The 72,089-nt window shown below is 43.0% G+C and overlaps 2 protein-coding genes across 2 annotated transcripts in view; both read right to left on the bottom strand.

The window, feature by feature from the left end:
- Positions 1–22,299: 22,299 nt before the first annotated feature.
- Positions 22,300–66,556, bottom strand: LOC309558920 (uncharacterized protein). Its single transcript, XM_082262015.1, has 5 exons — positions 65,662–66,556; positions 38,644–38,689; positions 34,609–34,690; positions 30,388–30,426; positions 22,300–22,586 (listed from the first exon to the last, which is right to left on the bottom strand). Exons 1-4 carry the CDS (start codon positions 66,049–66,051, stop codon positions 30,405–30,407), a joined length of 540 nt encoding a protein of 179 aa, XP_082118141.1. The 5' UTR covers positions 66,052–66,556; the 3' UTR covers positions 22,300–22,586; positions 30,388–30,404.
- A 2,249-nt stretch (positions 66,557–68,805) lies between these two features.
- Positions 68,806–72,089, bottom strand: part of LOC309558976 (UPF0488 protein C8orf33 homolog) — a 42,822-nt gene continuing 39,538 nt past the window's right edge. Inside the window, exon 7 of the mRNA XM_082262083.1 lies at positions 68,806–69,091. Within this exon, the coding sequence (XP_082118209.1) occupies positions 68,883–69,091 (209 nt within the window). The 3' untranslated portion in view covers positions 68,806–68,882. The remainder of the gene's footprint in view (positions 69,092–72,089) is intronic.

Raw genomic sequence — 72,089 nt, 5'->3', positions numbered from 1 at the left:
GCTTAGCAGTGTACACAATATAAGACATTGCAGGCCAGGCCAATTACATTGTACACAGGTAACGTGCTATGCTAATGTAATTGGCCTGGCCTGCACTGTCTTATATTGTGTACACTCACTGCTAAGCAGGCTGCTGGCCTGGCACTATATATTTATTAATAGTAAATGGCACACAGCGGCCTGGTATAAGATGGTTCCCAATCCTCCCAACACATCATGGTTCTGGTGGCTGGCATCTATCCTCCAGGAGACTGACTGGCTGGCTGCTGCTGGCTTGGAGAGAGAGGACTCGGAGGAAGAAGAGGTGTCCTGGCTGACGGACTGGCCTGGTCAGACTCAGTCAGACAGACTCTGACTGAGTCTGCAAAGTTCCCCACCGCCAGACGGACACGAGTCTGCAGTCCCGCTGCCCGCACACAGGAGAGAGAGGAGGGAGGCACTGAGTCTGAGGCATCACTTCACTTACCTCCGTCACGCCGACCAGACCGAGTCGACTCACATTGCATGGTGCCTGGCGATGTGCTGCTGCTGATGCTGACGGCCGGGACTACTCTGGAGACGAGACGAGCGACCTCTTCTCCTCTCTGAGTCCGTCTGACGGCGGGCGGGAAGGTGATGACGTAACGCCGGGATGGTGAGTGACTGACGCACGCACCGCCCCCACGCGACGTCACCTGGGATGTCCTATTGTATGATTGGTCCAGGCTGGAGTCTGGAACAATCACAGCCAGGACAGCACTACAGTGGGGAGTGTCGGGGCGCATTGCTCTGCGCCCCGATGACCCATCGGCGCCTCTGCCTGGCGCACGTGGGGTGCAAAACCCCACACCCCCCATAGACCGTAGTAGGTCTGGCGCCCCTAGTGGGCTGCAAATGTTAATGAATTAATTTATTTTTTTCTTTGGCACAGATTGTGGGCGCGGCACCCCTGCGCCCCCTATGAACTGGCCGCCACTGGTGCTGGAACTGAAGAGAGTCCGGATAAGGGCAACAAAGCTAATAAAGGGACTGGAGGATCTCAGCTATGGGGAAAGACTACAAGCATTGAACTTATTCTCTCTAGAGAAGAGACGCTTGAGAGGAGATATGATATCAATGTACAAATACCGTACTGATGACCCTAGCACAGGGTTTCTCAACCTTTTTTCAGTTAAGGCACCCTTAAAAAACTGTGGACAGTCTAGAGGCACCCTTTAAAAATGGTAGACAGTCTTGAGGCCCCCCCATTCTAAAATGTAAAAACTATTCTAATAGTTTTGCATAACACAGCAGTATTCACACACGTAGGACACCCAACGTTAGAGGTGATTTATTCTTCCAAAGCAAATACATTGTAAACTGGTACTACTGACTAGTATTTCAATGTTTCTCTTATCTTATCTCTTATTATAATTTTTCTCCATCACTCAGCTAAGGTGCCCTCAAGAAGGTTGTAATGGGGCCCAATGAAACCCTATGGCTTTTCGTAATTAAAAGGCAGCTTTATTCACACACTAGCTTGTATACAATTGTGGGGCAATTTTTAGGCATTTTGCCAAGGTACCAACGAAGAAACCTTTGGTTGAAACCGGTTGAAAAAGACTGCCATAGAGTATAGGGAACAAACTTATCAGGGAGAGGGATATTAATAAGACACGTGGCCATTCACTAAAATTAGAAGTAAAGCAGTTTAACCTTAAACTGCGTAATACCGTCAGAGCGGTAAGGATGTGGAATTCTCTTCCACAAGCAGTGGTATCAGCAGGGAGCATCGATAGTTTCAAAAAACTATTAGAGGGGCATCCTAACAACCACAACATACAGGGGTATACAATGTACTATTGATATAAATACACACACACACACACACTCATCATAGGTTGAACTGGATGGACTGGTGTCTTTTTCAACCTCACTAACTATGTAACTATGTAATATGCACCCATGTAACCACAGGTTGCAGGAAATAAATTTGCACAATTCCCCCATCAACACAGACAGTGCTGAGGGGGGAATACCTCCTGCTGAACAATTGTCTGCTCCCGGGGGGGGGGGGGGGGGGGTGGTGTGAAGGAAGCAGAATGGAATAGAACAAACGATTTTTGTTTACTGTGTACCATTTTCGTACGATTTTCCAACAAGAAAAATCAGAGAAGAAAAACTGTGCATGATTAAGACCAATAAACAAAAATATTTTGGTCTCTCATATGGAAGGGGCAGGCGGCAAGGATTCGATTGCAGAAACTCGAAATGCGGGAGGACTTTCTCTCCCCAACCCATGGATATACTTCCTGGCCTCTCAGTTGCAGCATCTGGTGGGTGCTGTGTCTGGGACGTGGGGTGGATCTGCGTTGGCGGTTATGCAGCACTTTACTTGGGCCTGTGGAGTACTGGAGGGCTTAGAGGCACAGCTCTTTTCCAAATCTAATAGGCTTTACCCTACCTATAGACTCCTTCAAAAAGTGTGGGATAAATCCAAACAGATACAACAGGTGTCTGGCTACACCATTTATAGCCCGATATGGAATAATCGCACGTACCCCAAATTGTGTAAGCTGGAGCAGGCTGGCAGGTGGCGCCCTTTCGGGGTGACTCATTTAAAGCACATTTTTGGGAACGGGTCATTGGTGCCCTTTGAACAGTTACAACACCGTTTCTCAGTCGGGCCTAGGCCTCCCTGTGCCAATTGCACATGTCTTCAACCCCTGTATTCTCCCTTATGCAACAATTTACCTCTACTAAGGGGTTTATATCCAGTTGTTATGCTTCATTACTAGGAACGTACTTGGAGAAATACCCTAGCAGGGCGTGTGAACAATGGCACACGGATGTGGGGGAGATCCCTGACGAGCAGTGGGAGGATGCCTTAGAATCAGTTCGCATATGTTCTCTTAATGTGTCCCATCAGGTGTCCCAGCTCTACATCCTCCTTAGGGTTCACCACACACCACTGGGGCTCCATGCCATGGGTCTTCGCCCCGACAATCTCTGTAGTAGATGTCAGAGAGACGTGGGGGACTTGATCCACTTATTGTGGAGATGTCCGAAGCTACACCGATATTGGTCGATTGTGACCTCTACTATTAATTGGGTGCTGGGCATAGAGATTCCACGGGATCCCAGGCACTGTCTCTTGGGTATACTTGAACATGTAGTGCAAGATAGATTTATACGTGAGGCTGCTGCCCGGGCCCTGTTTCAAGCCCGTTTACTCATCCTGAGACACTGGACAGCACAGGAACCTACGACATATGGGATGTGGCTGGAACAATTGGGTGCTACTCTCCGCATGGAAAAGTGTATTTACCAACATAGGGGCTCTCCTCTCAAGTTCTCTAAGATTTGGGGTGTCTGGTTGAACTCTCCAGGTATGGCCCCTACAGACCTGATTATGGATCGTCTGCTGACTTAATTCTCATGGGCACCTTGGGGGACCATATTCCTTGCTTGGGGTTATTTGAGGGGATTCTTTCTTACTCATTGTTTGTTTGACTTTGCAGAAGGGTTAAGACTCTGGATTTGGATGACCGGCTGAGATCTGTACTGTTTTGTACTACTTGGTCTATCTTGTTGACTGAATGCTTCACTGGTGTATTTGTGTGTGTTTTCTCAATAAACTTTTCTCTTGATTAAAAAAAGAAAAAACAATAAATAAAAAAAAAAGCCTTTGTCGTATGAATTTTTTTTTATCGGTTCCGATTTGCTGTGAAACGAGGAAAATCGGACGATCGTTCGCCTGATTTTCTTATAGTGTGTACCCCACTTAAGGATCGATTTACACTTACAGTTAGGGAAAAAAGTATTTGATCCCCTGCTGATTTTGTACGTCTGCTCACTGACACAGAAAGATCAGTCTATAATTTTAATGGTAAATTTCTTTTACCAGTGAAAGACCGAATATCAACAAAAATATTCAGAAAAACACATTTCAAAACAGGCCTAAATTGATTTGCGTTTTAATGAGTGAAATAAGTATTTGACCCCTTCGTAAAACATGACTTAGTACTTGGTGGTAAAACTCTTGTTGGCAATCACAGAGGTAAGATTTTTCTTGTAGTTGGCCACCAGTTTTGCACTCATCTCAGGAGGGATTTTGCCACACTCCTCTTTGCAGATACTCTCCAAATCATTAAGGTTACATGGACGACATTTGGTAGCTCAAACCTTCAGCTCCATCCAGGGACACAGATAAGGGGGGTTTTCGGGGGTTAAACCCCCCCCCAGAGCGTCACTGCAGAATGCAGAAGTAACGATGTGTGTCCCTTAACTAGTGGCGTCGGGCGCGCCGGCATTAGCACACTCAGAACAGACTCACACGTGGGCTGTGTGTTGCCTGAGCCTGGCCGGCTTTTACAATGACAATGATAGACTGCCGGGGAGCTTGGGCTGGGGGAGGCTCTGTCAGCAGGGAGGGGCGGGGCCGGGAGCTCCACTGATGCTCGGACCCTGCCCCCTGCAGGCTGTATTTGCTCGGAGCCGGCACGAGCAGAGAACCCGAGCGCCCTAGACCATCGGCCAAAAGCCCCAACTCTGGACCAATGAAAGCGCTGCCCCTGGACCTCTGAAAGCCCCGCCCCCGGACCTCTGAAGCAGGAGGTGAGCCCGGCTGGCAAGGTAGGTCTTCTCCATTATCCATATGGACGGCCTATGGACTTTTACGCTAAACCCTCCCTGAGACCCTGACAGTGTCTGACATTTGACCTGTCAGATCGCTGACAAGTTGCTCCAATGTGAACGGGGGCTTAGGCCATTCTTATATGCAATCTTGTCATTCCCACTACTCTCTGTGGCATGCTTAACAGAATTTGTTTTTCAACTGTATTCCAGGAGGCCTTGTATTTTGTCACACTGCTGTAATATCTAGCAACCAATCAGTGAGCAGTAATAATGTGCAGTAACCTCTAGCAACCAATCAGCAAGCAGAAATGATGTTCTGTAACCTCTAGCAACTAATCAGTGAGCTGTAATGTGTGCTGTAACATCTGGCCATCAATAACAATCGCTGCCTGATCTGCCGCAGTAAACTGATTTTGAAAATATTTGCCCGGGGTCCAATCAATTTTAAAGAGGGCCCTGGTTCTCGCTGCTTCACCTTGGTGCCTCCAGGCTCCATTATATGATATCATGTCTTCTTGACTTGTCCAGACGCAGCCTACAAGACAGGAGGCAGCACTGAGCAGAATAGGAGCGGCCGGCACCTTCCCGCTCACTGGTCCTCTCTATTTCCATTGACTCCACCTCCCTGCAGTGCTGCTTCCCACCATGGGCTGCCGTTTGGGTGAGGAGCTGAACACCCCAAGGTGCTGTTAGCCGCTAGCCTGCTACATGGACATGGATGATGTTCTGTAATGCTGCCAGCTGCTGCTGTCTGTTGACCCAGTCCAACCCGGGTCACCAGGTGTGTCCCTCTTTCCCTTGTGTCCTCAGTCAGGATAGCTTGCAATGCTGCAGGATTTTTTCCTGTCACTCAGGTATCTGAATTTGTGGCTGAGAAGCTACTCACTGTCACTGGGAGTGAAAGACAGATACATAATGGTTTGGATTACTTCAAATTAGTTCTTTGTTTACACTTATGCTAATGTGTATTGTACTTCAATGTCAGAGACAGGCTCTCCCTATTGTTTGTGCATTAAGGTGTGATATGGATTCTGTTAAGCCTGTCTGTCCCACTGTTAATTGTTAATGAACTCACATATTGTGTCTGTCCAGATGGCTAGATAATTCGTTCAGGTTAATTCTATTTATGTATACAGTTTCATCTGCATATGATAATGTAATCAGGCAACCCCTGACCTGATGGGGTAATTTGATCAGGAGGGGGATGTGCTGGGGATCAGGAGGGGATATGTGTGTATAATATGAGTGAGAAACTGTTCAATAAAGGAGAACATTCCAGTGCAAGTTAAGTTGTCGGCTAGCTTTGTATGGGGGCGGCTGGAAAATCTGATATCTATGTTCACGACTAGGAGGAAGCCGTATACTGACAGAAGTCCACAAGTACAGTGTGGGATGCGGTTCAGTTACAGTGGCAACTGCTGGCGAAGTTGGTGATTGAGGCGCTGGGATGAGTCTTCCATAATTGCTGCTGTGTTAGCCTGTTAGGCACATGTAGGGATTTGGGATCGTGGGCAGAATATCAGCATAATTCTACCCGCCGCTGTGACCCGAATCCAAATCACACTGCAATGCTGGCAAAATGCAGCACATGTGTTTGTGTTTAATTCATTTTTAGTGGCACCAAAATGTGGTGTCTTTTTGCTGTGATAGTTGAGTGATTTATCCCACACCAAGCATCCAAAACCACACTGTGCCATTAAAAATGAATGGAACACAAACACATGTGCTGCCTTTTGCCAGCATTGCAGTGAGATTTGGACTTGCGGGCTGAATCAAGGCGAAATTCTGCCCACAATCCCAAATTCCTACATGTGAAAAGTTAAGGCCTAACAGGCTAACACAACAGCAATTATGGAGGCCTCGGTCTCAATGTATTTTATTGGTACAGGAAAGCCCAGGTTTTGTTTAATCATGTCTCTTAGACCCTCCCACTCTAATATTTTGCCACGGCCACTTTTTTGCCGCAAGTCGCTTCCTCCCTGTCATGTCCCTCATTCTCGGAAGCTCAGAAGTTGTGAGGTATGTTCTGTATTTATGAACAATGCACAGTGCCGCTTCTCTTGTCTGGTATGCCAGGTTAACAAGAAAAAATCAGTGAGTGCTTCCTTCCACAAGATGGTGCCCTTTGCACCTGCCCAGTAAGATTGGCTGCTATTACAGTGCACCACCCTGTGGGCAAGTCCAATGGCAGAGGGCACTGTACACTGTGTTCTGGTTGGGGGGGGGGGCACAATAGCACAGCTGGGGAGATCGCTGTACTAACACAGTGAGTATTAGTACAGTGATCTGTCAGTTTTTTCCTTCAGCCAGTACCCAGCTTTGGGCTGGACAATAGCCAACCAAACTGGGCAATGTTCATAAGAACTGGAAGAAGGCAAAACTGAAATCAGGTTCAATTTTCAAAAGGATCTGAGAAAATAGAATTAAGAATGTGACTGCTTACTATGAACAACACATTATTTTTTCCTTTTTCCAGCTTTTTTTAATTTGGCGCAATTTGTTTTATTTAAAAATACTTTTAATTAGTACCTACTGTTGAACCCCCCCCCCCCCCCGAACAAAAAATTATCTACAGCCCTGATCTATTCCAAAGAGTGGGCTCTTGATAGATATCTTAGAAACAAACTCAGTTCACATCGATCCAGCCTGGCTTTTCCTCCTGCTATAAGAGATGCCCCCTATAAAGAACAATAGGCAACAATGCCTAATACTGGTAATGTCCAGGAATTCTTTAACGTCATCATTTACTTATCTTCCCCGCATTTCACTTTCAAGGCCACTGGAAAGCTTGCCCCCTACAAGTGAAATCTATAATAAAAGCTACCCCCCACAGTGCAGGTATTTCCTGGCACCCGGGGGGACCAAAGGTCACATCCATTCTGCACGCTCATAGGCGTAATTCATGGACTCTAGAACGCACTTTTTTTGTGATCAAATAGCACCATATGTATCATGTTTAAAAATGTAAATAGAAGGTTTTACAAGACCAAGCTGTCCAACAAAAGTGATAGTGGTAGGGGATGGGGAAAAGTATCACACTGCCAAAAAATAACTCTTGCTGCTACTGCTGCAGTTTTATAGTCTATCCCAAGCCAAGTCACTTTTGCTGGGCAGTTTGAGCTACATATGTAAGGCTGGGTTCACACTGGTGCGAATGCAGACATCGCATGTGATTTGCACTGCATTCCTGTGCATGCGATGTCTGTGCAGTGTGATTTCAGCCATACAGTTGTATGGCTAATATCACATCACATCTGCACCATAATGGTGCAGAACCCTTTTTTTTCCCTCTACACCTGAATCACATCGCATGGGTGTTCACACCTACGCAATGCCATTCTGGCAATCACACTGCGTTCTGCGATATGTTCTGGGGTGTCATTAACCGGTTGCCGACCGGCTGCCGCAGTTATACTGCGTCAGGCAGCCGCTCTTGCGAAAACAGACGTAGGTATACGTCGGTCGGGCGCCTGCAGCTAGGGGGCAAGCGCATGGCGGCACGCTCCCACCCCCGCTCGTCAGCGGGGACTCCGATGCATGGGGCAGGCGGCTCAGATTGTTCACACCTGAGAGAGAAGAATGATCAGCTGTTTTAGACACAGCTGACCGTTCTTCACACTGGAATGATCACAGAGCCCCTGTGATTCTTCTATATAGGAACACAGGTCTCTGTGATCATTTCACAAGCCACACCCCCCACAGTTAGAAACACGCCCCTAGGTACACATTTAACCCCTTGATCACCTACAGTGTTAACCCCCTTCCCTGCCAGTGTCATTATTACAGTAACATGACATATTTTTAGCACTGATTACTCTAGTAATGTCACTGGTTCCCCCAAAAAGTGTCAAAAATGTCAGTCAGGGGTCTGATCTGTCCGCCGCAATGTCGCAGTCCTGCTAAAAATCGCAGATCACTGCCATTACTAGTAAAAAAAAAAAAAAACATTAAAAATGACATAAATCTTTCCCGTAGTTAGTAGACGCGATCATGTTTGTGCAAACCAATCAAAATACGCTTATTGCTATTTTTTTTACCAAAAATATGTAGCAGAAAACAAATTGGCCTAAAATGTTAAAAAAAAATTGATTTTTAATTTTTTTTTTTGGGAATGTTGTATAGCAGAATGTGAAAAATATTGTTTTTTTTTGAGAATTGTCACACTTTTTTTTTTGTAGCGCAAAAAAAAAAAATTGCAGAGGTGATCAAATACCACCAAAAGAAAGCTCTATTTGTGGGGGAAAAAGGACATCAATTTTATTTAGGTACAGCGTCGCACGGCCACGCAATTGTCCGTTAACCTAATGCAGTGCTGAATCGCAAAATATGGCCTGGTCATTAAGGGGGCAAATCCTTCCGGTCCAGAAGTGGTTAGGATACACCCACAGCAGATCACAGCAATTGCTTAGTGCGATGCGATGCAAGGAAACGCAGCAAATCTTGTGTGTTTTATGCATTGCATTAGTGTGAACCGAGACTAAATGTTGGGAAAATATACACTGCCTGGCCAAAACAACAGTCGCCACCCAAAAAAAAAAAAGGCTGACTCTCTAATATTTCTTTGGCTTTGATTATGGCACGCATTCGCTGTGGCATTGTTTCGATAAGCTTCTGCAATGTCACAAGATTTATTTCCATCCAGTGTTGCATTCATTTTTCACCAAGATCTTTTATTGATGACGGGAGAGTTCTGATCACTGCGCAAATCCTTCTCCAGCACATCCCAAAGATTCTCAATGGGGTTAAGTTCTGGACTCTGTGGGGTCCAATCCATGTGTGAAAATGATGGCTCATGCTCCCTGAACCACTCTTTCACAATTTGAGCCCGATGAATCCTGGCATTGTCATCTTGGAATATACCTGTGCCATCAGGGAAGAACAAAAAATCCATTGATGGAATAACCTGGTCATTCAGTATATTCAGGTAGTCAGCTGACCTCATTCTTTGGGCACATGCAGTAACTATCCAATAGGAGAGTTACTGCATGCTTAGTTTAGTTAGTTGCTTAGTAATTCCAGGTGGTGACTTTTTTTTTGGCTGGGCAGTGTAAATAATGCAATGTGGAATAAAATCCATATATTGATCAATATCTTTACAGGTATTAACTCCATACAGTTATCCGAATATTTTTCATGATAAGCACACAACACACGGTACAATCTGATTGCACAATCTCCTTCAGGTCTACCAACAAGTATGTGTGCAAGGGCCTGCCAGATTGTATACAAATTAATTGGATAGTTTAACCACTTCAGCTCTGGAAGGTTTTACCCCCTTCCTGACCAGGTCATTTGTTGCGATACTGCACTGCAAAGCTTTAACTGACAACTGCACGGTTGTGGGATGCTGTACGCAAATAAAACAGATGTTCTTTTTTTTCCCCACAAATAGAGCTTTCTTTTGGTGCTATTTGATCATCACTGCGGTTTTTATTTTTTGCGCTATAAACAAAAAAAGACTGTCCATTTAAAAAAAAACAAAAAACAATATTTTTTACTTTCTGCTATTAAATATATCCAATACAAAAATGTAAAAAAATCAAATTTCTTCATTAATTTAGGCCAATATGTATTCTGCTACATATTTTTGGTAAAAAAACCCCCCAAAAGGTGTATTTTGATTGGTTTGCGCAAAAGTTATAGTGTCTACAAGCTATGGGATAGATTTGTGGACTTTTTATTTTTTTATTGTTTTTACCTGTAATGATGGAGATTAGTGATTTTTAGCAAAAGTGTGACATTGCGGCGGACAAATCAGACACTAAGGGGTTGATTTACTAAAACTGGATAGTGCAAAATCTAGTGCAGCCCTGCAAAGAAACCAATCAGCTTCCAGGTTTTATGGTCAAAACGTAAATGAACAATCTGATGTAAGAAGCTGATTTGCTACCATGCACAGCTGCACCAGATTTTGCACTCTCCAGTTTTAGTAAATCAACCCCATAGTGACACTTTTTGGGGAGCAGTGACACCAATACATTGATCAGTGCAAACAAAAATGCACTGTCACTGTACAAATGACACTGAAGGGAAGAAGTTAACATTAGGGGCGATCAGAGGGTTAACTGTGTTCCCTGGGAGTGCTTTCTTACTGTGTGGGGGATGGCTTAACAGAAACACAATATCTCTGTCTTTCTTACTGGCAGAATGGTGATCTGCCTTGTTTACATAGGCAGACTGCCGTTCTTCCTCTCTCAGAATGATTGCCAGGTTTGTCTGCCAGATCCGCTGATTGGCTCGCCCTGTGTCCAATCACGGCAGGAGAGGGGCTCCTGGGGCGCGCACATGCACCCCAGGGCCGAAGAAAGAAATTTCGTACAGGTACGTGATTTTGTGCTTAAGTGTCACCCTGCCACAGTATATGTACAAGGGGCGGTCCTTAAGTGGTTAAACAGGTACTCCATGTTACATAGTTTTGGTAAATCTAAATTTGATGGTACGGTCAGATTGGTGACCCATAGGGGTAACTAAAGTAATGGTTTAAGGAATTTGAAGCAAAATGGACTTTAAAGCCACATACGCCAATCAATTCTTTAAAAATGCCATGTTTTATTTTTAAACATATTTTTTAATATATAACCACTTAAGCCCCGGAAGATTTTACCCCCTTCCTGAACAGGGGGTATTTTGCGATTCGGCAATGTCTAAATTTAACGGACAATTGCGCGGTCGTGCGATGCTGTACCTAAACTAATTTGACGTCCTTTTTTTCCCACAAACAGAGCTTTCTTTTGGTGGTATTTGATCACCTGTGCGATTTTTTGATCATGCGCTATAAACAAAAAAAGAGCATCAATTTTGCAAAAATAACAATATTTTTCACATTATTTTATATGAAATTCCCCAAAAAAAATGTAAAAATCAAAATTTTTTAACATTTTCGGCCAATTTGTTTTATGCTACATATGTTTAGTAAAAAAAAAATCGCAAAAAGCGTATTTTGATTCGTTTGCGCAAAAGTTATTGCGTTTACTAACAAAGGGAAAGATTTTTGTCATTTTTGTTGTTTTTTTTTTTTAACGCGTGATGGCGGCGATCTGCGATTTTTTTTGCGATACTGCGACATTGCGGCGGACAGATCGGACCCTTGACTGACATTTTTGACACTTTTGGGGTTACCAGTGATATTACTACAGTAATCAGTGCTATAAATATGCACTGTTACTGTAAAATTACACTGGCAGTGAAGGGGTTAACTTTTTTTGAGAAGAAGGGGTTATGTGTGTCCCTAGGGGCGTGATTCTAACTGTGATTGGCTGTGGCTTGAGGTGTAGGAACAGTGATCAACGGTCCTACATAGTAGAACCGTATGATCACTATTCCTACACAGGGGAGAATGACAGGCGGCTTGTTTACATTAGCCGCCTGCCTTTCTCCCTCTCCACCGACGATCGCGAGTGACCGGCGGACGATCGGGTCCGCCGGTCACACGCGCGGGGGTGGTCAGTGACCGCGCGGGAGCGCGCCTCCGGCGGCGCGCGCTCGATCCCGAGACCCTCACAGGCTAGCGACGTAGTACTACGTCGCTTTGCCTGTGAGGGGCTGACCGCCGCAGTAAATAGTCGTGCGGCGGTCAGCAAGCGGTTAAACATGGGATTTTTAAGGTGTTGATTGGTGTGTGTGCCTTTAAAGCCCATTTTGCTTAAAATTCCCTAAACTGTGCACAATATGGGGGAACGTGGCACTGATTAAGACTGTGAGTGCTCATGGTATCACCTAGTGGGCACTATACCCACTGTATATAGATTCTAATTAAAGTAATGGCCACAATCAGCCTAATGCTGGCCATACAGATAATGTTTATAGAAAACAGCTACATTCACAAAGGAGAGCTGTTTTATCTGCCAATGAATTTGTACATCTGTTCATCCAGTCCTAAAATTTACACAGTTTTGCCATACCACACAGCTCTGTCTGACAGGGCAGGAAGCCAGATTTTTCTTTGCTGCTTGTGCTGCATCTCCCTACCTCTTTATGAGCTCTGCTGTAAGCGGCTGTCAAATGGGTCCAATACAGAGCTGCATGTGTGTTTTTACTTATTTGCTAACTTTAAAAATCGATAATTCATCATTTGAATTGCTGCAAGTGATTTTTCACTAGAAAACAGTTGTTGTTTAACCATTTGCCACCCAGGCCAATTCTGACACTTCTCTCCTACATGTAAAAATCATATTTTATTTGCTAGAAAATTACACAGAACCCCAAACACGATGTATGTTTTTTTTTAGCAAAGACCCTGGGGAATAAAATGGTGGTTGTTGCAACTTTTTATGCCGCACGGTATTTGCGCAGCAATTTTTCAAACGTGTTTATAAAAAAACTGTTTTATAAATAAAAAAAAAAAAACACTAAAGTTTTTTTGCATAATGTAAAAGATGATATTACCCCGAGTAAATAGATACCAAACATGTCACGCTTTAAAATTGCGCAAATTTGTGGCATGACGCCAAACTTCAGTACTTAAAAATCTCCACAGGCGTGCTTTAAAAATGTTTACAGGTGACCTGTTTAGAGTTACAGAGGAGGTCTTGGGTTAGAATTGTTCCTCTCGCTCCAACATTCGTGGTAATACTGCACATTTGTGGTTTTAACGCCGTTTACATATGAGGGCCCGACGTACGTATGCAAGCACGCGAGGATGATGGCGCTTTCAAAAATTTTTTATTCTTTATTTTACTTTTTTTTTTATATATATTTTGATACTTTCCCTTTACTTTTTTTTTTGATCACTTATTCCTATTACAAGGAATGTAAACATCCCTTGTAATAGGAATAGGGCATGACAGGTCCGCTTTACAGTGAGATCTGAGGTCTATGAGACCTCACATATCTCCCCTAGGCTGGGAAGCCTAAAATAAAAAGTGATCTGGGCTTTCAAGCCGAGGCAACTGCAGTGTTTACAACTGCCGAGGCTGAACGTGACGTCATGTCGTGCCCAGCCTCAGAAGGTCATGTAGATGCCTGGGAACCATCTGGTCCTCGGTCAGCTCTATACTGAAAGGCAGCTGGTGGGCGATTCATGCTCTAGCTCGCCGATCGCACGGATGTGCCGGTAGAAGCACCGGAGGGCAGCGGGAGGATGTCCCGTCCCGCAGCCTGTAAAAACAATCAAGCGGCTGAACAGCTGCTATGATTGTTTTTACGCTGCCGGGAATAGCCAGTTGAAAAAAAAAGATATCTGAATGAACATTAAGAGGCATCCTTCAGATATCCCCACTCAAAGTCCATGACGTCATATGATGTCGTTGGGTGGGAAGTGGTTAACACACCAAAACATAGACTGACTTTAGTTAAATTCAAAAAGATTTTCCACTAGGATTGACCAATTCTCCTAAATAGAAATTATAATTATTATTAAAAAAAATAGAAAAAAAATGAAAAAAAAAAGAAATTATAATTATTGATTAAACTGGCCATTAAGTGTAATAACATTTCTAAAAAGGTTACTGTTCAATAAAACAATCAATATATTGAACAATTCTATCATTATATGTATTCTTGGTTGTAGAAATGAGAGCACCTGGTATAAACAGTCATATGGCTTGGTGGTTCAGTAAAAATGAGTAATGGTTAAGAAAACCATATATAACCAACCCGTTTCAGGGGATAAAGCCTTCCCCTTTTTCAGGGCTTACATGTAAAAAAAGAAACTCAGCTAAACATAAAATCTGGGGGCTCACATCAATTAATTGTCAATATATAAAATTATATTGCATCTGATAAAAGCTTAAACATTTAAAATGTAAAATAAAGCTTATATAGTAGTAAATTATATAAATAACCCATAATAAGTGTCTGACAGGCACGGTATATCCATCCATATAATCACATTATATAAATAAAATAATATACAATTGTGTGAGACAATACTTTTGATAATGAAGATAAAATTAACATTAGCAAAAAACAAAAAACAAACAAACAAACTGACCTTACATGCGAGGATCGTAGCTTTATCTGGACAAAATATACTAGAACGCCTTACAAATATTTGGGCTGTAGAAAAAAAAATGTATTTAGAAACAGTATATGGAAAGTTTGAGACCTTCTCAGTTAGTCAATATTTAGGAGGAACTGAACTCTGAAAGTTGTCACCAAAAAAGGCAGGCAGAGAGACACTAGTATTGCCTGTGGGTTCCCTGCAACTGATCCTTTCCCATTACTGACACACTATGTCTCTGTATGGAGGCGGCCATCTGGTAGAAGCAGGTCTTTTTTCCTAAATCATAGTTAACTTCCTGATGCCAGGTTGGTAGGAATGAGTGAGTCTGCCAGGTTCAAGGCACAGGATTCTTTAAATAATTTCAAGATTTTGAAAAAGTTTTTCCTAGGTAGTTTTGGCTGTGACACCAGCAGTATTGGGCCAGAATTGACCAGTGGAAGTAGCAGCCACAACAGCTGTAAATGTATTTAAAAAAATACAAAAAATAAAATGGCCATGGCCCAAAATTCTTTTAGTATAAATAATTTAGTTTAACAAAGCAAAAATAGTTACCAGCTCCACGAATATATGTGTAAAAGTTACCCCATTCCTTTCACAGTTTTCATGTGTGCGCTCCACTATGTGCACACCAATGCAAAATATAGAACTATTTAATAGTTATACATACCACACTGCATTGTCTTAAAGGTTTAGTAAAATGTCAAAACAGAGTGCACACAAACTATTCAAAACCACAACCTGTCAGAAACCATAAACCCGGCAGAGACAGAAAATGCAGCTAAAATCGTACCTATAATAAAATAGCAAAAAATAACACAGTTCAGGTACGTAGTCAAAAACTCAAGCCAGGGTTTTAATGCGAGAGCCGGTAATCAGACCAGAAGGCTCAGGAAGCCAAAAGGCAGTGTAGTAAGGAGCAAAAACAGGAACAGGTATTAGAAGAGAAGTCAGCCAAGCCAAGTCATACACAGGAACACAATGGAGATCACAGACCACGCAAGGGCACGGAGGAAATGTGCAAAGCTGTTTAAATAGCCAAAACGAGCTGACTTTAGGCTGGACTAAAGAGGCAGGTAATGGTAACCAGGTGAGTCACTGTGGAAACAGGTGGCTGGTAATTACTATTATTATGTTTTTAGCTGAGCAGCCTCTGTGCACTGAAAGAAAAGAGCTGCTCGTAAAAAGGCAGGAGCCTAGCCCTGACACAACCCCACATTCCCTAACCCCCATCCCATCTGCGTATCCCAAATGTTTCCCAAATATTCAAAATATAGACTTCAGGTTGGCATTTGGTAGAAACTTGCTACCATCAAGACAGTACATGAACACTTGAATAGGTATCAAAAGAAAGAGATAAGTTAGATTTTATCTTGCAACAAAATATAGAGTGTATTATGGGAGAGACAATAGCCAAACATATTGTCAGTTGTTGGACAGGATGAAAGCAGCTCGGTAAAAGGGAGAGACCAGGCAGGTTTTTTTCTTGAATTAAACATGGGAGTGTATTATATATGTGTGTTATAGACAGTAGCCACAAATAATTTGGAGTGCCGGAATAAGTCACAAAATGTAGGCGCTATTTAGAATTTTCACTGCAGCACACATTTGAAATTTGACAACTGTGGAAACATTGTGCGGGACCTTTACAGTGCCGGAGCACCAGAAAGGTCCCCTTCCTGTCCAGGAAATCTACAGCTTTTGCACTTTGAATAACAATTGCGCGGTAACACTGTACCCAAACTAAATTTTTATGTCCACTCGGATCAACGAAAATCCTGCCTGGTTGTCATTTTGCTATAGGTCAGGCTGGAAGGTGTTAAAGTTTAGTCTGTGGCGTCTGCAGCAGGGGGTTTGTAGTCATTGGTAATCAAAGACTGGTTAATTTTATTAAAGTCAAGGGGCAGGCGGATTCAACTCTCCTTAACAAAATTTCCTGCCTCACTGGGAGAGTAGATGCGAAAAGTGAGGAATGAGGAAGAGGCATGTGGGCCTTTTGCTGCCAACTTGTGTAATTGTGTTTCCTCATGCATGTGGTACCTAAATGGTTGGTACTTTTGCCAAAGAAGATACACAGCCGTGAGAGACTGCAGACCACAAAGGTGCTGTCGACAGTAGATACCTTAAAGGTCCACACTGCACAGCTCTGTCAACTGGCCCTGGGGATAGAAGTGGTCTGAAGCTGTGGGGCAGTGCTTCTAGATGGTTTAGGACAGCTGTTCCCTCCAGTCCTTTGCAAGCTGTCCCTGCCCCTGGATAAAATCTCCCCTTGCTGCTGTTTTACCTCTTCCTCAGAATGTTCCTCCTAATTATTGCCACCCACAGACAGTCTGCCATTGCATTTTCCACCCTCTCCTCGACGTTTATCACTCAGTTGCTGGAACATTTCTACCTGTTGCTGCTCAATGTTAACCTCCCTATATGGTCCTCAGTGGGCAGGTGCAGTTGGTATCCCCCACTGTAGGTGGCAACTGACTGAAGCGGTAATGCAGAAGGGGAAGGAAGTCGTAAGGAACTTGGTTCCTCTATAACTTCCTGTGGTCACTAGGGAGACAGCTGTCCGATTGGATGCTGGCGCCCCACTGTTCCTCAGCGGCCTTCTTGAGTCAGTCTATTTAAGACTCCGGCTCCTGGGTTTGGCACACTTTATGCGAGCAGCTAGCATAAGGACAGAACCCCCGTCTGGCAGGGTCAATGCTTAGAGGTAGGGAAAGGTTCCAGAGGAGTAGGGACAGTGCAGGGACTACATCTACCTTTCTTCAGGAAGCCTCCTCTTTGGATGCAGACTGGCCAGGCCACATTTCGCTCCTCATTGCAGACACCGTCAGTTCGTAAGTGGCTCCAGAGGATTTGCCTACCCGTTGGGCCTCAATAAGTTGTGTTGCAACTTTCTACAATATAACTTTGCTGCCTGACTTTGACTCTGTGTGTGCTAAACCCCCTGCCACACCACGCTGCACCTTGCTAACACACTGTCCTCATCCTCAATATCTGAAATGAGTAATACTTGCTCATGGCCAAGATCATCCTCCTGCAGTGAGTTATCGTGGGATGAAATAAAAATGGCTTCTTACTGGCAGTTTTTGGGGCTATAGAAGGATTAGCAGAAGTATTGCAGACAACTGGCTGCTCTGCACTTGAGAAGAGGATGAAGAGAAAGGCTTTATGAGCCACCTAACTACCTTCTGTGTGTGCTGTAGCTGTATAGCATGTCTACACTGAGATAAAATAGGCAGACATGCCCTGTCTTTGTTCTGCAGAAGCTGATTGCCCTCTACTACCCCTGCATGCAGAACCACTACCTCTCCCTTTTGGTCTGAAATTTTTAATAAAGGGGGTTACTTTATTTACCTAAAAAATCAAAGTGTGAGTGCTCCTAAAAGCAATCCAAGGACCCCAATCTTAGCATGATTGAGTTTGTATCCCACTAGCCAGTGGTTTAGACAGGGCCTATTGCTCCTAGATATGTCCTATGGTAACCTTTATTGTGCCTGATTTCAAATTATGATTTTTACCTCTCTCTCTCTTTGTAATGTTTATTACCTATATAACCAAATAAATGATTGTGCACCAGCACCCAATGCTTAACAATCTTACCTCTGCACCACAGATTTTATAACACACAGTGTAAATTTTCCTTAACTCAACTGCTGCCACTTCCAATCCAAAGTAATACTTTATAATCCAAATAAATTCCCTCCCTTGTGATACAGAAAATACTGGATCTATCTTACATAGATCAATCAGTGACATACAAAACCATACTACAAAGAATCGAAAAAATAATAATTACAAAAAATTAAAAGGAGAAATAAAAAAATAAATAAACTCCCAGTATTGTCCTTGTGTAGAGAAGTAATATATCTATAAATGCACATATACTGGATGTCCACACTTTGATAGTCCTGATAGACCCTATGAAAATGTCAATACTGTGCAATCTTCACACCACACCACGTGCTCAAATGTCACCAGCTCCCAGTAGGACACTCACTCACCAGTTTATATTGCCTCACATTCTCATGTTTGGCATACCGCACTTTATATCTTTAATAGATTCACTCCACCATCGGGACTCTCCAGATCAAAGATGCTCATATGCATAACAGTTTTTCTCATAAGAAAATGAAAAAACAGAGGAACTCCAATAGTGTAAAATGTTAAAAACACCATTTATTTCCCATTTGCCTTAAATTACACCCACAAGCCAATAAATCTTTATAGCCTTAACACTGTGTAAAGTCTTTACAGATAGGCTTAGCCAGGCCAAAAAACTCAGCGTCTCACCTGACTACTCCTATGTCACTCCCGGATTGTCAATTTCAGCAGAATGTATTGCATCACTTCCGGTTATCGTACAGCCATGTCCCAAAGTGTTCCATCATCACGACTTTGTCCAGGGATCCTGGACAAAGTCGTGATGACGAAACACATTGAGACATGGCTTTACGGCTTACCAGATGGATATGACCCTTAAATGAAAAAGGATCACATCACACTTTATAGATACTCTATGATGGCAGGCCCCAGAAGAAGTCAGGTGTGACAAAAAATGTGATGTCACATTTTTACAGAAGTGAGTTGAAATTGCGATGTTTGCTGGAGTTTTGCCTTTTCAAACAGCACTAATTAATTTTAATGCTTGTGAGTGTAACTTTAACCTATTTTTATTAAAGTTATTTTGCGAATTGTGATTTTTCTTTTTTCGGTACTTACCTGCTTGCACTGATCTTTGAGCTTCCGAGAGCTGCGGTGGTTCTTCCTGATGGGATGGATAACCAAAGAGAGACTACCTGGAGATCGATGCAGTTGTCCATTATGGATTATTCATAAAGCATGATGTGACTCTTTATAATTTAAGGGTAATTTCCATCTGGTAGGCAGATTTAAGTCTCTTGTTGGTGGCAGTGGAGCACTTTGGATGTGGCGTTTTTGAAGATTGATCCATTCTTCTCACTATTTTTTTGAGGTTTTGTACATTTGGGACATTTCATTTGATTGTATTTTGAATAGTAGCGCAGCACATTCTGGATGTATATATAGAATGTATATAGAAACTGCTTTTCTCTACAAAAAAATCTTTTTGACTTCTGCTTTTGCAATGATGTTATGTAATATAGATGCATGTATTGTTTATTAGACTACAGCCAAATACCCAGCTCCTTATTTTCAAGTAACAACGTTGAGTTGTGATGATGCTTTGCATATTCCAATATCAGTGTTCAATACATTTTATTTAGTGAATTTAGCAAATATAATGTTATTACATTTGATGTCACATTTTGTAAGCATGATCAATTTAAAGCATAGGACCATAAGATTTCCAAAAGGAAAAGTATGAATACATTGGCTGTACATTCTCTGGTTATACATTGTGACATTGACAAGTGGCAGTAATAACGATAATATGCGGAGGATGTTATATACATATGGAATCATCATACAATACGTGGTCTTTACATTCCATAGAGATCTGATAACCTGAAGCCTAACCTGAAGCCTATTCAGTACAAACAAGTATAAAAGTATAACTTTACAGCAGTAGCAGAGCAATAATAACTAATCCATAGGGAGTTTTGATATTATTGAGCTATTAACCAAGTTCTGTCTATACTTTACAGTCATGGGATAATAGGTTACCATGTGGATTTGCTTACTGAGGCACTCAAGGATTTGCTTTAAAATAGAACACAGCTAGAGATTGGCAAATGTGGCTGTGGGTTTATAAACACAGTCCAATGACTAGAGTCCATTGAATGGTATTAGTAGGTTGATGAAAGCCAATCAGATTAAAGCAAGCCTACCTTCAAATTTGACATTCTCTTCCCCATTAAAATGATTTCATTTTGGAGCAGAGGGTTTTCAGCATCAATAGTTTGGTTTTTCATAAAATTGAGGCCAAAGCTTTTATTACATTACATTTCCGACGTGATCCTAGCTTGGACTGTCATATTTTACCTCCAGTATATTGATGATTGTAGTTATCAAAGTTACAGTACTAACATAAGGTTTATGGTTAGGTTTAGGTTAAGTGTAAGAATTATGTTGAGTCTAAATTGTATAAGATACAATGGGTCAGAAACCAGTAGAAACCCTATTTGTTTTTTTTGCTGTTCATGGTCTAGTCCAGAAATTATACTTCACGTAGACAGTGTTTTCACCACAACAGGACGTAAGTTGAGATTACTTTATTAGGGACACAGCAACAAAAACACTTTATTAATGGGGGGGGGGGGGGCTAGAACCAGAGCTGGGACAAGGTCTGGGCAGGAAGGGCAGCTGCTCAGGGTGCAGAAGTAGGGGGACACCCCCTCACTGCACACAAGCTCCAGATCAGTGGCTAGCAATCAGCGGGATGCAGCTCCATGTCTTCTCTGACAACTAGTGCCCACAGCTGACATGAAAAATACACTTTGCATATGCAACTACAGTCTAGTTGGTAGAAAGCAAGTTGGCCATGCCGGTCCAGTGCACACTTCATGGCAACCATGGGCAGCTGGAGCAACAGGGGAGAGAATGGACGCAGAGCGGGACATCCATTCTACGGCATGCATTTGGAGCAAGGGAGGGGGTCCAGTTTTGCATCTATTCCCTGGGTACGGGATGAACCTTTACCAGTGCTGTGGCTAGAATGTTTGTTAGCGGTTTATTGTCATCTATGTCCCACATCAAGAGTACACCTCACTTTCTGAAAGAGTGATGCATTGGCACCAGAACAGGAAGGGAGGAGAGGTCGCTCTAGCAGGGGCACTATTGTAATAAAAAAAACTTTTTTTTTGTAAGGTGGGGGGAGCATAATTGCTGCCTATGCACCCTATGGACAGGAGTTTCTTAGAGAAAGCTTGGCCACTAATTCCCATTAATAGAAGTTATGGGGTTAGATATAGGGCATGACTTAAGGGCTCGGAAGTGATTACTCCTTTCTCAGATCTGAAAAGTCAATTTTTTGGGAGTTAATAAATGCATAAAACAAAAACAAACATTAATTTGGAGAGGGGGGTTGAAGTGGGTTGGAATGGGAGGGTTCATAGGTAGAGGGCAGAGTTGTGGGACGGAGGGAGTGTAACAGGGGGATTTGGGGGATTTATGATGCTGTATAATTTGTACATGAATACAATTCTGAGGAGGTAGCCCATGGGTGTGCACAGTTTTCTTTGTTGTCTGTTTAACCTTATATCTTGTGAACACACCCTTCCTGTATGTTAGGGGAGCACCACCTCTGAGTATTGGAAAACTTCAGTGCTCCTACAACTGCTAGCTTTTTGGAATACAAAGATATCTGATGCGGAAAATTTGTCTACCAAAATTTTCTGGTGCCTAAACTCTGCTGCACATCATATCAAAAGCAGCAAAGCTAATTTCTAGATGGCAAAACTAACATACTGTTCTGTATTTCTCATGAACTAGACACAGCATGAAACGCATATATAAAGATTTGGAAAATAATTTATGCATTTTATTTACTAATTACACCCCATGATAAAGACTTTTTGTGTTGAGGTCATGGAATTCTGAGTTACCAATATAAGGAAAGAAAAAATAGATGATTTCAATTTTGGGATTGATGAATTTTATGTTTTTAAAGCTTCGTTGTGCCAGACTTTTTAATGAAGCTGCTTAATTATTGTACTTTGGGTATCATGATAGGATTATTTTATGGGTTCGATGTATATTTTAGTTGTGGGTCAATTTTTTCAGCGCAGTGGGACTGTATCTTTAGATTTGTGGTAAATGTTTAATAAGTAACGGGGTCACGGGCCTAAAAATTTAAAAAAATGTGACTATTGGTTTGTTATACCGGTCAACAGACCCATACTGTACATAGTATGGTATGTAGATTTTTTTTCTATCCAGGGATCATGATGTACAACCTGATGGATGCTCTTTACAGCCTTTAACCAGCAATAGAAATAAAGAAAAGGGTGAGGTGACACAGGCTTTGTGATGGAAATTTTGACTCCTTGAATCAATGATTGTGACACCAGACAGGAAGCTGACAGAGGTGACCAGAAAGGATGTGGCTGTCATCCCTGCAAGACTTTGTGACGAACTGGAAAAAAGAGAAGAGGAAGAACACATGTAAAAAATATAAATAGACTACTTTATCTTTTACATTATTTTATATTCACTTGAAATATAAATTATTCAGATTCTGATGATGATGAATATATACCAAATCTTTCTTACAGATTTAAAGTCTGTTTTTAAGACTTCATTGGTTTAAGGGCAAATATATATTTTCTTGATTTTACAAAATGACAAGGAATGCCACTTCCATTTAAAAAAAAAATAAAATAAAATAAAATAAAATGACCATGAACATGGGGACTAATAACAGTTAACATATTACACTATTAACCACTTAAGCCCTGGAGGATTTGGTTGCTTCAAAGACCAGAGCCTATTTTGCGATTCGGCACTGCATGACATTTAACGGACAATTGCGTGGTCGTGCGACGCTGTACCCAAATGAAATTCACGTCCTTTTTTTCCCACAAACAGAGCTTTCCTTTGGTTGTATTTGATCACCTGTACGATTTTTACTTTTTGCGCTATAAACAAAAAAAGAGCGACAATTTTGAAAAAATAACAATAATTTTTCACAGTTACCCATACGTCACTTTGCCCAGGAGGGGCTGACCGCGGCGTCGCAGTATATGTACTTGCGGCGTCGGCAAGTGGTTAAGGACAAAAAAAAGAACGGTTAGAACGTGCACTTCTCAAATAGGCTGCAAATAAGCAATCTGTGGATGAATGAGTAGAGCCTAAAATAACAGAAGGCAACGTGGCATACTAGCAGGGCTGGCCCAAGACATTGTGCTGCCCCCAACCCCCCCCCCCCCTAAAAAAAATCACGCCAACCAAAAGGCCCTCACATCCATTATTTTATATCATGATAAATAAAACTAAAATAAAATTTATCAGGACGTCAGATTTACATGCAACAGCCCCTTGCCTATATGCAAAATTTGTGAGGGGCTGCATTGTGTGTGGGGGGGGGGGGGGTTAAGGGGCTGTTTTGTGGGGGGTTAAGAGGCTGCTATGTGTGTGTGTGTGTGTGTGTGTGTGTGTGTGGGCGGGGGTTAAGGGGCTGCTTTGTAATTACTTTATTAAATAACTTTATTAAAACACAGTAATAACTTTCTTAAAGATAAAATGTAGAAAATATTATATATACTGTTATCTTCTTCCATAACTCACCACCAGACCGGTCCACCAAACACCCACTGTCTGTCCTCCTGTCACTCTTGTGTCTGCCGCACCCACCACCCTAGAAGATCCAGCCTGCCCTGCGTGGCATGGAGTGCGCTGATGTCTGACGTCATTGGCACACCACAAACACGCTAGGGATGTTCCCTGTAGGAGACGCTCTGCCTCCTCATATTCATCAGTTTGCTCTACGGACGGCAGTATGAGATGGAGAAATGCCGCCGTAACGCCGCAAACCGATGACACACAAAACTGCTGTAAAAAAATCTTGGGCGTCAATTTGCTGCCCCTCTCAAAGTTCTGTCTGGGTCCAATGGACCCAGCAGGACCCATAGTAGAATAAAAAAAGAGTCCGAAAAAAAAAGGAGAATAGAAAGAGAACGACCATTGAGTGGTCGTTCCAAAGAGGGTAAAAGAAGGAGATTAGAACATAAGCGAATCCGGAAGACCAAAATAATTGAAAAAAGGGGCTACCAAACAGAGGGTGGTCGGGGCAGGATTGATAAGTCCTACACCATTCTTGTAGAGGACTGAGACGATGCGGTCCCTAAGTCCCTATTGGAGGATAGTATCTCCATGAAATCATCAGAGGTGGAGAAATTAATTCAAATACACCATAAGGTAGTGAACTTCTCAAAGGTATCATTGCCCAACGCCAGCATTTCTTCCATGCACATAATGCCATTCACCATGGAGACCCATAAACATATGGGGGGGTGACGACTTCATTGGTTTATATGTTTTAATGAAGATGCTAATTCAAGTTGGGGGCAAACCCTGGTCGTGTGCAAAATAATTTTCCAATAAAAAGGCCCGTCACTAGTTCGACTTGCAGAGGCGCCCGGAATAGGATATGTTAAAATAGGCAGTCATGAGCTTTACTGAACAAAGAGTTTCTTTATTTCACCAAATACAACGTGCTTCGTGGCTCAACTTACTACTTCCTCATTTCAAGGTGAAAACATATCTGTGAGTAAAGGTTACATAGGGTACGTAGGGTTAATCACATAATACATATGACATTTATATGAAATATAAAAATATATTTAAAAAAAAAAAATTGAAATTGTAAAATATAAAAGAAATAATAAAAAAGCTGAGGAAGTGGCAAATTGAACCACAAAACATGCTTTAGTTAGTAAAATAAATAAAGTTTGTGTTCAGTAAAGCTGATGACTACCTATTTTAATACTGAATGAACTTCTGATGGGCCTTTTTTATTGCAAACTCATTTTGCACACAACCAACTCCTTGTACCCACTTGAGAATCTCAGAGAGGACCCAAGAGGGGAGCACCCAACCCAAAAGCAGAGGACCCAGGAGGGGAACACCCAACCCAAAAGGAGAGGACCCAGGAGGGGAACACCCAATCCAAAAAGAGAGGACCCAGGAGGGGAACACCCAAACCCAAAGGAGAGGACCCTGGAGGGGAACACTCAACCCAAAAGGAGAGGACCCAGGAGGGGAACACCCAACCCCAAAGGAGAGGACCCAGGAGGGGAACACCCAACCCCAAAGGAGAGGACCCTGGAGGGGAACACTCAACCTAAAAGGAGAGGACCCAGGAGGGGAACACCCAACCCCAAAGGAGAGGACCCAGGAGGGGAACACCCAAACCCAAAGGAGAGGACCCTGGAGGGGAACACTCAACCCAAAAGGAGAGGACCCAGGAGGGGAACACCCAAACCCAAAGGAGAGGAACACCCAACCCCAAAGGAGAGGACCCAGGAGGGGAACACCCAACCCCAAAGGAGAGGACCCAGGAGGGGAACACCCAACCCCAAAGGAGAGGACCCAGGAGGGGAACACCCAACCCCAAAGGAGAGTACCCAGGAGGGGAACACCCAACTCCAAAGGAGAGGACCCAGGAGGGGAACACTCAACCCAAAAGGAGAGGACCCAGGAGGGGAACACCCAACCCCAAAGGAGAGGAACGCCCAACCCCAAAGGAGAGGAACCAGGAGGGGAACACCCAACCCCAAAGGAGAGGACCCAGTAGGGGAACTCCCAACCCCAAAGGAGAGGACGCAGGAGGGGAACACCCAACCCCAAAGGAGAGGACCCATGAGGGGAACACCCAACCCCAAAGGAGAGGACCCAGGAGGGGAACACCCAACCCCAAAGGAGAGGACCCAGGAGGGGAACACCCAACCCCAAAGGAGAGGACCCAGGAGGGGAACACCCAACTCCAAAGGAGAGGACATAGGAGGGGAACACCCAACCCCAAAGGAGAGGACCCAGGAGGGGAACACCCAACCCCAAAGGAGAGCACCCAGGAGGGGAACACCTGAGGCTTAGAAAGCGACCACCCCTTCCCTGCGTGGAGATGGGTTATCTCTACCCACGCACTTGGAAGGTTGTGTGTATTCCCATACCTTTGGGTGACCGCAACCTCAACAGCTGTAAGTGAATTTTTTTCTGCTTTCTGTTATTACCACTGTGGAATCATTTTTCTTTTGAGTTTAATTTGTTTTTTGAGTGAAACACGATACCACCTACAAAGCGATTTATTACAGTATAGTGGTTTTCCCATCTACCTTCCCTTCCTTTTCCTGTGGACATCCCATGCTACACTATGAGATCACTAACCAGCCCCATTGAAACCACAAGCTTTTGGTCTTCGCTTGACCACTACACCACAAGCTCTAAAAGCAGACCTTGCTTTTTAGTTCTAAAATCCACTTTAAAGCTGAAATGACAGAAATGAGGTGATTGAGACAAGTACACACAATAGAGGGATATGCTCTGTTCCTACTTCATTGTTCATGCCCTATGTCTGAGGTTTACAACCACTTTAACCTCCCTGGCGGTATGATTATTTCAGAGTTTAGATGCTGAAAGCGGTACATTGTTTAGCATAGAAATCTGTTGTTTTACATTTTAAAACTCCCCTTCCCCTGCGATCACCCGTCCTCCCCTGCCCTCCTATCGCTGTCCTCCCGCTGTGTGCTCGGCCGATGCCGACACCTGTCTTCCGGTTCCCTGCAAGTGTTGCGACACAGGGGGGTGGAACCGGCGGCAAATCCAAAAGTGTAAATATACTAAATGAGATGATATAAAGCTGTGATCCTAACGGATTACACTGTATCATGCCATTTCACCACAGGATTGCACCTGGTGACTTTTCCCGGGCCCTGCCTGTGCTTTTGCAGTTCTTAGTGCCTGGAAAATAGAGAACGACCATGGCGTCCAAAAAGCATTATTTTTGCGCAAAATCGCTTTTAGAAGAACTGGAAAACAGCGACAGCGAAACTGAGTTATTTGAAGAACTGAGCGATAGCGATTCGTGGGAAAATTTGTCATTAGGTATGGAAAGTGAGGACAGCGACGATTCTGATGTCTCTTTCTGGCACATCGCTCCGGTGGAAATTCTGAAGAATCATTTGATATACTTCCCAAATTCCACAAGTTATGTGCCAGAAAGAGACATCAGAATCGTTGCTGTCGTCATTTTCCGTACCTGATGACAAATTTTCCCACGAAACGCTATCGCTCAGTTCTTCAAGTAACTCAGTTTTGCTTTCGCTGTTTTCCAGTTCATCTAAAAGCGCTTTTGCGGAAAAAAACTGAATTTTTGTAAAATCTTACCTGTAAAATTCCTTTCTCTGAGTCCTCCGACAGTCGCCGCCTCTTCTAAGTCATCACAATTGGGTATTGTCCACCTATCCTAAGGATAGGTGGACAATACCCAATTGTGATGACTTAGAGGAGGCTGCGACTGTCGGAGGATGTAAGATAAAAACGCTTTTTGGACGCCATGGTCGCTCAAAATTTTCCAGACACAAAGAACTGGAAAAGCACAGGCAGGGCACTGGAAAAGTCACCAGGTGAAATCCTGTGGTGAAATGGCATGATACAGTGTAATCCGTTAGGATCACAGCTTTGTCTCATGTCATTTAGTGTTTTTACACTTTTGAATTTGCCGCCGGTTCCACCCCCCCTGCGTCGCAACGTTCGCAGGGAAGGAAACGGAAGGCAAGTGCCGGCAATTGGCCCGGCACAGAGTGGGGAGAGACTGTGAGGAGGATGGGAAGGACGGCGGGGGAGCGCAGGGAAGGTGAGTAACGTTCTAGGATAATCCCGAGTGTGGCTCGGGGTTACCGCATTTGGTACTGAAAATTAACCCAGAGCCACACTCGGGAATACCGCCAGGGAGGTTAAAGCGGAGTTCCACCCAAAAGTGGAAGCTCCACTTATCTGCTACATTTGGCACCTTTCGGAGTAGGGGGGGTACCCGCTCCCACTTCTGTGTAAGGGCGCCACGGCGATTTACATCATATGCGGCCCCTCCTCCTTTACCCGCTGCCTTCTGGGAGACACCACACAGGTCCCAGAAGATAGCAAGACCATTCAGAAAGCGCAGTGCGACTCGCGCATGCGCAGTAGGAAAGACCTCACTTCCTGTTTCCCTTAGTAAGGATGCTGGCGCCTGCAGCCGGAGCCGATGGATGGATTGGCTAGGTAATGTCGACATTGCAGGATACCTGGACAGGTAAGTGTCCTTATTTTAAAAGTCAGTAGCTACAGTATTTGTAGCTGCTGACTTTTATTTATTTTTTTTAAAAACAGGCAGAACTCCTCTTTAAGACTGACAAAATGAGGATAGTTGGATAGTGGCTTACCTAAAAGTGAATAAGTGGTTGTAAACCTCAGACATGAAATATGAACAAAGCATATCAATTTATAGTGTGTACTTAATTTATAGTGTGTCTCAATCCACAGCACTAAGTGTCATTTCTGTCTGCTGCCTCGTTCCTCTGCTATCAGTATGAGTCACTTCTGACAAGTTTTCCTGACACCAAGAGAAAAATCATGACATGGGAGGGCACAACCTGTGATTGACAGCCTTAAGTCTGTACCTGTGTGCTGTGTGAAGGGAGGCGTGTCCCTTCCCTCCAATCAGCTCTCAGATAATGTAACTTCAGCACTCCATCCCTGGATTTTCAGAGCTGAGAAAACCTGTGTAAATTTTGCACTTTGAATGGATGTGGGGGGGAAAGAGGGCCATAGATAAACAGGTACAACTTATGTAGAAGGATTTGTTTCATCTCTGTGTATCACCTGAGGCCAGTCACTTTACTAGGTAAAGTGGTGGCAGACCGACCGCACCATACCCCCCCGGACCACACCAGGCCGCACACCATCCCCCCCTCCCCACGGACCACAGCGAGAGAGGAGAGGAGAGGTCAGGGCAAGACCCCCCCCCCCCGCTCACTCACCCTGCCTGGATGCAGCAGCAGGCAGCGGCGGCAGCTTTGGCTCCTTCCCCACCTTCTGCATCTCCTCCCTCCTCCTCCATGCCCAATGGCATGGCTTTTCCTTTCGGCCAATTGGGAAACAGGTTTCAAAACCCGCTTCCTGATTGGCCAGGAGGAGGATCCGTGTGACAATAGCGAATTTTCATTTGCTATTGTCACACAACTGGGTGGGCTCGGGGCACACTGCTCTGCGCCCCGAGCCCATCCTTTTTCTTAGACTGTGAGAGCCTCTGGCTCTAATCACATGTTAAAAAAAAAAAAAGCCCCATTGAACTCCATGCGTCCGGCGCCCCGCATGTAGATTAGGAGGCCAGACGCATGGATAGGGGGGGCTGCGCCCCTGCACCCCATATGACCAGCCGCCACTGGGTATATGGAATAGTTTACAACCACTTTAAGACTTGTAATGTGTTAGCTGATGATTAATACAGAAGCTTTGAAGTTTAAGTGATACCCTTTATGGGCTAACCTAAGGTATTAAAGATGCAAGCTTTTTAAACTTCTAATGCCTGAAGGAAGGAACTTTATGGGTTCTGAAAGCTTACATCTTTAATTACTGAAGTTAGCCAATAAAGTGTACCACAACTCTTAACTTTCTGCTAAACCTGTGTGCAAATTTTGGATGTGGGCCTTGCTTTGATGCCCCCTTTCCCTCATCTTACTGCTTCACACATTTAGGGCACATGGCAACACAGTGTGCAGAGCCTGCATAATGACATCCCCGACACCCGCTGCCAACTTGTACATTCACCTACTGATAGCATCAGAAGTGGCTGTACATGGTCATGGGCAGTTGCATGAAGCATTCGCATGCGCACTGATGTACGCTTGGAATGCAGATAGTATGAATTTGGAGCACACCTGAATGCGCATGCGGGTGCTTTATTTAACCCCTGGTGCATGGCCATGTACAGATGTCTCTTTTAATGGAACTTAATTAGCAGATGTATATTGTGGAAGAAGATCCCGGGGATGTCATTACACAGGCTCTGCACACTGTACAGCCCCTGTACGGCCCTTCGCATGAAGACAAAACCTCCCAGCTATGTTGTGGAGAGATTCTTACTGAAGATCCTGCTGGTTAGACAGAAAATCTGCTGATAACAGTGACGCTGACCCATATACACCCTTTATGTTTGATCACATGACAATAGAGTTCATATGACCAAGCACAGGGGACACATGGGGCAAAGCCACTGAGATAGCCATCAGCAATTACCTTGTCTGCTCAGGAGGATTTACTTGTCTGCAGGCACTTTTTAACTGTATGTTTCATTAGGTGGGACACTAAAGTTCATGGCGGTGGTGAAAATGGTCAGGGACCCCTGGAGCAGGAGCCTGGTGCTACTACCACATTTTCTATGCCACTGCGTATCAACTCACCAAATGCAGGGATCTCTTCACTGGCTGTCTGGCTCAGGACTGCAAATAAAAAAAAATAAAAAACATTAACAGTAAAACTGTTGTGATTTTTTATTTATTTTTTTGGTAATAGTTCTTTAAATATCATGGTACATTGGGACATATTACAACAGGGTAGAAGAAATCACTGCCCATATTTTAAATTGCCATGATCTGTATTCTACTCCAGCAATCAAACTTTATACTCTCAGCCCCTACAGTGCATGAAACTCTTTAAAGCAAAACTCTTGGCTTGAGCGCTATGTTATAAATGTCTTAGCAACAGCCCTTGGCCAATTTAACTAATATATAAAGCCATTCTGTCGCCTGTGAGGTCACCCAAGGTACCAATGTATGAGTTAACACACAGCAGGTATGTTTTAAGCTAGTCCCGATGATTTTAAGTTTGAGCATCCAGTTCTTCATTACCTCTCTGTACTCAATCTTTCTTATAAAGGTTGTTCTACCATCATGCAAGCATGGCAAGAGGTAGATCTCGCAATCTATGTTAAAAATCCTTGCACGGAATCCAACAAGAAGATTTGTATGTCTCAGAATTTAATCCCTGCATTAAGTAGTATTTGCTGAATTACAGGAGGAATTCCATGAACAAAGGTCCTTTTGTCAAGTTAGGTGGCAATGTTTACAAGAGGAACAAGCAAAGACAGAAGCATCATCTATACAATATGGCCAAATGTTTATGGTACCCTCACCATCACTTCTATAGAAAATGATTGGACATTACATTCCAACACAATGGGCTTTAATATGAGTTGGCCCCATTTTTGTGGCTTTAACAGTCTGGAATGCTTTCCACAAGATTTTGGAGTGTGTCTAGGGGAATTTGTGCCCAAAGAGTATTTGTGAGGTCAGGAACCGATGTCAGATAAGGAGACCTGGCTCACAATCAGTGTTCCAACCCAACACAACCCTAAAAGGTGCTCAATTGTGTTGAGGGCTCTGTGCAGGTCACTAGAGCTAGCTTTGTACACAGGGGCAAGGTAATGCTGGACCAACAAAGAATGTGACAGGCCCACCACAGATCTCCAGAGCAGGTCCAAAGCTTTTATTCAGCTATCACATTATTAAAACAGAAACAATGTTTTGGAGCCTTGCAGGACCCCGTTATCAGTCACATGCCTGATAAAGGGGTCCTGCGAGGCTCCAAAACTTTGCGTCACATGTCTAATAAAGGGGTCCTATGAGGCTCTGAAACTTTGCGTCACATGCCTGATGAAGGGGTCCTGCGAGGCTCCGAATTGTTGCTTCTGCTTTTAATAATGTGATCGCTGAATAAAAGCTTTTGGACCAACTCTGTTTTTTGCACAAATACTTTTTATACAAGTCAGTTTTTTTTTTTTTTTTTTTTTTTTTTTTATGCTTTTAGCACTCGACTTTTCCCCCAGCTCCTCCATTCATAGAAGGTTCTGTGAATGAAACAGGTTGTATGAATGGAGTATGGATGGAAGATTGAAGGGTTTTGCATTTATAGAAGCTGTAGTATGACTTCTATGAATGAAAGAGTTGAGCAGAAAGAGTGGGCAAAGATGAGGGCCTGTCACAGCTCCATCGATTCTATTAACCCCCGTTGCACCAGAAGTTTAAAATGACAGGGTGGGGGGGGGGGGGTATTAATGGTAGAAGATTTCAGCTAATAGAGGAGACAGCAGCACAAGGGACACTGATAGATATCACACTGATAGTAAGTAAATTCCCTTGTGCTGATTTTTGTTTTTTGATTTCTGACTAAACTTACGCCTCGTACACACCATCAGATTATTGGACACATTTTTGTCCGTTTTTTGTTGCATGCTAGCCTCATATTGAAAGTGAAGAGGTTAATTACATACAAAAAATCTCATACGACAGAATTCAACTTCAGAAGTGATGTCATGATGTGTTGAATTGTTTTGTATGTTTTCTTTCGTATTCCGAGCATGCGTAGTCTTGCTCTTATGATTTTTTTCGGATGAAAATTGTATTAATTAAAAGAAAATCAGACATTGTGTTCACATATGATAAAAATGTTATAGCCTGCACATTCAGCTTTTGTCGAACAAAAATTCGTAATCGACTTTCAAAAGTACTATACTAATGACACGAAAATCGGCAGATCGTTCGTCAACTAAATTTTACTTCAAATTTTCTTATTGTGGACCTATTGGCTATTTGAATCCCTTAGACAGACAGTGAATCGGATTTCCTGATGACACTACACAGCGAAATGCATTGATGTCCGTACACTGTCTGAGCTTCCGGAGTAACCAGTGACGTCATTTCCTACATCTCCGTGGAACGCACGCTGGCCGCAACCTCGGAGTGTAAGGTGAAGGGTGAGCTTGTCATCTGGCTGCATGGAGGGGATGCAATTTCTATCTTGCCTTTTTAGCTGGTGCCATTCTGGGCACAAATCTCTGTAAGCATAACTATTGCAGCTTGTGTGTGGAGGCTTACTCCTATAATAAAACAGATTTGCACTATTATTTGTTTCTGTTTCTTGCTTGCAGGGCTGCTGTTAAAAATCACAGGGCCCCGCACAGCCTACTTAGCAGGGCTCCCCCGAATATATCAAGACAATATTTTCACAAAAAATACACTAAATCATTATTAGTGGACGCAAACATAACAGAGAACCTTTGTGAATTAGCCCTCTTTAATTGTTTTTTACATTTAAAAAAAAAATTATATATTTTTTTTTAAATTTTAAAAATGTTTACAATTATTTTATTTTATAATTTTTGTAAAATGATTTATTACAATGCCTAATTATTATTATTTATTTTTTTTTTTAAATTTGCTATTTTTTTACAGGACAGGGAAGCCTGCAGCGCTGCGGAGGGAGGGGGGGGGCAGCACAGTGAAAGGGGGGAAAACAAGGAGGGGGGGGATTCAGAAGCAAGCAGAACAAGGAGACGGATCGGTTTTCGGCGAAGCAAATACAGGAACAGACCCTGTGTCTGTGTCTCTCACCACAGCAGCTGAAAGCTGGTAGGGGAGGGGGGGGGGGAGAAACTGGCTTTCAGCTGCTGCAGAGAGCTGCACAGGGCTTCCTTCTGTAACTGCCCCTCTGTCCAACCAAACTGATTCCCTCTGCTGATTGGGCCCCCCTGTGTGCTAGGGCCCCCTACAGGAGGACTGGTGTCCCCCCCCCCCCCCATCAGCGGCCCTGCTTGCTTCCATATTGATTTCGGTTATCTGAGAGTAGAGTGAGCTTTTTTCTGGATTGGAAACCCAGATCTGTGAAAAGGCTGTTTAGGTCCCAGTGACCTGGGATTTTTATGGTGAACATAAGTGTGAACTGATTCACGAGGTGATTTGTGAGGTTAGGCACTGATGTTGGAGAGAAGGCCCGGCTCGCAGCCTGCGCTCTAATTCATCCCCAAAGTGTTCTATTGGGTTAAGGTGCAGGCCAGTCAAGTTCCTCCACCCCAAACTCACTCATCCATGTCTTTATGGACCTTGCTTTGTGCACTGGTGCGCGTCATGTTGGAACAGGAAGGGGCCATCCCCAAACTGTTCCCACAAAGTTGGGAGCATGAAATTGTCCAAAATGTCTTGGTATGCTGAAACCTTAAGAGTTCCCTTCACTGGAACTAAGAGATCAAGCCCAACCCCTGAAAAACAACCCCACACCAAAATTCTACCTCCACCAAATGATTTGGACCAGTGCACAAAGCAAGGTCCATAAAGACATGGATGAGCGAGTTTGGGGTGGAGGAACTTGACTGGCCTGCACAGAGTCCTGACCTCAACCCGATATAACACCTTTGGGATGAATTAGAGCAGAGACTGCAAGCCAAACCATCTCTCCAACATCAGTGCCTGACCTCACAAATGTGTTTTTGGAAGAATAGTCAAACATTCCCATAGACACACTCCTAAACCTTGTGGACAGCCTTTCCAGAAGAGTTGAAGCTGTTATAGCTGCAAAGGGTGGGCCGACTCAATACTGAACCCTACGGACTAAGACTGGGATTCCATTAAAGTTCATGTGCGTGTAAAGGCAGGCGTCCCAATACTTTTGGTAATATAATGTATGTGAATAACTGCTGACTAGGACCACTCCCCTCTGACTACCTGTAATATACACAAGTCGCCAGAACTTCTATAATGCTATAAAACGACATGGTTCATCAGTACATTTAGAGTATGAATCTGGTCTCTGATGCATCACAGATGTGTTTTGTTCAGTAAGTCACTTACAAATGTCTTGCCCGAGCAGCAGCCCGTTCATGTCTACGTCTTGCGTAGTAGTCAGGCTCCGCATTCTCTTGTACAGCTTGTTCTAGAATAAAAAAATAAAAAAAAAAAAACAATGAAAATCTGAACAAAGAAAGACATCCTTTAGTTATTGCTCTTGCTTCAATGGAAGATCCAATGATGGTTTCATAATATAATGTAGCCTTAGTAAGGACAGAGAGCTGGGACATCCTGGAGTTAGAGCTTCAAGTCAGTCCAAGTTTCATATGAAATACAGTTATCAGTTCTATTCCAGGATAAGCTTGGTGAATCATGAATATTGTCACTGCTGACTTGCTTTTAAAGAGACATGCTCCGAGACTGTCATCCTGATCCCGACTTTTCTACCAAGTGAATCAGACACCTGGAACACAGTGATCAGTTCTATACCCGGATAAGCTTGGTGAATCATTAATATTGCCACTGTTGACTTGCTTTTAATGCTCCAAGATGGTTATCCTGATCCCGACTTTTCTACCTAGTGAATCACCAACCTGGAACCTTTGAAACAAGAATAGGTCTTCAGACTTTTCACACTTAAGCCTAGTACACAGGGGCTGAATGTCAGGCAGCATCAGCCGGTTCAATAGAAACTGCGTGACATTTAACTCATGTGTACGGCAGTCAGGCCAGCTTCTGTCAGAGGGTCATAACTGAAAAAGGTCTGCTGACTGGCTCCCAGCCAATGGCTGAGAGCATGCTGACTGGAGTGTTCTGGCCTGGGGGGTATCCCCTGGGGCGTCCCCCTGTCAAAACACAATAGCTCAGCAGGGGGGATCGCTATACTAACATCGGATAGCTAGTACAGCGGCTGGGTCCTGAGCTGTCAGTCTTTTTTTCGTTCAACCTAGTGGGCTGAACGAAAAAAAAAAAAAAAAATAGTAGTGTGTACGAGGCTTTAGTAGACTCTGTACCTATTCCAGGTCAGTGACTCACTAAGTAAGCAATCGCAGTTTCTCTATTCCTGTCCTCAAAAGTTCTTTATCACAACTTTGTATTTAGGTATGTACATGGCAGTAGCCAATTCTCACAACTCTCAACTTTCTAAGTTGCAAAAGAGGGACACTTTTTAGTAAAAAGTATGTGGAAAAGGGACAATACAAGTCTGAGTCTGCTTAAACTGAAAAATACAATTTCTAGGTTGCTTATCCTACAATTGGACTTTTCGCAGCAATTCTTCAGCTATGACGTTGAAGGAACTGGCTTGACATAAAGACAGCTACCCAGCACCCACACAATCTCATAAACAGAATGTAAACTATATGAAGTATCATCGTAGCATGGGATGCTGGCTAAACTTTGTTTATTGCTCCTTTTACAATCAAAGGAGCAGTGATTGTTTGTCCTGGTCTGCTCAGGGTTTCACAGGCTTGGAGTTTGATTGCTTCCCCCTGCCTCTGGAAGGAGGAGGGAGATGCAAATAACCAACCTGAATATTTATCATGCCCCAGCCAATCCTTGAAGGGGGCTAGAAAGGTCCAGAAGGGGGCTGGAAAGGTGACAAATAGTCTGAAGCACTGGAGAGCTGTGGTTCTTCAACACAGCCTGAGGGGTTGAATGTGCAGCTGTTCTAGAGGCCTCAGCAGTGTCAGGGTTGAAGGCCAGGATGGATCTACTTAGAACCGGATAGCAGGACCTCACCACAAGGAATCTGGTCTGAAAAAGAACTGTCTTACTCAATTGACCATGTCTGGAGGAAGCTGAAAGGTGGCAGAATGGTTATGATTAGACACGAGATGTCCATGTGAAATGCTTCAATATTTAGTCCTGTTCTGCTTTCTGGCTATGGTGACAATAAAGGATCTTTTTTGCTAAAGCTCTGTAGTGATGTGTGGCCAGTTTTTCTTTTGTCTTTGAAATCTGCAGTGGTGATCCCACAGTGTTCTGGAAATCACATTGTGCATAGGTGCAAGGTAACCAGATGCCAAAGAAACCTGCCTCATGGTCTACAACTGTGAGGTTTCAGACTGCACAGAAACTCACCTCACAGTCCCCAGCTGTGAGATATTAGCCTGTTCAGAAAGAGACCTCATGGTCTTTAGCTGTGGGGGATTAGACTATCCAACATTTGCGTTATTTTAAGAAGAAGATTGTCCTCTAATTTCTATGTGCTCATTTTGGAGTATCTCCCATGATCTAACTCCTTTCCCGTTTAAAGCTCTGCAAGCAATACATTTCAAAAAGATGTCCCTAGACTGAGTTATTGGAGCCGGACTGATAAACTGGTGCTTGTGGTGGTGGGCAGCCTCTGTACTATTTGGGAAAAAACAGCTATTACCAGCAGCCCCTATTAGCGTTATATATAAATAATATCGAAAATTTGTAATACTATTTTCACATGTGTGATGATGGCTGGAAAAATCTCCATCATTTCTCTTTTAAAATGGAACTCAAGTCAAAACTGAGCAGATATCTGAGTCACAAACTTCAATAAAAACCAAGGCTTAAGGCTCCATGCACACCGGGCGTTTAGTCCAGGTGCATGAGGCTCTGGTGTTTAGGTTGGGATGGAGAGCACAGGCAAGCTGTCAAGCACCACTGCTGACAGCCTGTCAAACTTCACGAGAGGCTGGCAGCTGCTGAAACTGGAGGGGGCTGGATTATGCACCTAGGATTATGAACTTTTAGGGCAGTATGCACCCCAGGAATGAAAGCCCGGTATGCAGACTGCTTTCATTCCAGGCATTTACCTCGGGACGCATACTGCCCTAAGGGCAAGTAATGCATACATAAATGGTGAGCCTATTTAAAATTGTGTATAAACCCATTGATACCAAACCATAGAATAAGGAAAAAAATGTTGAATAAGAATGTATAGTCCACAAAAAAAAAAAAAAAAAAAAATAGTACACATCTAGAATGTAATTTCAATATTTAACAATCAAAAAATTGTCCAAAGAAAATGGATTTAGTACTGATCCAGCAATGCATACAGACACTGCATTTACAGAAACCTCTCTTCTGCTATTAACCATGCCATAGTGATCCTTTATTCTTGAACATATAATTGCCACCAGCCACCATTGAGTGAATTGGCCAGTCACCTTAAGATATGACCAACCAGTCAAATAACGTCTTTTTTGTGTGTATATATATATATATATATATAGGTTCAAGTTCTGTATCCTTTTAGCTAATTCGATCCGTCACATCAGGGATCCCCCTACTGGGACTAATTAGATCCACTCCTCATGCCTCCAGTTAGGCTATGTGGAGAAGATGCAGTCAGCCATCTGTCCTCATAGATCTTCACTCTGCCCCAGGGAGAGCTCTGGAATGTGCTGGCCCAGCACATTCCAGTGCTCTCCCTAGTGAAGGAGATCCAATTAGTCCCAGTAGGGGGATCCCTGATGTTACGAATCAAATTAGATGGAAGGATACAGAACTTGAAGACCCCTATACTGCATATGTACAAAAAAGGTGTTTGACCGGTTGGTCATATCTTTTAAGGTGAGCAGCAAATTCACTCAATGGTGGCTGGTGGCGGTTATATGTTTAGCAATAAAGGATCACTTTGGTACTATTAATGGCCGAGGTTTCTGTGCATGCAGTCTCCGCACGCATTGCTGGATCGTTACTAAACCCTCATAAACTTTGACGTGCTGCTAGCAACGGGGTTGGACAGCGTGCATGGTGCCTAAAAAATGTTTGGGCTGAAGTTTTACTTTAATATTAACACCAAGAAAGTAAGGAGGCTACCACTCCTAAATTCAGCCTGGCTGTCATGCTGATCCGTTGGCTTCAGTGCTCTCTAAGTCACTGGACCAGAGCAAGTATGTAGATCAGGAGTTTTTCGGAACTACTGAAGCCACTGGATTAATATGGCAGTCAGGCTGCTAACATTTTCAGAAGGTTGGCAATAGCATGTTTCTTTTTAATGTTAGGTTTCTTTCTAATATTACTAAATCAAGATTCCCTGTGGTTTTGCATAACAGATAGAGTTTATTTGTTTTTTTTTTTACCAGAAGTGAATAAGGTAGAAACATTTTTCGGACTTACCTATTTCATCCATGATATTCTCAACAGCAGGTGCAGCTGACTTCTCCTAGAATATAAGCAATATTGCAGTTAAAAATAATGTGATCGGACTTTCAGATTACAGATCAAAAGCTAGTGGTTAAAGAATATATTGTAGATTGATGTGGGACCCTTTTAGTATTGGGGCACACATCACATATCATGCTGCCCCTCCATAGATACAGTCTGGTGAATGAGTGTTGTCACCCTAGGACAGGAATTGTGTTATTGAGAGAACCAGCAGCTGTAATGGGGAAAAAAAAGGACTGCAATTTAATAGGATTTTTTAATTTACCGTAAAATCAGTTACTTGGAATTCATTGAGGGACAGAGGATTCAGAAACCATTGTTTTATACTGTCACCAACAAGAGGCCTTGGACAGCATGCCTCGGTTTTGTAAAAAAAAAAAAAGTAGTACCAGGACTCCAGGAGTAAGATTATAAACACAGCGGGTGGAACCTGTACCGACCAATGAACTCCAAGAAACAGATTTTACTGTAAGTATAAAAATCCTGTTTTTTATTTCATGTTCATTGAGGAACACAGGATTTAAAGACAACTGAGACCTCCATCTGTAACAAAACACTAAGACCCCTTTCACGCTAGTGCGCTTTTGTCACACTTGTCCAGGGCAACAAAAGTGCATGAAACTATTCCCCATTAAATACTTTGCAACTGTTTACACTGCAGGTGTGCTGAGTTTTGAAAAGTCCCGCATGCAGCAAATTTGGTGCAGTTTTTAAAAAAATGCATCAAAAAGGCACTCTACTATTGTAAGTCCATGGGAAAGCATCAAAAGCATTTAGGCAGGTTGAAAAATGTACACAGTTGAAGACCAGGTGGCTGCCTTTCAATTCTGTGAAACAGTTTACTGATGCCAAAAAGGAACTCACTGGTCTAGTAGAGTGTGCCTTCACAGGGTAGGGTGGAATCCTATCCTCAAGACCAAGCTTGAAGAAAGATTTGTCTTGGCAATCAAGAAATATGGGGGCAAGAAACTGGTTCTCCTTCATAGACACCATCAGTAATGACAAAAAGAGAGTCTTTAAATACTCCAGTCGAATCTTAAACATTTGCAGCACTCATTTGCCTTGGATGCAATTTACTACAGGACGACCGATTCATACATCTATACAGATCCACCCTTGGAATATACCAACTGTGAAACCTGTGATCTCACTGTTTACTGATAGGATTTAAAGCAAGGACCTTTGGCAGCCCTTACATTGGGGCCCTCCATGGGTTTCTTATGCTGGCCCTGCCCTGGATGTTGCTCGGGGTCGGGGTCCTTTTTGGTAGAATAGATCCCGACAGCCTCAAATCTTTTGAACTTAATTGGATGAGAAAAATACAAACTGTGAATTATTGCATCTCCTCCTCATCATCCCTGAGGAAGGGCGTGGTCCTGAAACGCGTAGGATGTTCAGGAGAATTTGTGCATTATTTCTATTGGAAGGTTCAACATAACTGGCTGTGAGATGTACATGTTTTTATAATGTTTGTTTGTCATATTGAATATGCTATCATATATATCTTTTTATACATTCAAATAAACGAAGTAATTTTTATATGAAATTGTGTCTGAGTTGCCGATTTAAAGTCCCAACCCAAGGGGGATTTTTTTGTGCTTTGATACATATAGGGATGATGGCAACCATCACCAGGTTCTAAAGCCTCGTACACACGCAACGATTATCGGCCGACCGATCGTCCAACTTTTGTCCAAGTTGTGTTTTGTTGGTTGGAATGTGCCTAGACTGCACACGAATTTTCTCAGCCAACAAAATTCTACTTCAGAAGTGATGTCATGTGTTGGTTTGTTTTCTTTGTGTTTTTTCTTCTCTGAGCATGCCCAGACTTGCTCATCAGATTTTTCCCTGTCGAAATCTGTACTGACTGCACGAAAATCGGCCGTTGTGTTGACGGCCAACAAAAATTTTATAGTCTGCACACCAGATTTTTTTCGGCCGAAAAGTCGGTTGTCGGAAGCATCATACTAACAAGCCGAAAATCAGAAGATCGGACGTTGGCCGAAAATTTCCTGCCAATTTTCGACGCGTGTGTACGGGGCTTTACACTTGGGAAACTTAGGAACAAAATTTTGAGGGCTACGGTGGCTGCCTGCGACTTCTCAGAGACAACCTCATCTTGCATTGATTTGAGACTATTTATCAGAAGCTGCTAAGGCTGCAGGCAGTTCAGACAATGATTCTGAATGAGAAGGCATAGATGTATGCTAATGCTTATGACCTCTGTAGTCAGAGTCAACAATCAAAATTGCAATTTGGCCCATTAAATCCTGTTTAACTACAGCAAAATCCTACTGGATTAGAAATTAAGATGGTGCCACACTTGAAAATGTTAAGGAAGACAGAGGAATGTAGAAACTCAAGCAGGGAACAATGTCCCAGGCTGTCAGTATCAGGCCCATGAGAGGAAATACTGCAGGTTGCTTCACAATGTAACGCTCCTGCGTTTCTTATATGGTGCGGATTTTCAGCTGCAGAAATAGTTCCACGTCAGTAGTCATGTAAGAGATATGCTGAGATACCATTCCCAACCTCAATGACTCATCATGTGTGGAAGGTCTTATTTCAGCCAGTAAATACACACAATTAGCAAACTGGTTCCTAGAGTGACTTTATGTATGTGGTAACACAATGATGAAGGTTGAGGGATAGGTTGAGTGGAGGTGGTAGGTGATAGACACTTGAAGGTGAGACAGTAGCAGATGGATGCAGGAAGGTTTAGCAATGTTGTATGATAGCAGATGATAGAATAGCAGGTGGACATACAAAAGAGATCAACCCAGTGCAGAAAAGTAGCAGTAGTCTCAAGAGCTAGCAATCTAGTTATGCAGATGTGATAAACAGTCTTTACTATGCAGAGCTAGATAGTGTAAGCTTAGTATAAGTTTATAGAGAATTCCCCTGCGGGGTACTTAGCACTATTAGCGATACAGCCGAAGGGTGGTTCAGGAGAGGCGGATGATCCAGTAGCGGGATACAGGGATCAGCGCGGCGAGGTTCCGTCAGCGAGGTAAGCTTGCAAGCATGGAAGCTTCAAGCAAGGTTAGCATCCAGGTAAGGGTGTTTGAACGAACACATGTGAGTGAGAACCGGCGCTTTATATAGCCATCTAGTCCGGCGCTGGGTGATGACAGCTCCAGTCTTAAAGGTGTATGCGCACCTTTTCCAAAAGTAAATGGTGGGGCGCATACACTTGTGGAAAGTGTAATTTAGGGTACCAAAGGTACCGGATCATTACAATACCCCCCCCTTAAGGCCTGCTCCTGAAGGCCTCTGGAGCTGGTTTGTCTGGGTATCTCGCATGAAAATTGCGGATTAATCTAGGGGCATGTATGTCAGAGGTGTTTAGCCAGGTGTCGTCTTGGGGCCCATAGTTCTTCCATCTAACCAAGTACTGAAGTCTTCTTCTGTAGATACGAGAATCCAGAATCTCTTTTATCTCGTATTCTTCTCCACCTTCAACTTGTACAGGAGGGGGAGGTGGAATATTAGGCCTTATTCCTTGGTCCGGAACATGGGGTTTTAGTAGCGACACATGGAAAATGGGATGGATTTTTAGGTCCATTGGCAATGTAAGCTGCACTGCAGCTTTTCCAATAAGTTTCTTGATTGGGAAAGGTCCCAAGAACAGAGGTCCAAGCTTTTTGCTAGGGATCTTCAGTCTCAAGTTTTTTGTTGAGAGCCAAACGAGGTCCCCGATAGTATACTGTGGAGAAGGTCTTCTACGAAGATCATAGTACTTCTTTTGTTGACTGTGAGCGTGTGCAATGGTAGTATTTAGTAAACCCAGAGAATCCTTTATTTGGGTAAGATAGTCTGAGGCTACTGGGTTATTTGAAGGAAGGATGCGTGGAGGGAGAATAGAGGGATGGAACCCATAGTTCAAGTAGAACGGACTCTGCTTGGTTGTACTGTGAGTTGCGTTGTTGTAGGCAAATTCTGCCAGGGGGAGAAGATCCAACCAATCATCCTGTTGGTAAGAAGTGTAACAACGTAAATACTGCTCGATGCATTGGTTGACTCTTTCAGTCTGTTCGTTGGTCTGCGGATGGTAAGGAGAAGTGAGCTTCCGCTCAATCCGTAGTATGTGACATAGTTCTTGCCAGAATTTAGAAATAAATTGGGATCCACGGTCAGACAGAAGAGTTTTTGGGATACCATGTAATCTGAAGACATGTTTCATCAGGAGTTCTGCCGTTTGTTTGGACGAAGGTAGTCTGCGAATAGCAATGAAATGTGCCATCTTTGTCAGATGGTACACTGACACCAAGATGGTATTAAATCCTTTGGAAGGAGGCAATTCTACGATGAAGTCCAATGACAAAACCTCCCATGGAGTTTGGGGTATTGGTAGACTGCATAGTAGACCGGATGGTCTCGTAGTGTCAATTTTGGACCTGGCACAGACATTGCATGAAGAGACGAATTTTTGTATAGATGTTTTCATGTCAGGCCACCAGAATTGTCGAGAAATCAAATTGAAAGTCTTTGTCATACCCATATGTCCTGCCATAGGCACATCATGCGATAATTCCAAGATCTTGGTGCGTAGGGTAGGTGGTATGTAAAGTTTGTCGTTGTAGTAGAAGAAGCCTTCTGCATCAGTATTTAGTTGTGGTGGGGGTGAATCCAAACTTATACCATGCAGAACCTCTTCTTTTAAGGAACGGACAACTCCAATAATGCGTTTGTGAGGTATTATAGGAACGGAAGGGATTTCAAAGTAGTTTTCTTCAGTTAGTCGTGATAGTGCATCCGCCTTTTTGTTCTTATCTGCAGGTGTGTAGGTCACTAGGAAGTTAAACCTTAGAAAGAATAGTGACCATCGTACTTGTCGATGCGAGAGAGTATTGCTAGTCTGAAGATATTGGAGGTTTTTATGGTCCGTGTATATAATTATTGGTAGTTGGGTGCCTTCGAGTAAATGTCGCCAATTCTCCAGAGCCAATTCTATAGCAAGCAGTTCCTTTTCACCCACGGGGTAATTTATCTCGGGACTGCTCAGGGATTTAGAAAAAAAAGCGACTGGATGAAGTGGTGAAGTGTGGGTAGGTCGTTGGGAGAGTATTGCTCCTACTGCCATGTTTGACGCATCTACCTCCAGAATGTATTGGAGGGATGGGTCTGGATGGCGTAATATGGGAGCGGAAGTAAACCTTGTCTTTAACAAGTGGAAAGCCTTATTTGCTTCTTCTGACCATTTAAATGGTATTTTTATGCTAGTGAGCTGTGTGAGGGGTCTCACAATAGCAGAAAAGTTTTTTATGAACTTCCTGTAGAAATTTGAAAATCCCAGGAATCGCTGTATCGCCTTGCGTGTAGTTGGTGTAGGCCAATCCTGAATGCAGGATATTTTACTCATGTCCATCTCGATTCCTGTTTTGGATATGATGTAGCCTAGAAAGAGTACCTCATCTTTATGGAACAAGCATTTCTTCAGCTTCACATAAAGATTATGTGCAAGCAATCTCGATAATACAAGTCTTACATGTCTTATGTGTTCAGACAGGGTCCGTGAATATATAAGTATATCGTCCAGATATACCACAACACAGACATCTAGTAAGTCTTTAAAAATATCGTTTATAAATCGTTGGAAAACTGCAGGGGCATTGCATAGGCCGAATGGCATCACAAGATATTCGAACAATCCGTATCTAGTTCTGAATGCAGTCTTCCACTCGTGTCCATCACGGATTCGAATGAGATTGTATGCTCCTTTCAGGTCTAATTTTGAAAAATAGGTAGCTCCACGCACCTGCTCAATGAGCTCAGGGATAAGCGGTAGAGGATAGCGATCTTTTATTGTGATAGCATTCAATTTCCTGTAGTCGATGATAGGTCTGAGACTTGAATCTTTATTGCGAACAAAAAAGAGTCCTGCTGCTGTGGAAGAAGTGGAAGGTCTAATAAAACCTTTTTCCAAGTTCTCGTCCAAATAGGTTTTGAGATGGGCAAGTTCATCCTGTGAAAGAGGATAAACATGACCGAACGGCAATTTGCTATTTGGGAGTAGATCAATGCTACAATCATAGTCTCGATGAGGAGGTAATGCTTGAGCATTTTTCTCAAGAAAAACCTCAGAAAGATCCTGATAACATAGTGGTGCAATCTCATCTGTCACCACAGACAGAATCTTCCCGGAAAACGGGAGGTTACACGTTTCCTCGCAATAACAAGAAGGGAAGGTCAAGGACCGTTTCTTCCAATCTATGGTTGGTTGGTGTGTGTGCAACCAGGGAAGTCCCAACACAATGGGAAAGTGGGGTGATGGTATTAAATCGAAGGTAGAAGTCTCCTTATGAGACTCGTTAATAGTGACTAGAAGTGCTTGTGTCTGATCGGTGATCGGACCAGAGGATAACGGAACACCGGTAATAAGACTTACTGAGACAGGTTTGAGTTTAGAAATAATAGGAATTTTATTTAAAGCAGCAAAACATATATCCATATAATTTCCACAAGATCCTGTGTCAATCATGGCCTTAGTAGTAATCCTGTTCTGGTCCCACTGTAATGTCAAAAAAACAGAAATGTAGGGGTTAGTGAATGAAGTTGTCAATCCTCCTAGGGAGACATGTGAACACTCACCCTTCTTTTTGTTGACTAGGGGACAGACATTTATCTTGTGATCCGGGGATGCACAGTACAAGCAGAGATTTTCATTTCGTCTTTTGGCTTTTTCCATAGTTGATAGCGGTGGGCGTATGGTTCCTACCTCCATAGGAACGGCCAGACTCCGAGAGGAAACGGATAATGGCATTCCCATCTTTTCAGCCTTTCTTTCTCGTAGTCTTCTATCTATGGTAATACTGAGTTGTATTAATGCATCCAGGGTTTTTGGCAGATCCGCTCGGGCGAGCTCGTCCTTAACGGCTTCTGATAGGCCAAGCCTAAATTGGGTTTTCAGAGATGCATCATTCCATTCTGAATCAAGGGTCCATCTCTTGAACTCTGCGACAAAGTCTTCTACAGGCCCCCTTCCTTGTTTCAAGGATCTTAACTGAAGATCGGCAGTACTCTGCCTATTGGGGTCATCATATAGGCTAGTGAGCTCTGCCAGGAACAAGGCATAGGAGTTGAGAAGCTGGTCGTTTTTCTCAAAAAGAGAATCTGCCCAGGCTCGAGGATCGCTTGATAGGTAAGAAATAATAGTACAAACCTTAATGTGATCAGTAAGGTAGGTACGAGGTTTTAGCAAAAAAAGTAACTCACATGCGTTTTTAAATTCGCGAAATTTTTTGCGATCGCCTGTAAATACCAAAGGGGGATTTATCTTGGGTTCAGGGGACTGAGCAGAGGTAAGTTGTGTCAGTCTAATTACCTGCTGCGACAGAGCCTGATTGTCTTCTTTTAATTCAGCAAGTGCGTGTATTAACGCAGATACTTGCTGTTTTAATTGTGTCACCTGAGTGGTTATTTCTGCTGAATCCATTTTTTGGTTCGTTCAATCTGTAACGCTCCTGCGTTTCTTATATGGTGTGGATTTTCAGCTGCAGAAATAGTTCCACGTCAGTAGTCATGTAAGAGATATGCTGAGATACCATTCCCAACCTCAATGACTCATCATGTGTGGAAGGTCTTATTTCAGCCAGTAAATACACACAATTAGCAAACTGGTTCCTAGAGTGACTTTATATATGTGGTAACACAATGATGAAGGTTTGAGGGATAGGTTGAGTGGAGGTGGTAGGTGATAGACACTTGAAGGTGAGACAGTAGCAGATGGATGCAGGAAGGTTTAGCAATGTTGTATGATAGCAGATGATAGAATAGCAGGTGGACATACAAAAGAGATCAACCCAGTGCAGAAAAGTAGCAGTAGTCTCAAGAGCTAGCAATCTAGTTATGCAGATGTGATAAACAGTCTTTACTATGCAGAGCTAGATAGTGTAAGCTTAATATAAGTTTATAGAGAATTCCCCTGCGGGGTACTTAGCACTATTAGCGATACAGCCGAAGGGTGGTTCAGGAGAGGCGGATGATCCAGTAGCGGGATACAGGGATCAGCGCGGCGAGGTTCCGTCAGCGAGGTAAGCTTGCAAGCATGGAAGCTTCAAGCAAGGTTAGCATCCAGGTAAGGGTGTTTGAACGAACACATGTGAGTGAGAACCGGCGCTTTAAATAGCCATCTAGTCCGGCGCTGGGTGATGACAGCTCCAGTCTTAAAGGTGTATGCGCACCTTTTCCAAAAGTAAATGGTGGGGCGCATACACTTGTGGAAAGTGTAATTTAGGGTACCAAAGGTACCGGAACATTACACACAACTGTTGGATGATCGTGAGCCAGAGGGACCAGATACAGTGGGACTTTTCCTTGTGTGTTTGGAATCCAACGTGTTGCACCTCCAACAGAGACAAAGTAGTCCTAGTACAAAGAAAAACCTTGAGCCCTGCCAAACCAGCTGCAGAAAGCAGGAGAGGTTCAAGGGGGCAGAGATGACCAGTTTACTGGTCATGGTAGGCTGCAGCAAGGACTAACCAGGTGAAACCATGTGTCTCTTGAAAGGAGCAGAGAAGCAAAGATACAACCTCATGCTTAATGGCATGAGAATGAAAAAAACGAATTGCATCTAACAATTTGTCTTAAAAACAGAGGTTTTAGTTGCACAACAATTGCAAATCTTTGTAGAAGCCACTGAAGCCTCATCAAGGATATTCTGTATAGTGCAGTGCTAGGCCAGGCATCACTAAATGAAGGACCGGAGTCCCAATCAGGACTAAGTGACAGTCCTATCCAAACTGTGGCCATGCCATTTAGCAGCTTGGGTTTCCTCTCCTGGGAGTGATCGCCACTGCTGCTGCTTTCACATGATGTGAAGAGGGTCTGTGGTGTGAAGGGGGGGGGGGACTGAGAACCTTGATGTAATGGGTATGGGGACTGTGATGTCAAGGGGGAACTGGGAACCCTGATGCAATGAGAATGAGGTTACTGATGTAAATGGGGGGGGGGGGCTGTGATGTAATGGGTAAGGGAGACTGTGATGTCAAGGGGGGACTGGGAACACTGATGCAATGAGAATGAGGTTACTGATGTAAATGGGGGGGGGGGGTCTGTGATGTAAAGAAGGGGATCTGTGGTGTTAAGGTGGGACTGTGATGTGAAGAGGGCTGTGGTGTAAAGGGAGACTATAATGTGAAGAGGAGGCTGAGGTCATTGGGGTTATGGGCTGATATGTAAAACAGGAACTAAGGACCCTGGTGTAAAGGGGGGGAACTGTGATGTGTAGGGAGAACTGAAGAGATTGATGTAAAGGGGGACGGTGATGTAAAGGGAAAGCTGTGACATGAAGGATCAGAGTTCTAGCATAAACATGAGATTTGAACTTCTGCTGGAAGATTTTACAGACCAGACCCCCATGAATTTTAATTTAATACTCCTGCTCTAGTCCAGTGGTATGCAACCTTGGTACTCCAGCTTTGATGAAATTGTAATCCCATTGTAATCAATTGCAAGGCATTGTAAGACTTGACAGCCACAGCCATGACTGAGACAGAAGCTGAGGTATGATGGAATTTGTAGTTTCACCATTGCTGAAGTGCCAAGGCTGCTGACCCCTGCTGTAGTCTATGAGCCTTTGCTGGCTAGCTGGTAGGTAGGTGGTGTGATGACAAATACGATTTGTGTTGTTTTCTCTTTGCAAAACCCTTCCATTTGTATCTTGGTTTAAAAGCTAGGTATAAATTGGGAAGGTTGCCATTTTTGTTTAGCTTGCAGTAATTGGTGCAAGGACACATAGGACATCTTCAGCTGCCAATGTGCTCTGCTGGGCTTCTATTTTTTTCCCCTGTGCCTTTAACCACTTAAGCCCCGGAAGATTTTACCCCCATTCCGACCAGGGGGTATTTTGCGATTCGGCACTGCGTGAATTTAACGCACAATTGCGCGGTCGTGCGACGCTGTACCTAAACGAATTTGACGTCCTTTTTTTCCCACAAACAGAGCTTTCTTTTGGTGGTATTTGATCACCTGTGCGATTTTTTGATCACGCGCTATAAACAAAAAAAGAGCGTCAATTTTGCAAAAATAGCAATATTTTTCACATTTTTTTATATGAAATTCCCCCCAAAAAAAATGTAAAAATCAATACCTATGTTTGGTAAAAAAAAATCGCAAAAAGCGTATTTTGATTGGTTTGCGCAAAAGTTATCGCGTTTACTAACAAAGGGAAAGATTTTTGTCATTTTTGGTGTTTTTTTTTTTTAACGCGTAATGGCGGCGATCTGCGATTTTTTTGCGGTACTGCGACATTGCGGCGGACAGATCGGACCCTTGACTGACATTTTTGACACTTTTGGGGTTACCAGTGACATTTCAACAGTAATCAGTGCTATATATATGCACTGTTACTGTAAAAATACACTGGTAGTGAAGGGGTTAACTTTATTTGGAAGGGAGGGGCTGTGTGTGTCCCTAGGGGCGTGGTTTCTACTGTGATTGGCTGTGGCTCTAGCTGTAAAGACACTGATCAACGGATCTACATACCAGATCCGTTTTATCAGTGTCTTTGCAGCGAAGAGAATGACAGGCAGTTTGTTTACACAAGCTGCCTGACATTCTCCCTCTCCCCCGCCGATCGCCGAGTGACCGGCGGACATCGGGTCCGCTGGTCACACGCGCGGGGGGGTCCGTGACCACGCGGGAGCGGGAGCGCGCCCCGGGGGGCGCGCGCTCGCTCCCTAGACCCTCACAAGCAAGCAACGTAGCCCTACGTTAGTTTGCCTGTGAGGGGCTGACCGCCGACGTAGATAGTCGTGCGGCGGTCGGCAAGTGGTTAAGGAGGAATGGACTAACTCCAGGCATATCTGCCCCTAATTTATTCATTGCCATTTATGCTTCAACGTGGAGGTCCTCATTGACTAGAATTAGGACTTCACTATCTAGAAGGGACTTGATATGGCAGTGTGGCTTTAACATACATCTGCAAATTAGGTGCTTTAAAGCAAATTCATTTCCAATACTGGAAAAACCAAAGACAATTTAAACACATACAAATTCATTAAATTAAGTGGTTCCATAATCTGCTGACTCTGAAGGTCATGGCCTTGTTATCACACTAGCTCATACAATACATGACACTGTCAATTGTTAAAAAAACGTATATCACTATATCGAAAATGAATGACTCAAACTCCACCTTTACGCTTCCTCTACTTACTCATTCTTGCTTTCCACTACATTTACCACTCTTATTCATGCCTTACACTTACCACTCTTATTCATGTCTTACACTTTCATAAAGTCCCACCTAGCCTATTGTGTTTAAGCAACCAGGGATGGAGACGCCTTGCCTACAGCTTGGTGCCTCATATAAAGTCTCACCGTGCGATTTTCGTGCGTTTTTGGTGGATGCAGTCTGATTTGACCTTATTTTTCCGTATAAAGGGATGGAGACCAATAGCATGACCTGCTTGTCTCACACAAAGTCCCAAATAGGAAATTAGGGATTGAAAGGCATTGTGCTTTACAGGCCATGACCCATATATAAAATCCCTATCTGTCTTTATACTGCATCCACCAAGGGGATGGAGGTGTAATGCTTCTCAGCTGGTCCTTTCCAGTTTGTACCATCGTTACAACTTAGTTATTTGAGTTTTGAGACAACAGACCAGTCATGGATGAGGGTGGGTTGGGGGAGGTTGGGCTGTCTCCCTCTCACCTGTTCCCCCATCCATCCATTAGCAGCCATGTGCTTCCAGTGTGGAGACACTAAATTAGGAGTGTTAGGACTGCAGATTTAACAGGGTGCCGTGAAGTGTCTCTGCAGCTTTCACATGCGTTTGCAAATGTGTGTCAACTAAACCCCTGTTCTTTGTATCAAGAGACGGGTCTACTTGGTTGGTGACAAACTGGAGGCTGAGTACATCAGACTGGGGGCTGGCTGACTTTCATGCATCTCTTATAATCCTTCAACCTCATCATTTTTTTCTTGTTATAGGGATGGAGACGCCGGGCACTACCTGCTGGGGTCTCACTTAAAGTCCCACCTACCCTATTGTGTTTCATCAGTTTCCGGGCAGAGCAAGAAAAAAGCAAATCCCGATGGCATAATATGGGTAACTTACTTTTGCATGATATTCTTTCACCCAAAAGAGATTATACAGGCATACCCCACTTTTAAGTACACAATGGGACCAGAGCATGTATGTAAAACGAAAATGTACTTAAAGTGAAGCAATACCTTTTTTCATTTCTCAATGCATGTAAATACACTAGCTCCATAGGAAATCTTGGTCAGCTTGACATGGCATTGCTCCCAAACCATGTGACAAGGACACCAAGCTTGGGGAGCATGTTAAGGGGATCCAGGACTATGACATAGTAGATTACCTAGGCAAGCTGGCCAGCCACAAACAGGATATGTTGTAGTCCTGGGTCCTCTCTCGGTGCTCCCTAAGTTTGGTATCCCTGTCACTTATGGTTTGGGAGCAGTGCCATATCAAGCTGACCAAGATTTCCTATAGACGCCAATGTTAAAAACCGGGAGTAGTGTCATGCCAAGCTGAACAAGCTGTGTCCTTACTCGCGAGTGTACTTAAAGTGAGTGTACTTAAAGCGGGGTATGCCTGTAGTTATATGTACTGGGTAAGCCCCTGATTTCCTATATGTCTTGGACACTCTAAAAGTTAGATCTTTCTGCCACAGTTGCCAACCATTGTCATCTACCTGGGAGGTTTGAGTAGTCCCAGCCAAAGTTGTGTGTTTCAGCTCCTCTTGCTACATTCGCCATAATATAGAATAAAAAAAAAAATCCAACAGGGGGGAGTAGGAAAACCTTATAAATGCCACAGTGGGTGTTCAGACCCAGAACCTCAATGCAGAGATTAATTAATATGGTCCCTAAGAGATATAGGACAATTTAGGGTGGTTTACATTTTAGGTGTCAATAAATCCACATTATTAAAATCGATATCAGTAGACGTTGGATTACATGCTGTTGATATTCAGTCACTATGGGATTCGTTTTCTGTATTCTGCAAAAAACCTGGTTGATCCTGCTGTTCTCTATCTCCCCCTTCTGTTCAAGTCCCCAATGCAGCTAGGGATTTTGCAAAGCAGTGTTGGCAGCTCTGCACATGCTCAGTTTTCAGTGTTTTTCTACCCTGAGCATTTCCTCTTTGATTACATCTGAGCAGCCCATGTGACTATAGAGTCATATATGTGGGATTATATATATAGTGGTAAACGACAGCCCACTCCCTCCCTCCTCCATAATGCCCAATAAACAACTAAACATAAGAGGATGGGATATTACATCTTGATTAATGGAGGCTTCACCCCCTTGGTATAAGACACAGGCCGGAGGGGCATGACACAGCCTGTGACCAGCAGAAATCTGCCCAAACCATGTTTTTGCCCAAAATAAAAAAAGATTTGAAACATATATTTGTATGATAATTTAAAACAGGTAATTGATGTTAATTATTTATTTTGACTCTATTTTCTTTTAATTTTGAACATGTGACCAGCAGCAAAGGAATAGAAGCTCCTCCTGCTTATGTTTCCTTGCAGACAGCCTGGGAAAGAGCTGGGTCATGTGGCAGCTGTATACTGAAAATGAAACAGTGTGTGTTTAGTATCAATTTAAGAGCCTGTAAGTACAGAAAAATACCTATTGATCTGCCAAAAATATACTCCGCTATTAAGGCTGGCTTTACATTGTACAATTTTCCTTTACATTTCCCCAAACCATATAATATGAGGTCCATTCTAAACACTTTCAATTTGTATGCAATCAGGCTGGCCCTCACACTACATTGAAGGTAAATCTAGAGGAAATTGAATAAGAAAATTGTATAATGTATGGCAGGGTTTAAAATTTCAAGTCCTAAGCCCACCAGTTACCCCACCCAACCCCTACCCTGCTCCCAATTCCACCCCTAAAGACACCCTTGTAAATTATCTCAGCAAATGACACTGTTAAATGTTTTATGTTGAATTCTGTTACAAAAATAATTAACCACTTCCAGACCACCTGCCGCAGTTTTACGACGCTACTTTGACATTAAATTTCGGGATTATGGCAGCAGATAGCTGCCATAACCCCGGTATTTTTTTTTTACAGGGCGGGCGGTCCTCTTTCACATTAAAGTGGTCCCAGCGCTGGATCCCTTTTATGGGCGGCGGGAGAGTTGACCCCCCTCCCGGTCATTTTCCCCACTTACCGGAGCCATCGGTCCTTTCCTCTCCTAGGCAGGAAGTTGAGTGAGGGCAAGCTGGCCCCCACTTGATTCTATGGCCTTGGAAGACTGGAGCGACATCATACGTTGCTTCCTCCCAACGGCCTTAAAATGCCCATTTTTTTTCATGATGAAAAAAATGACATTTTTTTTTTTTTTTTTGCTTTTTAGGGTAGGTGTGAGATCTGAGGTCTTTTTGACCCCAGATCACACAATAAAGAGGTCCTGTCCTGCTTATTTTTATTACAAGGGATGTTAACATTCCTTGTAATAGGAATAAAAGTGATCAAAAAAAATTTTGTAAAGGGACAGTGTAAAAAAAAGAAAAGAAACAATTAATAAAAAAAAAAAAAATTTAAAGCGCCCGTCCCTCCGAGCTCGCATGCAGAAGCGTACGCATACACAAGTCGCGCCCACGTATGTAAACGGTGTTCAAACCACACATGTGAGGTATATGAGGTATCACTGCGATCATTAGAGCAAGAGCAATAATTCTAGCCCTAGACCTTCTCTGTAACTCTAACACGTAACCTGCAGAAATTTTTAAAGCGTCACCTATGGAGATTTTTAGGTACCAATGTTTGTCGCCACTCCACGAGCGTGAGCAATTTTGAAGCATTACATGTTGGGTATCTATTTACTCGGCGTAAAATTATCTTTCACACTATGGAAAAAAAATTGGGCTAACTTAACCGTTTTCTTATTTTTTAATTGTGTTTGTAAGACCTCTGCGCAAATACGGTGTGACAAAGTATTGCAACGATCTCCATTTTATTCTCTAGGGTGTCTGCTAAAAAAAAAAAAAAAAAACATAATGTTTGGGGTTCTAAGTAATTTTCTAGCAAACAATACTGATTTGAACTTGTAAACAAGTGTCAGAAATAGGCCTGGTCCTTAAGTGGTTAACAACAACTTTATCAATGCCCATCAGCGCAGCCTCATCATTGCCCATCAATGCAGCCTATCAGCCCCCATCAGTGCAGCATATCAGTGCCCATCAGTGCAGCCTCATCTGTGCCCATCAATGCAGCCTCATCAGTGACCATCAATGCAGCCTCACCAGTACCCATCAATGCAGCCTCATCAGTGCCCATCAATGCAGCCTCATCAGTGCCCATCAGCGCAGCCTCAAGGAAGCCGATTGGGCAAGGAAACTGTGGGGATGGGAGAAGAGAGCCGGCCAGGTCACACAGAGAGGGGATCTCCTTCTGTGAAACAGCTTTGATCTGATAAACAAAGTCCCACCTCCTGGACCGGCTCCTATTACAAACGTCACACTACTTTCCCGGCATTAGACCAATGTGCTGTCTAGCATAGGAGCTGGTCCAGGAGGCAGGTCTTTAACAACGGAGTTCCCCTCTCTGTGTGATCCGACCAGCTTTCCTCTTCCTTCCTTACAGTTTTCTGGCTGATGGCTGGGAGAAGAATCGGCTACCATTCAATCCTGCCTACCAGTGGTGACTCCCCCCCCCCCCCCCATTGCAGCTTCACACTTACCCTCAGCTATTTTCCACTAGCCAAATGCTACAGGTGAGTGGAAATTTTGAGGGCTTATGTATAGCCAGCTTAGGGTTTGTGGGCTGACAACACACAATATTTTTCTGGACTTGGTGGTGTTAGCCCTGTCCAGTTTTCTTTTGCTTAACCAGTCAAACCCACCCCTATGCTATTATGCACAACATAAAGACTAATGATTTTGTAGTCTGATAGCATTTTAGCACTTATCGTACAGATACAGTTTAACAAAACATTTTAGGTGGTTTATTTACTAGGCTAAATGATGGAAGATAAAAGTTATTTTTAGGGTTTACATACACTAAGAAAATAATGTGTCTAGGGCTAAATGGTAATATTTTTTGTGGTACATCCAAAAGGTACCCAAGTTCCAGGACTCCCCTAAGTATTGGTTGCATCTCTAATGGATTACGAGGAGCAAGACTGAACTTTTGGTTAACAGATCCACATCTGCTCCAGCTTTCTTAGCTCCAGCTATCTTAAGTCTAAAGCCTAGTACACATGGGCCAAATGTCTGACGGCATCAGTCGGTTCAATAAAAACCAGCCCACATTCAGCCCATGTGTACTGCAATCAGACGAAGGGGCATGACCGAAAAAGGTCTGTCAATCGACTCCCGATCAACACTCAGCCTCAGTTTTCTGTGTCAGAACACAATAGAACCGCAGGGGCGATCGCAGTACTTAGGTCAGATAGTTAGTACCGAGCTTCCATCTGAGCTGCCAGGTTTTTTTTTTGTTCAGCCCTGCTGGGTTGGTCGAAAAAATAAAATGAATAATGTGTACTAGGCTTAAATGTTTACAGGCTCTAAGAGCAGGGCCTTTTTAAAAAGGTCAGTATTTACATTACGATCTAGGCCTTAAAAAGTCTGTTAACTAGAAGGGACACCCTAGGATGGCAGCTGAAAAGGTTACAAGCCTCGTATTTACTTTACGTAGTTCCTCTAATAGGATGTATTATGCAATCAATGTGAGTTAATACCACTGTAAATTGCAGAATATGTTGTTGGCAGTCTGCGATCCACTCCTGACATTCAGGAGGTGTGAGCTCAACCCCTCTGATTATCTAAGAATAGGATACAGCTGGATCACTGAGCAACATAGTCCAGCATTCCACTGAAGACTTTTCGGTAACTAAATCCAATCTCTGCTCATCCATATGGATAACATGCAATTCCAGGCTCATCAGCTGTTATTAGACTAGACCCCAACATGGTCTGATCAGTGGCCTTTATAAAATTCTGCTTTTCTCTTCACAAAATTCTGGTGGGGCTTAGAAGGTTATTGTACTAAACTGATCAGGGCTACTAATCTATCAATGGAACCTATAGACACATAATTTTTAGAGGCCAAAGCCATACCCCCATGCCAGTGTCAATATTTTTAATTCTCAACTTTCTGAGATGATAAAAAAATATATATATTTTAGCACAAAGTGAGTAGGCAAGGAACATGCTTCTGCCCATCCCTGATTACATGGTCTATGAAGAATGAATATGCAAAATGATTGGTTGAACCCACAAGCGTTTTTTTTTTTTTCTGTTTCCTTTATACTAGCTTTTCATAATATCAAATGCAGCAATTTAAACTTTGGCTGAAAGGATTAGCATAATATGACACCTTTGTTGGCTAAAACTGAACCCCTGGCTTATTTTCAAATGCTTCTGCCCCAAGCACCCCCCCCCTGCAGTAGTGAAAAAAATCAGCCTTTAATTCAATCCTCACATCATCTCCAATGCTGTTCCCTGCAGTCATTTTGGGTGGAATGCCCAGCGTCATTCCACCCAGAAGACTAAGGACAAACTGCGCGTGCAGGGCATCATGAATCGGACCCAACAAGGCACCAACCAAAATTTACAGTGTAATGATGTAGCTCCCTGCATCATTAAGGACCTTTCAGCACCAGAAAAAAAATCCAAGAGGACGAGGATCCAGTACCTCAAGTCATTGGCCAGAAAAAAATAAGTGTAAAAAAGCACAAGAGTGGATTTAAATTGGGCATTTATAGAACGGCCTATACAGTCACTTGAAAAAGTATTCATACCTCTTGAAATTTTCCGCATTTTGTCATGTTATAACCAAAAACGTAAATTTTATTGGGATTTTCCTTTACAACTGTTTTTTATTAAGGTTATAAACCATACAGATATAAAGCCGTAAAATACAGTATAGAGAAGTATTGGTACATAACAACATTATTGACCTAAAGCATTGGTCATTAAGGAACTGGTATTGCACTACTTTGGGCTACGACTATAGTTCTGAAGCACAGAAGATACATCCTCCAAAGAGTAACTGCATTGCCCGGAGGCACCCCCTTCTAAGACAAGGGGTCATCTCAGCCATGAATTGATCACGGTAGCTAGTCAATATGTTTGAATACACAGCTCACAAACTAGGAGTGGGAAAATGGCAGTCGACCAGCGGTCCTAGAACACTCCTCAAACTATCAATTATTAACTAGGGTTTAATAAGTAGGAGAAAGAGGAAAAGGAGAAGAAAAGGAAAGGGATGAAGGAAGGAGAAACTAAGAGGGTAGCCTCAGAACTGCAAGGTTGACCACATCCAATATGTAATCCAGGGGTCCCAGGTTTTTTTCAAATCGGGGGAAGCTTGTCCTGCAGGATGGCAGGGAGGCGTTCGTTTAGAATTATCCAGGATAACTTGTTCTTTAAGAGGTCAAAAGACAGCACCGGGGATTTCCAGGATCTTACGATCGTTATTCTGGCTGCAGTAAAAATAAAAGAAATTAGGTGTTAGGTGGGTCTCAGGGTGTCCGAGGAGTGCCTGTTGCAGGGACTTAGTCAGATTGGTCCCCATGAGAGAATAGATAAAATTGTGGATTGTGGTGGACATCCACCACACGTGATACCCTGTTACCTCTTGGCCGCACTCCCAAAAACACAGGGCTCCCGGCGCCCATTGGGCAATTCTAGCGGGGATCATGTACCATCCCATTAATTCTTTGTAAATGGCCTCTTTTAGGGAGGTGAAATTGATTTTGCAGCCCACTGTGCCAGTCTATGCCACTCTGCAGAGTCCAAGACCTCACCTATATCCTGTTCCCATTATTCCATAGAAGGGTGCTTGTTATCTGTGGAAGTCAAAATACTGTAAACTTTAGATACATACCCTGAACAGGTGTAAATACGTTTACATAGGTATTCCATTGGCAGTGTTGCAGACAAGTCAGAAACCGTTTTCAGTCAAGAGATAAAGTGGGCTGTCTGATTATATTGATAGTCTTCTTTTTATTGGGATTTTATGTGGTAGACCAACACAAAGTGGCACATAATTGTAAAGGGAAAGGAAAATGATAAATTGTTTTACATTTTTTTTACAAATAAATATCTGAAAAGTGTGGCGTGCCTTTGTATTCTGCCCCCTGAGTCAATACTTTGTAGAACCACCTTTCGCTGCAATTACAGCTGCGAGTCTTTTTGGGCATGTCTTGGATTTAGGTCTGGACTGGGCCATTCTAATACATGAATATGCTTTGATCCAAACCATTCCATTGTAGCTCTGGCTGTATGTTAAGGATCGTTTTCCTGCTGGAAGTCTAATCTCAAGTCTTTTGCAGACTCTAACAGGTTTTTCTAGGGTTGCCCTGTATTTGTCTCCATCCATCTTCCCATCAACTCTGACCGGCTTCCCTGTCCCTGCTGACGAAAAGCATCCCCACAACATTATGCTGCCACCACGTTTCATGGTGGAGATGGTGTGTTCAGGGTGATGTGCAGTGTTAGTTTTCCGGCATACATAGTGTTTTGCTTTTAGGCAAAAAAGTTCCATTTTGGTTTCATCTAACCAGAGCAGATTCTTCCACATTTACTGTGTCCCCACATTGCTTCTGGCAAACTGCAAACAGAACTTGTTATAGCTTTATTTCAACAATAGCTTTCTTCTTGCCACTCTTCTATAAAGGCCAGATTTGTGGAGTGCACGAATAATAGTTGTCCTGTGGACAGATTCCCCCACCTGAGCTGTGGATCTCTGCAGCTCCTCCAGAGTTACTATGGGCCTCTTGGCCGCTTCTCTGATTATTGCTCTCCTTGCCTGGCCTGTCAGTTTAGGTGGACGGCCATGTCTTGGTAGGTTTGCAATTGTGCCATACTCTTTCCATTTTCAGATGATGGCTTGAACAGTGCTTCGTGAGATGTCCAAAGCTTGGGATATTTTTTTATAACTTAACCCTGCTGTAAACATCTTCACAACTTTATCCCTGACCTGCCTGTTGTGTTCCTTGGCCTTCATGATGCGGTTTGTTCACTAAGGTTCCCTAACAAACCTCTGAGGGCTTAACAGATCAGCTGTATTTATACTGAGATTAAATTACACACATGTGGACTCTATTTACTAAGTAGGTGACTTCTAAAGGCAATTGGTTCCACTATATTATAGTTCGGAGTATCAGAGCAAAGGGAGCTGAATACAAATGCACACCACACTTTTTAGATATTTGTAAAAAAACAAAAACCATTTATCATTTTCCTTCCACTTCACAATTATGTGCTACTTTGTGTTGGTCTATCACATCAAATCCCAATAAAATACATTTACGTTTTTGGTTGTAACATGACAAAATGTGGAAAATTTTAGGAATACTTTTCATTGCCACTGTACATCAGATCGAAAAAGAAGAACAAGTGGGTAGGAAAGAGGGACAAAGTGATTTGGTTCCAACAGAGTGGCAGTCCCTCCAAATGGAAGACCGCTCATTTTACTGGCCCTAAACGGACTGAGAATATTGTAATGTGTAAATTAACTTTATTGGGATGACTCATGCCTCGCGATGATGATGATAAAGGGAAAATATGTGACTGGACAGGGAAAAGCTGCCTCTGTCATCTATGGGCACAGGTCCAGTGTGCCTAACAGCAATTGTACATCTGTAGGCTTACAGTATTCAAGTGAGAGTAAACTGCAATCACTGTGCCAAATGAAGTAGCCCATAACAGTAGGAAATCATATGCCAAACAAAACTGTTATTTTAATTTTGAGTGAGCACTGGTGGGCTGAATCCATTAGGAGCATACTAAATACTTGACTGGCATTATTCTCCACACTGATGTTCCTATAGTGGTTTCAGTCTTTGGCCTCCAAGATGGATCTAATAATCTGATAAAAATGTTTTTTAATGTCTGCTCCTGACACAGGAAAAGGGAGTAATTTTACTGCAGGGGTACATTTGGTATTAGGGATTAGTTTAGAGATTAGGGTTTCTTGCATTAAGTTAAAAATTGTTTAGATAAAAGTATTGCCCCCTCACCCGCCTAAAGCCCCGTACACACATCCCGAATGTCGGCCTTTTTCTTTTTTTTTTGTAAAAAAACCCAGAGATGATTAAATGATAAAAATTTCATATGGGTACAGTGTAGCATGACCGAGCAATTGTCATTCAAATCGTGAGAGCACTGAAAGCTGAAAATTGGCCTGGATAGGAAGGGGGTGAAAGTGCCCGGTAGGCAAGTGGTTAAAAATCGAAGGTTCCACTTGTTAGCGTGGATGGACAATTCCCTTTGCCAGGCTAATACATTTGGACAGCCAGCAAAATTGAATGCCCGCACTATTTGTCAGAAAATTTTCTGACAGGCTTCAACAAAAGCTGACTGAACAATTGACTTTTGCTGGCAAGGCCATACACCACCTTGCATTTTGTCCATTGCCTGCCAAAAGCCGAACAGTGTATGGCCAGCTTAAGGCTACGTTCACATGTGGGCGTTTTGGGGGCGTTTTTCTGCTCTAGGATCAGCTCTCAAAATGCCCAACAAGACAAATCCTATTCATTTCAATGGCCCCTGTTCACATCTGAGCATTTTGACGCCGTGAGCAAAACGCCCAACACTCAAAAAAGTACAAAAGCTTCTTTTTGGGCAGGTTACAGGCGTTTTCGATTGGTCTCTAGTCAGTCTAAAAACGCCTGCACAAAAAACGCCTGTAAAACGCCCATAAAAACGCCTGTAATAGCAGCAACAAGATGTGAATGTAGCCTAAGACTTAAGGGCTCTTTTAAGAGTTCAGGTTAAATGATAGGCTATATAAATATCATGCTAGTTGAAGAAGAGGGTAACCACGTGGAAGCAATTATAAAAGCAAAAAGCAGCAATTAGAAAAAAATGAATGGACAAGCTGAAAAGGTTTTTGTTTGGCAACATGACTGTACTCATATATATATATATATATATATATATATATATATATGGCTCTATAAGAGTCTGAGCTACAATCATTGGGATTGTACGATAAGGACACCTGGTACCAGGCCTTTCCCTTTATGGAAATGCAGACAATATGCACCATTTGCACAGGAAAACTACTATATTGGAAATGCTTATCATTCACAGTCTGGTATAGTCCATCCCCCAAACCACTTTATATTTCCTTTTCCCCTACAGTGCTTCACCCACTGCTCCATCAGAGCTACTACAAAAATACCCAATGTTCCTGGGTATGGCTGTGCCTGTGACCTTCTCCATTCCTCCTCCTGTCACATGTAAAAGATGGGGACATTAACTTTGTATAAGCTCAGACACTGGAGGTTTGTGGAGGAAGGTTAATATAATGTGGGTGGGTGGGTGGATGCTCTCACTCCTGATAGGTTCTCAAAAACACCCTCATTGTGTACAATTTGTAAAAATGACGACACTGCATGAAAATCTAACAAATATTACATAAACAGCTTTATAATATGGAAATTACAGGAGGTCTTAGCAACCAATAGAATTTCTGTTTGCTGAAGTCAGACTTGTAGAAGATGGATTCTGATTGGTGGCTAAGAGTAATGCCCTTTGATCTTAGTCAGTCCCTCACTTTTTTTTATGAATAAGCTCCAAGATGTGGCCACCTTTTGGGTTTGTTCGAATTTAAGCTGTATAATGTGATGGGGCACTGCATCAAAACCACTGGGAAGGGGACAAACAGGGAATAGCCAAAGAACATAATTAGGGAGCCATCTAATGGCGCTTTTCCACTGCATGGAACCGAACGGTTCGGCTCACTTTTGTGCTTTTCCACTGCTGGTACCGCATGGTATAGTGTAGGAACGGTTCGGTACGACAACGCTTTTCCACTGCATGGAACTGAACGGTACGGCTCTCAAAAACAGTACCACCTCGATTGTGGTTTCAAGAGGTACCATACCCGGTACCATATCCCACAATCCTTTGCATGCAGTCACTACTAGCCACTGATTGGTCAAAGCATCCCACTTAACTTTAGTACTACATTAGTGGAAAAGCAAACCATACCATACCGTACCGAACCGTTCCAACACCGTACCATGTGGTACCAGCAGTGGAAAAGCAAACCGGGCAAAGCAGGGCAGAGTAGAGCCGAACCGGTACTTGCAGTGGAAAAGACCACACAGTTCCGGTTTAGCAAATCATTATACAAATGTATAGCAACCATTTTCCTCAACAGTAGCGGTGTGAAGATCATTGGACCTGCGATATCCCAGGTATTGGTGGACCTAGTTTGGCTGAATCACCCAACTGCTTCCTAGACCTTATAGGGATTGAAAGGGTGGGACGCCGATCTTGTTGCGCTATAATCCATTACAAAACTAAACTGCCTAGGGGGGCTTCTTAAGAATTATGAAGAGCCATGAGGTGATTTAACCAGCTTGTTTTCACCCAAAAGTGATACTTCAGGTTTTCGTCAGACTACGCTTTTTAATCTAAAATTTTTTGTACAAATTTTCTGAACTACTGTCCTTTAAAAAGTACATCTAAACACAAAAACAAAGAATATGAGATATTGAAGTTCTTTAGGTATGGTTGCTGAATATATTATTTTTTTTTTCTGGCTTTTTTCTTTAATTTTACCTGTTCATCCTCCCAGTAACCAGTTCCAGGGCAAGGTCATCCACTGCCAAGGGCAAAGATGCCAAACTGACCCCCCCTCCCCCCATTCCCGATGTGCAAGCTTACGGGATCCTCCACCCAGCAGTTAGTCACTAGTTAAAATCATTGCCACTGTCACTACTTCTGTCAGCCTTTGAACAGAAGGAAGGTGCCCCTATCTCTACAGTAAACCATTGAGCCCAGGGCAACCGTATCTCCTGCCCACCCCTTGTCCTGGCCCTACCAGTAACACTCTTTTTGTGTAACATTGGTCACCCAACGTATTGTATCTAAAGTGGGCTATACACCAGTTGAATTTTACTCGCATGGAAATTCTGAAAAAAAACATTTGTCAGATTATTCGATCTTGCCATAAACTGAGTTAGCGAATTTCATTCGAAAGCCCTTCAAATTTCCTCCAGATCTGCTACTTGAATGGAATGGTAGACATATTAAACAGGTTTCTTCCAAACTAAAACCATATTTAATATGAATTTTGTTAATTCAGTGAAAAATTTCCATCCTGCTACTATGGTCGAAAACAATTGTCAATTTAACCGCACTACCCATTAGAATACCAAAGGAATGTTCCAAAAACAAACCTTTTCAAAAAAAAAATTCCCAGCGTAGGGAGGAGCAGAGTTCTCACCCTAGGACAGAAAGTGTATTAGGACTACAGAAACCCTCCCATTCTCCTCATATCATAGTAGGGAGGTGTTCTGTAGTCCACATTGGAGAACTGGGAAGAGTAAAATAACAGCGTTTGAGATTTTAGCTCAGTACATAGGAAGTTACACTGACACAAGCGTTCAGTTAGGAACGACAACAATTTTTTTGTACTTAAAGAATATGACCTGCATCTAGAAAATGAATGCACCTGGCAAGCTGCAATGTATTACATTTTTTTTCTAGAGTTAGGATATACTTTAAAGCAAGGCTTGACAAATTCTCTTTGAATCTAGAAGCCAGCTAAAGAAGTTAGGAGCCAATTTTTCAAATCAGCTGCCCAGAAAAAAAGAAAGCAAGAAAGAGAAATAAAAAGAAGGAAGTGGAAAGAGGATTAAAAAAAAGAAAGAGGGAAAAAAAAGGAGATGGAGGTAGAGAAGGGGAGATAGAGTAAGGGGGGGGGGTTATAGAATGGGAGAGCGAGAAGGTTATAGGGGGGGGGGGGGTGAGAGAGACGGAAAGTGAGGGGAGGGGGGGAGGGAGATTGAGGATGGGAGGGAGAGTGAAAGTCTTAGTTAGATGTGTATATGAACAGTGAGGTCCCCTCAGCTCTGTGGTGTACAGAGAAATCCTCCAGAAGTGTGTCACTCATAACATCCATGTGACGGTGCTGACCAACTAGAATGCCTCTTATCCGTACACTGAGAAGTATGAATAGGACCCGCGGGAATTTCAAATCTCTAGATCAGTAAATCTGAGTCCTGATACCGGACAGCAAGCAGCTTAAATCCTAGGCCCCTGGACGCAGTTTCTAGTCGCCGATGCGATCCTGCGCTTGGGATTTGTCAAGCCCTGCTTTAAAGTGGCATTAACCTCCCTGGCGGTATTCCCAAGTGTGGCTCGGGGTTAATTTTCAGTACCAAAAGCGGTAACCCTGAGCCACACTCGGGATTACCCCAGAACGTTACTCACCTTCCCTGCGCTCCCCCGAAGTCCTCCCCGCCGTCTCTGCCCACTCTGTGCATGGCCGATTGCCGGCACTTGCCTTCCCTGCGAGTGTTGCGACACAGGGGGATGGAACCGGTGGCAAATTCAAAAGTGTAAAAACACTAAATAACATAATACAAAGCCGTGATCCTAACGGATTACACTGTTTTATGCCATTTCCCCACAGGATTTCACCTAGTGACTTTTCCAGCGCCTTGCCTGTGCTTTTCCAGTGCTTTGTGCCTGGAAAATTTTGAACGACCATAGCCTCCAAAAATCATTTTTTTTTGCGCAAATGCGCTTTTAGACGAATTGGAAAACAGCGACAGCGAAATTGAGTGGGAAAATTCCTAATCAGGTACGGAAAGTGACAACAGCGACGACTCTGATGTCTCTTTCTGGCACATCGCTTTTGGAATTTGGGAAGTATATCAAATGATTCTTCAGAATTTCCAATGGAGCGATGTGCCAGAAAGAGACATCAGAATCATCGCTGTGGTCACTTTCCGTACCTGATGACGATTTTTCCCACGCGTCGCTCTTTCTCAGTTCTTGAAGTAACTCCATTTCGCTGTCGCTGTTTTCCAGTTCGTCTTAAAGCGCTTTTGCGCAAAAAGAATGCTTTTTGGAGGCCATGGTCGTTCTCTATTTTCCAGACACAAAGCACTGGAAAAGCAAAGACCGGGCACTGGAAAAGTCACCAGGTGCAATCCTGTGGTGAAATGGCATGATACAGTGTAATCCGTTAGGATCACAGCTTTGTATCATGTCATTTAGTGTATTTACACTTTTGAATTTGCCGCCGGTTCCACCCCCCTGCGTTGCTACGCTCGCAGGGAAGGGAACCGAAAGACAGGTGCCGGCATCGGCCGAGCACACAGCGGGAGGACGGCGGGGGATCGAAGGAAGGTGAGTTTTAAAATGTAAAACAACAGATTTCTATGCAAAACAATGTACAGCACAGAAATCTGGACGTAATCAGACCGCCAGGGAGGTTAAACACAAAATCAAAAATGTAATATATTGTAGCTTGTCAATCATTAGATGCGGTAGCTGCATTCGTTTTCATTTCATCGGCTTTTTCCCCTCTGCTATCACTTAGTGATCTGGCCAGTAACATGCCTCCTGTATTAGGAGTGCCCCCACTCTGGATGAAGGAGCACATGGGGCACCTTTGGACAGCAGCATTGTCAGTCTGGGGGACGGGGAGTGTTAGAAGTACCAGCAGATTTAAATACATTAACAATTTGTAGCCAAACTCCAGCTAAAACTTTATAATCAGATACAGCAAACATGTCTTTTCCTTTTGGGATAAAGGTTTTTCATGAATAAATAAAAGCTGATCATTTTAAGCACCCCTGTCAGTATGAAATGGTTTTTCTCAGCTTACTAACTGCTAGATTTGTAGGAGAGCTTGTTCTGTTGAAAGACAACAGACTTACTGGCCAGATCACGAGGCACAAATAAAGGTGACAACGACTAAAAAAGAAAAAACGAATGTAGCCATCACAGCTAAGAATTGGGAAGCTGCAATATAATAAATTATTACTTTTGGGTTTAATACTGCTTTAAGCAAATTCTAAGACATCAAAAAATATATTAGAAACTGACTGATGCCTGAGGAAATGTTAAGAGAAACCATTAAATCAAACCCCACATTTGGACAATGATTTTGTAGCTCAAGTGTTATTAATATCCACATATAATTCACGAGCTGCTAATTCTGATCTAAGTTTCAGTGCTCATGCTGACTGGACAGTTCCTCCTGGCCTTGTCCCATACCTGAACCCTGTGATGGCTCGGCTGGTAGGCAGGCTGGGTATGCACTGGCCCTTTGCCCACTGGTTCTTGAGTTTCAGGAGCACTTTCTGAGTCTTTAATGTGCAGAGGAGACTCTGGGGCTCTCTCCTGAACAGTCTTCTTCCTTTCTTGAGGGACTTCTTTTTTCTTAGGTTCAACTTGATACAGCAATTTATTTAGCCGCTCCATCATCTTGTCCACATCGTCTTCTTGCAGCTCCAGGCTTCGTTCACCGGAGCTGTCAGAAGAAGTACTGGGGGCAGATTTCTTGCTGATGCTTTCGGGTTCTTGCTCTTTCGGTTTTAAGGTCAATATATAAAGGAAAAGGGCAAAGAAAGAGAGGCAGATGGACAAAATCCACACTTCATCCATATTCTTCTTTTGTTCCTGGAGAAGCTCTATGGAAATGGATTGCTCTGTCACTTTCTTCTAGCACCACAAAAAAAAAAGAAGAAAAAAATCAGAAGGATCACCTTTTCAATGGAAAAATCAGGAAAGTAAGAAGCGTTTTCAGTTATGTAAACAGATTAAAATTTGAATAAAAGTCCACTGTCCAATGCTATAAAAATATAACAGTTTTCTCCTTTTTACTGCAAGCAGCCGAAATATACAAAAAATGTTTTATAATGAATTTTAATTTACCAAAAAAGTATATATTTCTTAAAAAAAATAAAAAAAATAAACCCAGGTCAGGATTGGGTTGGGGTTGATTGCAGGTTAAAATTTGCTTTTTATGTGAGTGATATCCGTTTGTCCAGTGACTGTTACTATTCCAAGTTATTGGTGTGTCCCATCAAGTCTTGGTCTGTATGTCTCCTCTGCTGTAGTCCTTCTACCATGCCCACAATCTACCACACAGACTGCTCCTTGTCTCCTTATCGCATCCCCTTTTGCAGGAGGAAGGCGGGGCTTATGGAGCCTTATGTTTTTGATTGACAGTTTTGTTTCCACTGTGTGTATTACGTACAGCAGATGACCCCATTCTCTTTCACTGGATGCAAGAAGAATTTTGTATCAGTAGCAAATAATAAAAGCATATTACATTGTACACAGTAAAAAGTTGAACTTTATATGTAAACAAACATTAAAACCTCAAAAAGTATTTTTTTTTTTACTCTTTAGCTTTTATTAAAAAAAAAAAAATACCTGGCTATCCTGTATGAAGACATTTTTTTTTTTTTTTTTTTTTTAAGATTGCAAATGCTCTGCCCCTGTCTCCCAGTTATGCTTCTGCGTTGTTGTCCTGTAACACAAGAGGATGGCTTTGAGTGGACATTTGAACACACATTTCACAGTGGTCACCAAAACCTGCTCTGTGAAATGCCATGCATCCATTACTGGCATGCATGTGGACAGGAAGTTGGTGCAGGAGATAAAACACCACTGACATGTACCAAAGAATAAAAACAAAAGTAATGACAAGAATTTTATTTCACAAAAATCATCATCAGTTTTTGATACATGGTGCTTTAGCAAATCAGCCAAACTGAGTTCTGATCATCCCCATTAGCAAATGATCATGTAGTCAAATGCAAAAAAAACAAAAAAAACAAAACACCATATTGAAGACAACATTACACATTCTCAAGTTTATTTATTAATTTCATGGTCATTGTGCTCCAAATAATAGCTTTACTTTTAAATACCAAAATAATGGCCTTTATATATTTAAAGTCCAACTCCAGGCAAAAAAAAAAAATCTATGCAGTTGGGCTGTGCTCGCTTTGTCTAGGAGATGAGCACAAGGCCCCTTTCACAATGTCCGCTCCATCGGCAGACTCCGTTTTTCTCAGTGGGGGATCGATCTGCCGATCTCCCGCTGAGCAGGCGGATGGCAACTCCGTCTCCGCTCTGTGTGCGGAGACGGAGCTGTCAGGTCCCCGCTGTCCTCTATGGGGAATCAGAGGAGAACGGACAGGCGGTAATCCGATCAGATCGGCCAGGCGGATGGAAAATAGGGTTTCCATCCGTCCGGATTTGACAGACAGGATCGGATGTCAGCGGACATGTCTCTGCTGACATCCGCTGCCCCATGGAGATGCATGGGGCATCTGTTCAGATCCGCCTGAAAAACTGACAGGCGGATCTGAATGGTCCGCATGTGTGAAAGGGGCCTAAATCTTATATCACCCGATCGTTCAATTATTCAGAAAACGGTGCTCCCCCCTGGTCCAGCGGTGGACTGTTCATGATTTATGAAGCCTGTGTTGGGCGTGATGACTTTAGGAACAGTTCACTATTCAAGACCGCAGGAGCGCGGGGGTGCCAAACCTGTATTGCGCTGGGAGGATCAGGTAATTATACCTTCGGTCTCCTTTCCTCTAGAAAAAGCAAGCAGTTAATTTGTGTAGTGCGGGCACAGCCCCACTGCACAGAAAAAAATATTTTTGCCCAGAGTTGGGCTTTATTTCTTGTAAACTCGATGACTTTGATAACAAACCGTGTGTGCTATTTTCTCACTCATTTTCTCATTCAATTATTAATTAATAAACAAAGAATTTAAAAATGAAAAAAAAAGCACTTGATGTCTTTAGCTATACAAGTGCTTTTGGCTGAACTAGTTCTTCAGCAGTAAATTAAGGGAGAACTCTAGTCTCATAGTAGGATCTTGCAAGGGAAGAAATGTCCATGCATACCTGCACAACCGTGTTTCCAGAACCTATGCAGGCATAGCAGCAGGACCTAGGACTTCCAGCCACATGGCTCAGAGCTCTCCATGTATCCATAGTAGTAAGCCATTATGATCTTAAATCTGCATAAGGTATACAAGACAGTGAGGCACAGCTGTAAAATGAGAAAGGAAAGATGCTCTATGAAGCAACATGCTCTATCCCTTCTGGAGGTAGGGGCTGTGCCTCTTTAATAGAAACCGTGTCACTAGACCATTAATATCAACCAAAACATTTCTTTAGGATTATATATGCATTTCATTTATTTTCTGCATGTTTATGACCTCTAAAAGCCTTCCAAGACTCCGGTTCGGTACTGCCATCTTAGATGTGATTCCAGGATCCCCAGCAGATGCAGAGCTGTCACTCAACTGACATACTATGCAAGTACAATTATTCCCTTGCAGATTTCTTTAGTTTGCATTAAAAAGGTAGTTCTTAGGCTCTCCTTTAAAAGAAATAGATGAGGGGCACACTGGTTTTGGCCATCCATGGACAGATAACTGCAACAGTATGTCCCCGTGAGGTCATTCATTACAAGAAATTGAAAAAGAATGGCTCCTGGGATGACTGGAAAATGAATCCTTCTTGGTTAGGAGCTGCCTTTGCAATTGAGTCTTGGGAGCTGGTGGGAAGGTCCTGCCCAGTGTCTCTGCTGGACTGCTGTGCGCTCTTCCGGAAAACTTTGCTACTCTTCCGTCTCGATGTTTCTGACACCTCAGTTACCCGTGCAGATTTAGCAGCTGCAAATTACAGAAAGAGAAACTAAACTGAAACTCCAAGTAGATGTAAAAGATCCTTTAGATCAGTCAAGTATTTATTAATGTGGATGGAGGAGTCTCAACCACTGGCCATTGTATTCAGCAGCCCCAGCATCCATGGCTACCTCAATACCCAAACAATGACTGCATCTGATGGAATGTAGTCACTGTTCAGTTGAGAATTTTCCAACAGACTCAGAGTGTTTTAAATCAACTATCATCAAGCCGGGTGGCACGGATAGGACCACTCTGACACAAATTGTGGCTGAATCAGTAGGAATCAGGCAAAATTTGATGCGTGTATGGCTAGCTTTAGGCAGGCCAAATATTATGCAATTTTCTTTCCTTTAACCACAGGTTAAAAGGAAAGAATATTGCTCGATTCCGCCATCAACAGTCAGCGTTGATAGGGGAATCCCTCCCACAGAGCGATTGTATTCCGACAGCACTGCCGCCGTTTGATCAAATGAAAAAAAAAAACTGGCAGACTGAAGTCAATCGATCAAATCAAATTTCTGTCACAGCAAAATCCCTCCTTTTACATCAGAATCCCTAGTCCCCCCTGACCCCTTCCTCTTCAGCCTCCCTACTTTCACATCAGAGTCCTCAGCTTCCCCCCTTCACATCAGTGTCCCTAGTTCACCTTCACTTTTACAAAGCATCCAAGTTCTGAGCCCCCCCCCCCCATTTCTTTACATCCAAGTCCTGAGCCCCCCCTCCTTCCTTTACATCAAAGTCCACAAATCCCCCCCCCACCCCTTTTCACATCAGAATGCTCAATTCCACCCTTAGTGTCAACCCCTATCTTTTCACATCAGAGTCCTCCAATATGTAAACAAGGCTGCAGCCATGAGCTTGGTGTCATTTTATTTAGTGAAAGTGATACAGGTGGTTTTACAACCGCCCGATCAATTTTACAGTGAAGAAGTGGGCCAACCCTCAATAATGTTTGGGGCTCTAAAGTAATTTTCTAGCAAAAAAATGCTGATTTTAACATGTCAATGAAAAACATAAAAAATGCTCTAGGCGCAGTTACATTTTTTTTTTGCCCAAAGAGAAGTGTAATTTAAAATCCATTTTTACTGTCAAAGCAAATAAGAGATTTTAATTGGTCTTGTTATCAAAGATACTTCCATAAGCTGCTCAAACAAAGAAAATCTTGTCTGGTTCCTGATGGAACCACCTGAAGTTTGAATGGGGGTAGCTCTGGAACTCTCCTGTCCAATATGCTAAGATCTAAAAACTGAAGGAGTCAGATAAATTATCGGCTGAACAGTGACTGCATCCATTTAGATGAGGTCACTGTTGGGCTATTCTGACAGCTGCGGGTGCTGGCTCTCAGAACACAATATTCATTAGAGAAGATTCTTCCATCCACAGAGAGTGGCTATCCTTACATACCAATTTTTAGTTTGATTCACTAGGTTATTTATCATTGATCTCTTTTTATTTTTTTTCACCTCTAATGAGAGACACACAGTATCTCACAAAAATTAGTACACCCCTCACATTTGTGTAAATATTTTATTATATCTTTTCATGTGACAACACTGAAGAAATGACACTTTGCTACAATGTAAAGTAGTGAGTGTACAGCTTGCATAACAGTGTAAATTTGATGTCCCCTCAAAATAACTCAACACACAGCCATTAATGTCTAAACCGCTGGCAACAAAAGTGAGTACACCCCTAAGTGAACATGTCCAAACTGGGCCCAAAGTGTCAATATTTTGTGTGGCCACCATTATTTTCTAGCAGTCCCTTAACCCTCTTGGGCATGGAGTTCACCAGAGCTTCACAGGTTGCCAATGAAGTCCTCTTCCACTCCTCCATGATGACATCACGGAGCTGGTGGATGTTCTATTCCTTGCGCTCCTCCACCTTTCGTTAGAGGATTCCCCACAAATGCTCAAAAGGGTTTAGGCCTGGAGACATCCTTGGCCAGTCCATCACCTTTACCCTCAGCTACTTTATTAAGGCAGAGGTCATCTTGGAGGTGTGTTTGGGGTTGTTATGTTGGAATATTGCCATGTGGCCCAGTCTCCGAAGGGAGGGGATCATGCTCTGCTTTAGTGTGTCACAGTACATGTTGGCATTCATGGTTCCCTCAATTAACTGTAGCTCCCCAGTTCCGGCAGAACTCATGCAGCCCCAGACCATGACACTCCCACCACCATGCTTGACTGTAGGCAAGGCACACTTGCCTTTGTACTCCTCACCTGGTTGCGGCCACACATGCTTGACATCATCTGAACCAAATATGTTTATCTTGGTCTCATCAGACCACAGGACATGGTTCCAGTAATCCATGTCCTTAGTCTGCTTGTCTTCAGAAAACTGTTTGCGGGCTTTCTCATGCATCATCTTTAGAAGAGGTTTCCTTCTGGGACCACGGGCATGCAGACCAATTTGATGCAGTGTGCTGCATATAGTCTGAGCACCGACAGGCTGACCCTCCACCCCTTCAACCTCTGCAGCAATGCTGGCAGCACTCATACATCTATTTCCCAAAGACAACCTCTGGATAGGACACTGAACACCTGCACTTAACTTCTTTGGTCGACCATGGCGAGGCCTGTTCTGATAGGAACCCGTCCTGTTAAAACGCTGTATGGTCTTGGCCACCGTGCTGCAGCTCAGTTTCAGGGTCTTGGAAATCTTCTTAAAGCCTAGGCCATCTTTATGTAGAGCAACAATTATTTTTTTCAGATCCTCAGAGAGTTCCTTGCCATGAAGTCCCATGTTGAACTTCCAGTGACCAGTATGAGAGAGAGTGATAACACCAAATTTAACACACCTGCTCCCCATTCACACCTGAGACTTTGAAACACTAACGAGTCACACGATACCGGGGAGGGAAAATGGCTAATTGGGCCCAATTTGGACATTTTCACTTAGGGTTGTACTCACTTTTGTTGCCAGCGGTTTAGACATTAATGGTTGTGTGTTGAGTTATTTTGAGGGGACAGCAAATTTACAC

Source organism: Pelophylax lessonae (assembly GCF_965119305.1).
Source record: "Pelophylax lessonae genome assembly, chromosome: 6".
NCBI classification, from domain to species: Eukaryota; Metazoa; Chordata; class Amphibia; order Anura; family Ranidae; genus Pelophylax; species Pelophylax lessonae.
This window is presented reverse-complemented; position numbering and strand designations above follow the sequence as displayed.

What these genes read in the sequence shown, in the direction of transcription:
- LOC309558920 (XM_082262015.1), bottom strand. Translation starts at nt 66,051, where the DNA reads ATGGATGAAGTGTGGATTTTGTCCATCTGCCTCTCTTTCTTTGCCCTT. An exon ending in CGAGCCATCACAGGGTTCAG is followed by an intron (nt 38,690 to 65,661) that starts GTATGGGACAAG and finishes CTTATATTCTAG; the next exon opens with GAGAAGTCAGCTGCACCTGC. An exon ending in GAATATCATGGATGAAATAG is followed by an intron (nt 34,691 to 38,643) that starts GTAAGTCCGAAA and finishes TTTTTATTCTAG; the next exon opens with AACAAGCTGTACAAGAGAAT.